General features: G+C 48.2%; 1 protein-coding gene across 2 annotated transcripts; it reads left to right on the top strand.

The window, feature by feature from the left end:
• The first annotated feature begins 25,878 nt into the window (after nucleotides 1-25,878).
• LOC140393779 (G-protein coupled receptor 61-like) lies at nucleotides 25,879-71,677 on the top strand. 2 transcript variants are annotated; one of them, XM_072480190.1, is made up of 3 exons: nucleotides 25,879-26,289; nucleotides 45,323-45,462; nucleotides 62,085-71,677. In XM_072480190.1, exon 3 carries the CDS (start codon nucleotides 62,447-62,449, stop codon nucleotides 63,791-63,793), a length of 1,347 nt encoding a protein of 448 aa, XP_072336291.1. In that variant the 5' UTR covers nucleotides 25,879-26,289; nucleotides 45,323-45,462; nucleotides 62,085-62,446; the 3' UTR covers nucleotides 63,794-71,677. The 2 variants fall into 2 exon arrangements, with proteins under 2 accessions (XP_072336291.1, XP_072336290.1); XM_072480189.1 differs by lacking the exon at nucleotides 45,323-45,462.
• Nucleotides 71,678-72,089: the final 412 nt, after the last annotated feature.

The raw sequence follows: 72,089 nt of genomic DNA, 5'->3' as shown, positions 1-72,089 counted from the left end.
CTCTCAGGCTGGGGGCCTCCTTTGTTCCGCACTGGCCCCTGTAGCCCTACGCCATGTTGCATCAGGGCCGGCGCGCAGAAGGGAGCCGCCGTGCATGTGCTCATTGGCGCCGGTCCCACTGCGCATGCGCAGACCCGCGGCGCCCATCTGACACTGGGAATCAGCAGCTGGAGTGGCGAGGGGACGTTCCAGTACCATGCTGGCCCTCTGTAGGGGTCAGAATTGCTGATCCTGAGGCCATGTTGACACCGTCGAGAAACACGACGGCGCTTACGACGGCGTCAACATTTAGCCTCAGGATCAGAGAATCCCGCCCATTTGTTTTTATCTTAGTCAGGCCTTACTTGGAGTATTAGGTCTAGATTTGGACCATTTTGACCATTTCCCAATATAAAGCGCCTTGGTTATCAAGATAGGCTAAAAGAGTTGGGACTTTCCACTTTAGACAAGCATCAACTAAGGCACGATCTGGTTGAGATTTCTAAAATGACTGATGGAATAGATTATTGTTCCAGCGGACAGTCTGTTCCATTTAAACAGGTTAGGCAGGAGCAGGAAACAGTATTTTAAGTTGTTTAAGGTCAGATGGAGATTGGATTCAGGAGCTGGTTCGTTTCACAGAGAATAGTGAATCTCTGGAATAGGCTCTGTCCCGTGTGGTGGGCACTGATTCACTGAAATCTTTCAGTCAAGAGCTGGGCCTGTTTCTGGCTGGGACAGAAATCACCTCTTCCTTAGAATCCCTACAGTGCAGAAGGATGCCATTTAGCCCATCGAGTCTGCACCAATGCTCCGAAAGAGCACTCTATGTAGGCCCACTCCCCCCCCCCCCCCCGCCCCAACCCCCTCTCCATCCCATCCTCCTAACTCCACGCATTGATCATAGTTAATCCACCTAACCTGCACATCTTTGGATGCACATCTTACATCAGGGTAGGAACTACAGGAAATTCAGGGCCGGGATGAACTCCTGGGCAGGTTTTCAGCACATGGTGATGTGGAGAGGGATTTCCCAGACTCCCCCCCCCCCCCCGCCCCCCTTGCTTTCCCCACCAAAATTATCTGGGTTATTATCTTTTTGTACCCCTCTCACAGAGATCACATGGTTTCAGGTGGGGTGGAGAGTGCATATATTGGAACACTAAAGGTATCATAATTGTGTGGCACAGGCTAGATGGAGCAGCGAGCCTTTACCAGTCCACCACTGTGTGCATGTAGAGAATGTTTCTACTTGCGGGGATGACTAAATTAGGGGTCAAAAATATGATAGTCACGAATAAATTGAGTAAGGAATTCAAGATATGCTTGGTGAGAGTGTGGAACTTGCTATCACAGGAAGTGGTTGAAGCAATTAGCACAGATGGTAGCATTGTGGATAGCACAATTGCTTCACAGCTCCAGGGTCCCAGGTTCGATTCCGGCTTGGGTCACTGTCTGCGGAGTCTGCACATCCTCCCCGTGTGTGCGTGGGTTTCCTCCGGGTGCTCCGGTTTCCTCCCACAGTCCAAAAAGATGTGCAGGTTAGGTGGATTGGCCATGATAAATTGCCCTTAGTGTCCAAAATTTCCCTTAGTGTTGGGTGGGGTTACTGGGTAATGGGGATAGGGTGGAGGTGTTGACCTTGGGTAGGGAGCTCTTTCCAAGAGCCGGTGCTGACTCGATGGGCCAAATGGCCTCCTTCTGCACTGTAAATTCTATGATAAGGGGAAGGTGGATAAACACAGGAAGGAAATAAAAAGTAGAAAGTTTTGCTGAGAGGGGTGAGATGAAGTAGGTTGAGAAGAGAGCCCTGTGGAGCGTAAACAGCAACATGGAGTGAATGGCCTCTTTGGTTCTCTGGATTCCATGTGACACCTAACTCCCAGATGAGACCGAACCCCATTGTCATCCTACTGCCAAGGCGTTATGTGGGTGGAAAAAGTGGGTCTACTTCTCTGGCTAGTGCTGCGTGCCAAATCATGGCAAATAGGGATGTGCTGTCTACCTCAGTGATGCAGCAATGATCTTGTCATGTGAGAGTACTTTTAAGAAATGGGTGTTTATAAATGGATATGCTAAAATACAAAAACATTTTTATTGGCCTGGACTACATAAATATGTAGTTAAATTTTGTCAATCATGTCACACACGTCAAGTGATAGGGAAACCTCAAGCAGCGCCCTTAATACCCATTCCAGCATTTGAGAAATCTTTTACAAGGGTCCTAATTGATTGCGTAGGACCACTTCCTAAAACAAAAAGTGGGAACCAATATCTTTTGACTATAATGGATTTGTCTACTAGGTTCCAGAGGCCATTCTAGTACGTAATATTACAGCTAAAATGATTGTGGCGGAATTACTTAAATTCTTTACTAGATATGGACTACCCACAGAAATACAATCGGATCAAGGATCGAATTTTCCCTCAAGGTTATTCAAAGAAGTTATGGATAGCTTAGGAATAAAACAATTTAAATCAACTGCGTACCATCCAGAATCGCAGGGAGCGTTAGAAAGGTGGCATCAGACATTGAAGACAATGTTGAGGGCTTATTGTCAAGATTATCCAGAGGTTGGGATAAAGGAATTCCATTCGTACTGTATGCAATTAGGGATGCACCTAATGAATCAACCAAATTCAGTCCTTTTGAACTAGTTTTTGGTCATGAGGTAAGAGGACCACTTAAATTGATTAAGGAGAAATTGGTGAGTGAGAAATCGGAAATTACATTATTGGATTACGTGTCAAATTTTAGGGAATGATTAAATAGAGCAGGTGAATTGGCTGGACAACATTTAAAAGTTGCACAAAATGTGATGTGATGGGTAGCGGACAAGAAATCCAAAGTTTGTAGTTTTGCCATTGGAGATAAAGTTTTAGTATTGTTACCAATGGTAGGTGAACCTTTAAAAGCTAGGTTTTGTGGACCTGATCAGATTGAAAGGAAATTAAGTGAGGTGAACTATGTGGAAAAAAACACCAGATAGAAGGAAGACTCACCGAGTGTGTCATGTGAATATGCTTAAAAGGTACTTTGAAAGGGGGGGAGAGAAAAAGGAGGCGGTTTTAATGATTCTAACTCAAAGTGATGAACCAAATTCAGATGACTGTGAATTTGACATACCTCAAATTAAATTGGAAAACGAGGATGTTCTTAAAAATTGGGATAAATTGTTGAGTTACCTTCCAGAGGAAAAACGGACTGACCTGAAAGAGTTATTGATATCACGTGGGCAAGTTTGAGGAGATAAATTGGGAAGTATTAAAATGGCTATACATGATGTAGATGTGGGAAATGCTGTTCCAATCAAACAACATCCATACAGACATAACCCTTTAAAATTGGCACAAGTTAACAAAGAGATTGAGAATATGCTTAAAAATGGCATAATTGAAGTAGGTTGCAGCCAATGGAGCTCACCCATCGTGATGGTACCAAAACCAGACGGTACCCAATGGTTGTGTGTGGACTATAGAAAGGTTAATGCAGTTACAAGAACGGACTCTTATCCTATCCCACGTTTGGAGGATTGCATTGAGACAGTGGGACAATCAGTTTTTATTTCCAAATTGGATTTACTTAAAGGTTACTGGCAGGTACCTTTATCTGAAAGGGCGAAGGAGATTTCAGCTTTTGTGACTCCAGATGGTATATACCAATTCAAAGTTATGACATTTGGCATGAAAAACGCCCCAGCCACATTTCAACGGTTAACTAACAAAGTCGTTTCAGGATTACCCAATTGTGTGGTATACATCGACGATCTGGTAATTTTCAGTCAGACATGGACAGAACATTTGAAACATCTGATGGAGTTATTCGATCGATTTCAGGAGGCGAGTTTGGTGATAAACGGAGACAAAAGTGAATTTGGAAAAGCACAAGTCACTTTCTTTGGCCATACAATTGGACAGGGTTGAATGGTCACAGGGATGTGAAACCAACAGTTGTTGAGGAGTTTCCGATACCCTCAAGATGAAGGGAAATAATGTGATTTCTTGGCACGGGTGATTTTGATCGAATATTTGTGCAAAAGTTTTGTAGCGTGATTGCTCCACTGATGGACTTGCTGAAGAAACATCGAAAGTTTCAGTGGACAGCGGACTTTAAACAGGAGTTTGACTGTCTGAAAGCTGTGATACCCAATGCTCATGTGTTGGAGAATTACAAGAGACTCTGTGATCAGATTGAACTAAAGTATCTGACTTTAAAGAGAAATGCCGAGGCGTAGAGAAATGGACGGATCATGCAGAGACCTTCTTGTTCAAAGAGACTGTCAATCGAGAAGGATTTCAGTTGGAGGAAGAAAAAAAAAAAATGGACTATATTATTATACCTGTTTGCGTGTGTTATTTTTTGAAACGATAAAGTATATTTACTGTGTGCATTTCTTAAAGGATAGTGAAAAGGTGAAAAATGAAACCATCTTGAAGTAGATGGGGTTGTTTTTCTTGGGGGGAGGTGTCATGTGAGAGTACCTTTAAGAAATGGGTGTTTATAAATGGGTGTGTATATAAGTATCTGTAGTGAGAGTACCTTTAAGAAATGGGTGTTTATTACTGCAGTGATGTCAGAGAGTGCGTGGAGCTGGGCTGTCTGTCAGCTTTATACTTTTGTTTTAGGCTGTTTGCTGCAGGGTGTGTTTTAGTTTCGTTTTCAGGGCTGGATAGCTGCAGTCACAGCCAGAAGGTGTATGAATCTCTGTCTGTAATCTAAAGACTGTAAATCGATCCTGGTGATTTAAAACTAATAACAGTAGTGACTTTAACCTGCTGTGCTTCTGGTAAAAAGTGTTTTAAGTCGTATGGATGTTAAAAGGAAAGCTTAAAGGATTACTTAGTGCTGAAGTCTTTGGGGGTTGTATTTGAATTAATGGTTGCGAAGATGTTCACTGTATGTTTTAAAAAGGTTAACTTGCGTTCATAGAATAAACATTGTTTTGCTTTAAAAAATACTTTTCCATTTCTGCTGTACCCCACCTGTAGATTGGGCCGTGTGCTCCCCATACCACAATCTATTAAAAGTTGTGGGTCAGGTGAACTCCATGATACACTTTGGGGTTCTCTAAACCCTGGCCCATAACAATCTATACACCGTCCTCTCTCGATACACCTAGAGCACCCAATGGCCATCTGCACACTAGCCAGTCAGAGGAATATGTGATGACCATAACTGGGAGCAGCCAATGGCATGGAAGCTTTCTTTCACTAAGAATGTTGATTGGGTTCTGACTGCTGGTCTAATTTCAAGGAATTCATGGATTCTGAAATTGCATTTTGTCAAAATTCTTGTTTTTTAAAAATTCATTCATGGAATGTGGGCATTGCTGGCTAAGCCAACATTTATTGCCCTTGAGAAGGTGGTAGTGAGCTGCTTTCTTGAACCGCTGCAGTGGCGTGCGTACACCATGTGGTGTATGCACGCCTGCTGTGCTGTTAGAGAGGGAGTTCCAGTGTTTTGGCCCAGTGACAGTGAAGGAATGGTGATATATTCCCATGTGTCTGCTGTCCTTGTCCTTCCAGGTGGTAGGGGGTCACAGGTTTGGAAGATGCTGTCAAAGGAGCCTTGTTGAGTTCCTGGAATGCATCTTGTAGATGGTACTCGCTGGTGCCACTGTGCATAAGTGGCGGAGGGAGTGAATGTCTGTGGAAGGGGTGTCAAACAAGCAGGCCGCTTTGTCCTGGATGGTGAAAAGTTTCTTGAGAGCTGTTGGAGCTGCAGTCATCCACTGCACACTGTTTCTTCCGAAGGTGCATGTAGATTAGCACATTACGATAATGTGTGATGAGATTTGAATGTCTGCTTTGCATAGTTTTGAACGATGCTTATCTGCTGTGTGTTATGATATGCAGACATGCACATATTGAGATACAGACAGGCAGCTAATGAATACAGAGAACAGGACATAACCAATCAGCAGGCAGGACACTTGGGGTAGTTTCCCACTATAAAAGGCACGAGACACTCACACTCCGCCTCTTTCCACTAGGGACATCTACAGAGTGAGTCCGGTGTACGTATCACGTAACGCATATAGCACGTGGCTAAGAGCTAGTCTGGTTCAGTCGGATAGAGAAATCTCACATAGGTTAGCAGAGAGTCGAACTCACAGAGAACTGTGCTAACTGTGTGACAGGTTCAATAAATCAAATTGAACTAACTTCAAGGTCTGGAGTCTACTTCAGTTATAGCTGCATCCAGTTGCAGCCCGTGTTATCTCAGTGTGCTTAACACGACATGGTACCAGTAGACTGCTATCCTTAGGTGGTTTACCTCAATCTGTTCTGTGACGACCAGCAAAGACATCCCGGCACCATGGAGAAGATCCAGCCTCCTCAACTGCTGCGGACGTCCGGCAATCTCAGTGCAAACTGGCGGACTTTCAAGCAAAGGTTTCTGCTGTACATTGAAGCCTCAGACCTCGAGGGTGCGTCTGAGACAAGAAAGATTGTGCTTCTCCTCTCATGTGGGGGATCAAGCCATCCAAATCTTTAACTCGTTTAACTTCACCGAAGACCAGGACAAGACGAAGTTTCAGACCATCCTGGACAAGTTTGATAGTCATTGTGAAATGGACACCAATGAAATCTTCAAGCGCTATATATTTAAGCAACGCCTCCAAGGTAAAGACAAATCTTTCAACTCCTTCCTAAGTAATCTCCGTCTACTAGCGCTATCCTGTAACTGAGAAACTTGCCTCCCACGAGGCAGAGAGTGTGCAGGCCATCGCCCGGATGCAGCGCCTCAGCCTTGATGAAGGCGACCATTTTGCGCGCTCTTCCCGGAGCCCCACGCATGCGCGATGCGAATGGGATAACGAAGCGGCCGATCACCACACTGCGCAGGTGCGAACGTCTGCCGACCGCACTGCGCATGTGCGACGACCCACAGAGCGTAACGATGTTACGACGTGCCTGAACTGTGGCACCGCCCACTTAAAGAAACACTGCCCTGCAAGAGGCAGGCGCAGTTTAAATTGCGGGAAGCCTGGACACTATGCAGCCTTGTGCAGGTCTGCACCACCAGTTAAGGGCCAGCGCTCCCAACTCCAACGCAGGTGTGTTCGGAATGTCCAGCAAGGTTTACAGGATTCTGATCCTGGCAGCATTACGGATCCAGAGGACGATTTCCTGGAGACCCCTACCATGTGGGCATCATCACCACACGTGAACATGCCTCACCGACATCATCACGGAGCCTGCCCATCCTAACTGTGGATTCTGCGGACGAATGGCGTGCGGTGATGCAAGTAAATCAATGCTCTATGCAGTTCAAGCTGGACACAGGTGCTTCTGCCAATCTCCTTTCACAGGCAGATTTCAACCGCATCAAGAAGCCACCCAAGCTCCTGCCAGCTCCTGGAATATAACGGCAACGCCATCACAGCACTGGGATCCTGCCATCTGCTTGTCTGCAACAGGAGCGTTCGCGCAAGGCTGAGGTTTGAAATCGTCAAGCCAGACAGGGCCTCCCTGCTCGGCGCACATGCATGCAAGCAGCTAAACCTTGTGCAGCGGGTCTACACAATGACCTCCCCCAACGTGGATCCTCAAGCCGGCAATGACTGTCATAATATGCACCCATGCACATCATGAGGTAAAAGAAGGCAGTGACAGACACCCAGGTGAGCCAATCAACATACAGAACAGAACACGACCAATCACCAGACAGAGCACCAGAGGGGGGCTTCCAACTATAAAACACACGAGGCATTAGCACTCCGCCTCTTTCCACTGGTGACAACTGTAGCGACAGTCAGGGTGTACAAATCATTCAACACCTTCTACACGTGGATCAGAGCTAGCCTGGTCTAGATAGTTAATGTTAGTTTACTTAGAGTAGTAGAGAGTCAACCTACAGGCAGCTGTGGGCTTCGTTACTGAAGTTCAATAAATCTTATTGAACCAACGCCTACGTTTGGTGTATGCTTGATCATTTCACTGCATCGTGTTGCAGTCCGTGTTACCCCAGGGTGAATAACACGACATGATACCAGGAGTGGCTACTGCTTCTAAGTAATTTACCTCCGAAAATTCACTAACGACCAGCAACTGCCTTCCAGCGGCATGGAAAAGATCCAGGCACCTCCAGAGCTCCGGATCTCTGGGAACCTTGGCGCCAACTGGCGGGTCTTCAAGCAGAAATTCAGTCTATACCTTGAGGCCTCGGGCCTCGAAAGTGCGTCCGATGCCCGAAAGTTCGCGCTGCTACTGTCGACTGCGGGGGACCAGGCCATCCAAATCTTCAATTCACTCACTTTTGCCGACGGTGAGGACAAGACCAAGTTCCAGACCGTCTTAGCCAAATTCGACAGTCATTGTGAGGTCAAAATGAATGAAAGCTTCGAGCATCATGTCTTCTAGTAGCGCCTTCAGGGTAAGGATGAGCCTTTCTAGTCTTTTCTCACTAATCTGCGCATTCTAGTGCAATCATGGAACTACGGTGACACCGCTGATTCCCTCATCAGGGATCAGATCGTGTTTGGTGTCCACTCCGACGCCCTGCGGGAGCAGCTCCTAAAAATAAAAAATATGACCCTGCCAGTGGCCATCGAGACGTGCAAAGTCCACGAGCAGGCGAAAAGTCGCTATTCCCGCCTTAAGTCAGCAGAACAGGACCAACTTGCCTCCCACGAGGCTGAAAGTGTACAGGCCATCGCCCGAATGTGGGGCCTGAGCATTGATGAAGGCGGCCATTTCGCGCGCTTTTCCAGGGGTCCCACGCATGCGTGCCACGGTCGGGAGAATGAAGTGGCCGAAGACTACACTGAGCAGATGCAAGCGGCGGCTGACTGCACTGCGCATGTGCGACGACGCACCGAGCGTCACCAAGTCGATGTGATGACGTGCCCCAACTGCGGCACCGCCCATTTAAAGCGACAATGCCCTGGAAGAGGCAGGTGATGTCTCAACTGCAAGAAGCTTGGCCATTATGCGGTTTTGTGCAGGTCTGCACCTCCGATAGGGGGCCAGCGATCCCAGTTCCAACGCAGACGCGTTCGAAGTGTGCAGCAAGGGCTGCTGGATTTGGAACCTGATCCCGTCACGGATCCAGAGGACGACTGCCCGGAGTCCCCATATCGAGTGGGCATCATCACCATGCATGACAAGGCCTCCTCGCATTCAGCAACACGCACACCCATCCTCAATGTGGATTATGCGGACGAGTGGCGTGCCACAGTACAAGTCAATGATTGTAGCATCCGGTTCAAGCTGGACACCGGTGCTTTGGCCAATCTAATATCCCAAGCAGATCTTGCTCGTATCCAAAGGCAGACAACAATTCTTCCGCCGGCCTGCCAGTTGCTCGACTACAATGGAAATGCCATCACTGCGTTAGGGTCCTGTCACCTGCATGTATCCAGCAAGGCCATCAAGGCCACTTTGCGGTTTGAGATCGTCAAGCCCGGCAAGGCTTCTCTGCTTGGTGCCCATGCATGCAAGCTACTCCATCTCGCCCAGCGTGTACATGCCATGTCCTCTACCAACAGTACTCTTCAGGCCGACATTGAGGAGCTACTATTGCAATACCCGGATGTGTTCAGTGGGATGGGTACGCTGCCCTACCGCTATAAAATTCTGCTCAGGGGCTTCCGGGTGCGGCGATGACCAGCTACATCGCACGTTTCGGCAGCTCCCGGTGGAAAGGACTTTTGGGCTCTTAATAGGAGCCCCAACGGCAATTTTAACGGCAAATAACACTGTGCGGTAATCCAGAAGGGAATCCCCCCTGGACACGGATGGAAAAAGGAGAGGAAAGTGGCCGGATTGCGGTGGATCCTCTAGCGCAGCGGCCAGGAAAGCAGGCACAAAGCAAGATGGCGTCGGAAGGAGGCAGTTTAATATGGGGCCCTGACCAACAAGAGTTCCTGTGGCGTTGCGTGGAAGAACTTAAAAAGGAGATGAAGAAGGAGCTGTTGGCCCCGATATTACAGGCGATTGAAGGGCTAAAGGAGGAGCAAAAGACCCAGGAGCAGGAGCTTCGGGTCATGAAAGCAAATGCTGCTGAGAATGAGGACGACATACAGGGCCTGGTGGTGAAGACAGAGATGCACGAGGTACAACACAAAAGGTGTGTGGAAAGGCTGGAGGTGCTGGAGAATAATGCGAGGAGGAAGAATTTAAGGATTCTTGGTCTTCCCGAGGGTGTAGAGGGGGCGGACGTCGGGGCATATGTGAGCACGATGCTGCACTCGTTAATGGGATCGGAGGCCCCGACGGGCCCGTTGGAGGTGGAGGGAGCGTATCGAGTTATGGAACGAAGACCGAGGGCTGGAGAAATTCCTCGAGCCATGGTGGTGAGATTTCTCCGATATAAGGACAGAGAGATGGTCCTCAGATGGGCAGAGAAAACTCGGGGCAGTAGGTGGGAGAACGGTGATCCGCGTATATCAAGATTGGAGTGCGGAGGTGGCGAGAAGGAGGGCAAGGTTTAATCGGGCCAAGGCGGTGCTGCACAAAAGGAAGGTTAAATTTAGAATGCTGCAGCCGGCAAGACTGTGGGTCACACATCAAGGGAAACACCACTACTTTGAAACGGCATAAGAGGCGTGGACATTTATTGTCGAGGAGAAACTGCAATAAGCCGGTTAGAAAAAGAACGTTTGGGACAAAGTGGTGGGGCGAATATGTGGGGTGAAGAGGGGGGAAAAGGGGGAAGAGATGATTTCCCAAGTTGTTCATCCTGCGACCCTGTAACTTTTCTCTCTTCCCCATGTCGTGGGGGAGGGGGGGAGGGAGGATGAGGAGCTGGGGGTGCCGGCCATTGGGGGCGGGGCCAAATGGGAAGCGCGGGCTTTGTTCCCGCGCTATGGTAATCATGGCGGAAACAGGAAAGCAGGAAGGAGGGGGCCTCGCACAGTGGGAGCCGAGGTCACGGGGGGAAGTTTGCTGACTTCTGGGAGTAACATGGGGGGTGCAATTACGCTAGTGAGGGATCTAGCGGGGGGGGGGGGGGTGGGGGAGGGGGGTTAACTGGGTTGCTGCTGCTGGGGAGAAGGGGGAGCTGGTATGGGGTGGGGTGGTCGGGGCGGGAGGGCGCCGTTGGGGGGAGATACGGCTACGTGGGAACCGGGTGAGGAGCTGGATTGAAAAAGGAGATGGCTAGTCGACAAGGGGGGGGGGGGGGGGGGTAAAGAGCCCCCCAACCCGGCTGATCACGTGGAATGTGAGAGGGCTGAACGGGCCGATAAAGAGGGCAAGGGTACTCGCACACCTAAAGAAACTTAAGGCAGATGTGGTTATGCTGCAGGAGACGCATCTGAAACTGATAGACCAGGTCAGACTACGCAAAGGATGGGTGGGGCAGGTGTTTCATTCGGGGCTAGAGGCAGAAAACAGGGGGGTGGCTATACTAGTGGGGAAGCGGGTAACGTTTGAGGCAAAGACCATAGTGGCAGATAGTGGGGGCAGATACATGATGGTGAGTGGCAAATTGCAAGGGGAGGCGGTGGTCTTAGTGAACGTATATGCCCCGAACTGGCGTATGTTAGGACGTATCCCGGACCAAGAGGTGGGGAAGTTGGTAATGGGTGGAGATTTTAATACGGTGCTGGACCCAGGGCTGGACAGATCAAGGTCCAGGACCGGAAGGAGGCCGGCTGCAGCTAGGGTGCTTAAGGACTTTATGGAGCAGATGGGAGGTGTAGACCCCTGGAGATTTAGTAGACCTAGGAGTAAGGAGTTTTCGTTTTTCTCCTATGTCCACAAAGTTTATTCACGGATAGACTTTTTTGTTTTGGGAAGGGCACTGATCCCGAAGGTGACGGGGACGGAGTACACGGCTATAGCTATTTCGGATCACGCTCCACATTGGGTGGACCTGGAGATAGGGGAGGAAAAAGAACAGCGTCCACCCTGGAGAATGGACATGGGATTATTGGCAGATGAGGGGGTGTGTTTAAGGGTGAGGGGGTGTATTGAAAGGTACTTGGAACTCAATGATAATGGGGAGGTCCAGGTGGGAGTGGTCTGGGAGGCGCAGTTAGAGTGGTTAGAGGGGAGCTGATATCTATTAGGGCACATAAAGGAAAGCAGGAGGGTAGGGAAAGGGAGCGGTTGTTGAAAGAACTTCTGAGGGTGGACAGACAATATGCGGAGGCACCGGAGGAGGGACTGTACAGGGAAAGGCAAAGGCTACATGCAGAATTTGACTTGTTGACTACGGGTAATGCAGAGGCACAATGGAGGAAGGCACAGGGTGTACAGTACGAATATGGGGAGGAGGCGAGCAGGTTGCTGGCCCACCAACTGAGGAAAAGGGGAGCAGCGAGGGAGATAGGGGGGGTGAGAGATGAGGAGGGAGAGATGGAGCGGGGAGCGGAGCGAGTGAATGGAGTGTTCAAGGCATTTTATGAAAGATTATATGAAGCTCAGCCCCCGGATGGGAAGGAGAGAATGATGTGCTTTCTGGATCAGCTGGAATTTCCTAAGGTGGAGGAGCAGGAGAGGGCGGGACTGGGAGCACAGATTGAGACGGAGGAAGTAGTGAAAGGGATTGGGAGCATGCAGGCGGGGAAGGCCCCGGGACCAGACGGATTCCCAGTTGAATTCTATAGGAAATATATGGACTTGCTGGCCTCGCTACTGATGAGAACCTTTAATGAGGCGAGGGAAAGGGGGCAGCTGCCCCCGACTATGTCAGAGGCAACGATATCGCTCCTCCTAAAGAAGGAAAAAGACCCGCTGCAATGCGGGTCATACAGGCCCATTTCCCTCCTGAATGTGGACGCTAAGATTCTGGCCAAGGTAATGGCAACGAGGATAGAGGATTGTGTCCCGGGGGTGGTTCATGAGGACCAAACTGGGTTTGTGAAGGGGAGACAGCTGAATACAAATATACGGAGGCTGCTCGGGGTAATGATGATGCCCCCACCAGAGGGGGAAGCGGAGATAGTGGTGGCGATGGATGCCGAGAAAGCATTTGATAGAGTGGAGTGGGATTATTTGTGGGAGGTGCTGAGGAGATTTGGCTTTGGAGATGGGTATATCAGATGGGTACAGTTGCTGTATAGGGCCCTGATGGCGAGCGTGGTCACGAATGGATGGGGGTCTGATTATTTTCGGCTCCATAGAGGGACGAGGCAGGGATGTCCTCTGTCCCCGTTATTGTTTGCACTGGCGATTGAGCCCCTGGCCATAGCATTGAGGGGTTCCAGGAAGTGGAGGGGAGTACTCAGGGGAGGAGAAGAACACCGGGTATCTCTGTATGCGGATGATTTGTTGCTATATGTGGCGGACCCGGCGGAGGGGATGCCAGAGATAATGCGGATACTTGGGGAGTTTGGGGACTTTTCAGGGTAGAAATTGAACATGGGGAAAAGTGAGTTGTTTGTGGTGCATCCAGGGGAGCAGAGCAGAGAAATAGAGGATTTACCGTTGAGGAAGGTAACAAGGGACTTTCGGTACTTGGGGATCCAGATAGCCAAGAATTGGGGTACATTACATAGGCTTAACTTAACGCGGTTGGTGGAACAGATGGAGGAGGACTTTAAGAGATGGGACATGGTGTCCCTGTCACTGGCAGGTAGGGTGCAGGCGGTTAAAATGGTGGTCCTCCCGAGATTCCTTTTTGTGTTTCAGTGCCTCCCGGTGGTGGTCACAAAGGCTTTTTTCAAAAGCATCGAGAAGAGTATTATGAGTTTTGTGTGGGCCGGGAAGACCCCGAGAGTGAGGAGGGGATTTTTGCAGCGTAGTAGGGACAGGGGGGGGGCTGGCACTACCGAGCCTAAGTGAGTACTACTGGGCCGCCAATATTTCAATGGTGTGTAAGTGGATGGGAGAAGAAGAGGGAGCGGCGTGGAAGAGATTGGAGAGGGCGTCCTGCAGGGGGACTAGCCTACAAGCTATGGTGACGGCACCGTTGCCGTTCTCACCGAAGAAATACACCACAAGCCCGGTGATGGTGGCTACATTGAAAATTTGGGGGCAGTGGAGACGGCATAGGGGAAAGACGGGAGCCTCGGTGTGGTCCCCGATAAGAAATAACCATAGGTTTGTTCCGGGGAGAATGGATGGGGTATTTGGAGCATGGCAAAGAGCAGGGGTAGCACAATTGAGAGATCTGTTCGTAGATGGGACGTTTGCGAGTCTGGGAGCGCTGACGGAAAAATCTGGGTTGCCCCAAGGGAATGCATTTCGGTATATGCAACTGAGGGCTTTTGCGAGGCAACAGGTGAGGGAATTCCCGCAGTTCCCGACGCAGGAGGTGCAGGATAGAGTGATGTCAGAGACATGGGTGGGGGATGGTAAGGTGTCGGACATATATAGGGAAATGAGGGACGAGGGGGAGATCATGGTAGATGAGCTGAAAGGGAAATGGGAAGGAGAGCTGGGGGAGGAGATTGAGGAGGGGCTGTGGGCTGATGCCCTACGTAGGGTAAACTCATCGTCCTCGTGTGCCAGGCTAAGCCTGATACAATTTAAGGTGTTACACAGGGCGCATATGACTGGAGCACGGCTCAGTAAATTTTTTGGGATAGAGGATAGGTGTGCGAGATGCTCGAGAAGCCCAGCGAATCATACCCATATGTTCTGGTCATGCCCGGCACTACAGGGGTTTTGGGTGGGGGTGGCAAAGGTGCTTTCGAAGGTGGTGGGGGTCCAGGTCGAACCAAGCTGGGGGTTGGCTATATTTGGGGTTGCAGAAGAGCCGGGAGTGCAGGAGGCGAGAGAGGCTGATGTTTTGGCCTTTGCGTCCCTAGTAGCCCGGCGCAGGATATTGTTAATGTGGAAGGAAGCCAAACCCACGGGTGTGGAGACCTGGATAAACGACATGGCAGGGTTTATCAAGTTAGAACGGATTAAGTTCGTACTAAGGGGTTCGGCTCAAGGGTTCACCAGGCGGTGGCAACCGTTTGTCGACTACCTCACAGAAAGATAGAGGGAATGGAAAAGAAGAAGACAACAGCAGCAACCCAGGGGGAGGGGGGGGGGGGGCGGGGGAGGAATCGGACGGACTCTCAGGGATGTTACTGTATATGTATAGGCACTTGTTTTAGGTAATGTATATTGGACTGTTGGATTGTATCTTTGGAGAGTATTTATTTTTGACAAGGCAGTTGCCATTTAGTTTGGGTTTTGTTTCTGTTCATATATTATTTATTTATTTGTTTAAAACTGGCCACTGTTATTTATATTGCTTTATTGTTGTTTAAAATAAACACTACATACTGTTATGTTTGGCCAAAAAATCTTGAATAAAATATATATATATTTTTTAAAATTCTGCTCAGGCCTGATGCCACGCCTGTCATCCATGCATCACTCTGGGTGCTGGAGGTCCTAAAAGACTGTCTAAAGGCGCAGCTGCAGGAACTCCAAGATCAGGGAATAATATCCAAGGTGACGGAACCAACTGACTGGGTCTGCTCGATGGTCTGTGTCAAGAAGCCCTCTGGAGAACTGTGCATTTGTATTGATCCCAAGGATCTGAACCGCAACATTATGAGGGAACACTACCCGATCCCGAAGCGGGAGGAGCTGACGAGTGAGATGGCACATGCCAAATTCTTTACAAAGCTGGATTCATCGCGTGGCTTCTGGCAGATACAACTGGACGAGTCCAACAGGAAGCTCTGCACGTTTAATACACCCTTCGGAAGATAGTGCTACAACTGCGTACCATTTGGTATTGTTTCGGCCTCCGAAATCTTTCATCGAATAATGGAGCAAATCCGAGAGGGCATTGACGGTGTGCGGGTTTATGTTGACGACGTCGTCATATGGTCCACGACCCCGGAGGAACATATTTCTCGTCTGCAACAAGTCTTCAGGCGCACACATGCCAACGGCCTGAAATTAAATAAAACCAAATGCTCCTTTGGCATGTCGTCAATTAAGTTTCTGGGTGATCAGATCTCCCAATAGGGCGTGCAACCAGACTCGGACAAAGTCAAGGCCATCAACGCAATGAAGACACTACAGGACAAGAAGGCAGTCCTCCGCTTCCTGGGGATGGTAAATTTTTGGGGGAAGTTCATTCCCAACCTCGCGTCACACACCACGGCCCTCAGGCACATGGTGAAGAGGTCCACCACTTTCCAGTGGCTACCCGCACCTCAAGCAAAGTGGCTTGAGTTGAAAGCGAAGCTAACCACCGCTCCTGTTCTAGCTTTTTTTGACCCAGCAAGGGAGACTAAAATCTCCACAGACGCCAGCCAGGACGGCATTGGTGCGGTGCTCCTCCAGAAGGACGACACCTCGTCCTGGGCTCCAGTGGCCTACGCGTCAAGGGCCATGACCCCCACTGAACAACGATATGCTCAAATAGAGAAAGAATGCCTGGGCCTTCTCACTGGCATCGTAAAATTCCACGATTATGTCTATGGTCTCCCGACCTTGACAGTAGAGACGGACCACAGACCCCTAGTGCACATTATACACAAGGACTTAAATCACATGACACCAAGGCTCCAGCGCATTCTCCTTCGACTCCGCAGGTATGATTTTGAACTGGTTTATACTCCTGGAAAGGAGCTAATCATTGCGGATGCCCTGACGCGTGCCATCACCTCACTATGTGAGCAGGTAGACTTCATACACGACATTGAGGCACAGATGCAACTGTGTGCCAGCACCCACCCGACATCCGACGAACGCCTCGTCATCATTCAGGAAGAGACGGCCAAGGACCCACTTCTGCAGCGGATCATACATCACCTCACGAATGGCTGGCAGAAAGGGCAATGCCCCCAATACTATAATGTAAAGGATGACCTAACTGTTGTCGAGGGGATCCTCCTGAAATTGGATTGCATTGTCATTCCGCGCAGCCTCCAGAGTTTGGTGCTCACGCAGATACACGAGGGACACCTTGGTATTGAGAAGTGCAGGCGCAGGGGCCCGGCATCAATGAGGATATATCAAACATGGACCTCAATTGCACGACCTGCCAGCGCTTCCAGCCTGCTCAGCCCAAAGAAATGCTCCAGCAGCACAAGATCGTGACCTCTCCGTAGTCTAAGGTTGGCGTTGACCTTTTTCATGCCAACGGGCGTGACTACGTCCTGATAATTGATTACTTCTCCAGTTACCCCGAGGTAGTGAAACTGTCTGACCTAACATCCAGGACTGTCAGAAAGGCCTGCAAAGAGGCATTTGCCGGGCATGGAATCCCGCTCACGGTTATGAGCGACAACGGTCCCATTTCTATAGTCAAGAATTGTCCAACTTCGCAAAGCAATACCACTTCCAGCACATCACCTCGAGCCCGCATTACCCACAATCTAATGGGAAGGTTGATAAAGGGGTCTGCATCGTGAAGCAGATGCTCTGTAAGGCTGTGGACTCAGCTTCGGACTTTAATCTTGCTCTTCTGGCGTACAGGGTAACCCCTCTGTCCAACGGTATGTCTCTGGCACAGCTCCTTATGAATCGTAACCTGCGGACGACGGTTCCGGCCATTCATGTACCTGACATGGATCACCTTCCAGTGCTGCAAAATACGCAGCAGATCAGAACCCGGCAAAAGCTGACATATGATGATCATGCTACTGATCTGCCCGTGCTCTCTCCGAAGGACGCTGTTCGCATCAAGTTGCCTGGTGGAGGCTGGTCAGCTCCAGCTGTTGTTGTTCGACAGGCTGCTCCCAGGTCGTTTGTGGTTTGCATGGCTGATGGATCTATTGTCCGGCGCAACAGAAGGGCACTACGCAAACTTGCCTGCCCGCCACCGGATCTCACGTTCTCAGATGTCGTTCTGCCCTATCCGGACACCTCGCTCCACGAGGCCACCAATCTGGCTGCATGCCAACCTGTCAAGACACCATCATCCCCGCCTCCACCTCTCAGACAGTCCACAAGAATCCGACGACAGCCCCAACGACTGGACTTATAAATAGTTCCTTTGTGTATATACTGTTATGTTTCTGTATGCTAGACACCTTACATGTACATATCCATTCACTCACCAATTGCTGTATATAGTTACTTTTGTAAATATGTCGTATATGCTCTAAGCAGCCGACAAATTTTTTTAGAAAAGGGGGATGTCATAATTTCACCCATGCACATCATGAGGTAAAAGCAGACAGTGACAGACACCCAGGTGAGCCAATCAATATACAGAACAGAACATGACCAATTACCAGACAGAACACCAGAGGGGGGCTTCCAACTATAAAACACACGAGGCATCAGCACTCCGCCTCTTTCCACTGGTGACAACTGTAGTGACAGTCAGGGTGTACAAATCATTCAACACCTTCTACACATGGATCAGAGCTAGCCTGGTCTAGATAGTTAATGTTAGTTTACTTAGAGTAGTAGAGAGTCAACCCACAGGCAGCTGTGTGCTTCGTTACTGAAGTTCATTAAATCTTATTGAACCAACGCCTACATTTGGTGAATGCTTTATCGTTTAACTGCAACATGTTGCAGTCCGTGTTACCCCAGGGTGAATAATACGACATTGACGACATCCTCGCTCAGTATCCGGATGTGTTTGACGGGATGGGCACTCCGCCATATCGGTACAAGATCCTGCTGTGGCCTGATGCCACGCCCATGGTCCACACTCCATGCCGGGTCCCGGCTCCACTGAAGGAGCGCCTGAAGGCGCAGTTGAAGGATCTTCAGGACCAGGGCATCATCTCCAAAGTCACAGAACCGACTGACTGGGTCAGTGATGTGACCATCAATTCACTCGTGACCAAAGTAAAGGTAAACCGTGGATTTAATCAACTTAGAACAGTGCCTGCCTGCGACTGATACATACTGTGTGCCTCCTACAGGTCGAACGCTCTTTATACCCCCCCCATCAAGGGGAGGAGCCATGGGCGGAGCCCATACATGTCCCAACATGTTCCCCTAAGGGTGATGCCATACAATGGCCCGTAGGTGGAGCCCATAAGGGCAACAACATAGCATAGATGCAAATACAAAGGCAAAGCCTGGTACTGATACAGTGGTGGATTATTGGTATAATACATTCACCAGAGTCAACTCGATGGTCTGTGTAAAAAAAACGTCGGGGGAGCTGCGCATCTGTATTGATCCCAAGGATTTCAACCAGAATATAATGCGGGAACACTACCCCATCCCGAAGCTGGAGGAACTGACAAGTGAGATGGAATGCCTGGGCCTTCTCACTGGAATTATCAAGTTCCACGATTATGCCTATGGCCTGCCGACATTCACCGTCAAAACGGACCACAGGCCTCTGGTCCACATTATCCACAAGGACCTGAATGACATGGCTCCCCGGCTGCAGCACACCCTCCTCAGGCTCAGACGGCATGACTTTGAGCTCGTGTACACGCCAGGCAAGAAGCTCATTATTACGGATGCCCTGTCCCGCTCCATAACCTTGCCTGCTGACCCGCCGGCATTCGTCCAATAGATCGAATCACAGGTGCAGCTGTGAGCCAGCAACCCCCCGGCGTCAGATGAAAAGGTGATCCGCATTCGCGACGAGACAGCCAAAGACACGCTTCTGCAGCGTGTCATGCACCACCTCACCGATGGCTGGCCAAAAGGGCAGTGCCCCCCATTCTTCAATGTGAAGGACCACCTGACGGTGGTTGATGGTATCCTCTTCAAGCTGGATCGCATCGTCATTCCACGCAGTCTCCAGAGCTTGGTGCTCCGGCAAATACACGAGGGGCATTTGGGTGTTGGGAAGTGCAGACGCAGAGCCAGGCAAGCTATCTACTGGCCTGGGATTAGTCAGGACATCTCAATATGGTCCTCAACTGTCCGACCTGTCAACGCTTCCAGCCAGCACAGAGCAAGGAGACGCTTCAGCGGCACAAAATTGTGACCTCCCCGTGGTCCAAGGTGGGCATCGACCTCTTTCACGCCAATGGTTATGATTATGTGCTCATCATCGATTATTTTTCCAACTACCCAGAGTTTGTGAAGCTCTCGGACTTCACGTCCAAGACCATCATCAAGGCCTGTAAGGAGACATTCTCCAGGCATGGTATTCCACTCACTGTCATGAGTGACAATGGTCCTTGCTTCAGCAGCCAAGAGTGGTTGAGATTTGCCCAGTCATATCAGTTTCATCACGTCACTTCCAGCCCACATTACCCGCAGTCCAACGGGAAGGTTGAGAAAGGGGTGCACATAGTGAAGCAGCTCATCTGCAAGGCTGCAGATTCTGCTTCTGATGTCCACCTTGCGCTGCTTGCATACAGGGCAACCCCTCTGTCTACCGGCATGTCACCGGCGCAACTCCTGATGAACAGGGACCTGCGGAAGACTCTTCCAACCATACACTTGCCTGATCTGGAACACCTCCCGGTGCTGCAGAAGGTGCAGAAACTCAGGGACCAGCAAAAGCAGGGCTATGATGCTCATGCCACTAATTTGCCTGTGCTGTCCCCAGCAGATGCTGTTCAGATCAAGCTACGTGATGGAGGCTGGTCAGCTCCAGCGGTTGTTGTCCGACAGGCTGCTCCTCGATCATACGTTGTGCGTATGGCTGATGGCTCTGTTGTGCAGCGAAACAGACGGGCATTGCGCACAGTTGCCCACTCGCAACCACATTCTTCGTTGTTTCCATCTGTTATTGTGCCACCTCCTGACACCTCGAACCAAGAGGCCACCAGTCTGGCTGCAATCCCGCCCATCAAGGCGCCGTCGTCCCCACCACCACCTCTCCAGCGGTCGACCAGAATCAGACGCAAGCCCCAGAGACTGGACTTATGAACATTTGTTTTGTTTGCTATGTTCGGTTTCGCACACTAGACACCTATTTTCAAATGTACATATGTTCCCATCTGCCAGCTCATGTAAATACATTAGTTTTTCGGCCTACACATGTAAATACTTTCACAAAGGCTGCAGAAAAACTTTTCAAAAGGGGAGATGTCATGATACGCAGACATGCACATAATGAGATACAGACAGGCAGTGAATGAACACAGAACAGAACATAACCAATCAGCAAGCAGAACACTTGGGGGTGGTTTCCCACTATAAAAGGCATGAGGCACTCACACTCCGCCTCTTTCCACTCGGGACATCTACAGAATGAGTCCGGTGAACATATCACGTAACGCATACAGCACGTGGCTAAGAGCTAGTCTGGTTCAGTCAGATCGAGAAATCTCACTTAGGTTAGCAGAGAGTCGAACTCACAGAGAACTGTGCTAACTGTGTGACAGGTTCAATAAATCAAATTGAACTAACTTCAAGGTCTGGTGTCTACTTCAGTTACAGCTGCATCCAGTTGCAGCCCGTGTTTTCTCAGTGTGCTTAACACGACACTGTGCCCTTACCTCCTCGGATATATAGAACAGAGATGAGGAGAAATTTCTTCAGCCAGAGAGTGGTGGGTCTGTGGAATTCATTGCCACAGAGGGCGGTGGAGGCCGGGACGTTGAGTGTCTTTAAGACAGAAGTTGATAAATTCTTGATTTCTCGAGGAATTAAGGGCTATGGAGAGAGAGCGGGTAAATGGAGTTGTAATCAGCCATGATAGAATGGTGGAGTGGACTCGATGGGCCGAATGACTTTACTACCGCTCCTATGTTTTATGGCCTTATGGTCTTATATCTATTTCTGGGGGTGGGGGGCAGGGGGGGTGGGCAAGATATATCGCACATGCTGTAAATTTCAGTTCTGGTCAATGCCTCCTCTGAACGATTGAATGGTAGTTTTAAATTGGATAAATTAATCTAATGTAGAAATGAAATAAATTAACTACATTTGCACCTCCTATGTTAACACATGTTAACACATTTAACAAGCTGCATTATCCTTCCGTTGAAGAAGAGCATGGGATTGTTCCCTGGTATCCTGGCCAAAGTTTATCCCTGAACCAACATCAGAAAAACAATTTACCCACTTATTTATCACATTGCTGTTTGCAGGATCTTGCTGTGTGCAAATTAGCTTCTTCATTTCCTATATTACAAGAGTGACTACACTGCTAGAAAGTACTTTTTGCCTTTAATACACTTTGGGATGTCCGGAGGATGTGGAAGATGCCATAAAATTCATTATTTCATTAGATACAATCCATTATTTATTTATTTTCTTTCACTCCAGAAATGTTTAAATGTTTAGACAAAGGTTTTCGCCCAATTGGAGGAAGCTGAGGCTCCTCATCAAAGGCCATTAAGTTCCTTCCGAAGGATGCAAGGAACATAGGAGCAGGAATAGGCCATTTAGGGTTTGGGAGGCATCTGGGGAATGGGGTTGGCAGAAATTCCATTCCATTGCATCTGTATTGTGCTCAGAGTGGGCCACAGTTTATTGCAAAATAGATTTTAAACAACTGATAACTCCCCAGGTCTGGAATTATCATCTTAAGAGCATCAAAGGGTAAAGGGAGATTTAATAAAGATGTTCAAAATCAGGAAAAGATTTGATAGAGTAAATGAAGAAAGATTTTCGTTGGCTGAAGGATCCGTAACCAGAGAACAAAGATTGAAGATAATTCAAAAGAGTGAAAGGGGGAGATGAGAAGAAATTATTTTACATGGTGAGTTGTTGTGATCAGAAAACATTGGGGGAATAGTTTAAAGGTCCCTGAACGGCAGCTATGATGTTAGACAGCACATGGGCTGAGGCAATGCAAAGATCTTGGGAAACTTTCAACTTCTATGAGACTGACAAATCAAATTGAAAAAAAATATTTTGGAGGGCAGCTTTATGGTGAGTATTCTCTTTGTTTATTCATTTATGTGATATAAGCATTGCCGGCAAAGCTTAATTGCCCTTGGAAAGGGCTTCTTGAACAGCTGCAGCCCATGTGGTATAGGTACATGCACAGTGCTGTTCGATAAAGTTCCCGTATTTTCCTATCTGAAAAGAAAAAGTGTACAACATTACAAAGATAAGACAGGGAGTGGGACTAGTCAGAATGCACTTTCAGTGAGCCAGTGCAGACCCAATGGGCCAAATGGCCTTCCTCTGCACTGTAAAGATTTTGTGATTCTGTGATTTTGACCCAGAAACAGTGAATGAATGACGATATATCACCAAGTCAGGATGGTATGTGGGTCTTGGAGGGGAACTTCCAGATGGTGGTGTTCCCATGCATATGCTACCCTTATTCTTCTAGGTGGTAGAGATTGTGGGTTCGGAAGATGCTATTGAAAGAGCCTTGGTGAGTTGCTGCAGTGTATCTTGTAAATGGTCCACTGTGCGTCGGTAGTGGAGAGGCTGGATGTTGGAGGTGGTAGATACGGTGCGAATCAAGCAGGCTGCTTTGTTCTGGATGGTGTTGAGCTTATTAACTCTTGATGGAGTTGCACTCATCTAGGCAAAGGGAAAATATTCCATCACACTCCCATCACAGTCCTGACTTGTGCCTTGTAAATGGCAGACAGATATTTGGGAGTCAGTGGGTGAGTTACACACTTCCCAGCTTCTGACCTGCCCTTGTAGTTGGCTGGTATTCAGTTGGCTGGTTCAGTTCAGTTTATGGTCAATGGTAACACCCCCAGGATATTGTTAGTGGTTGATTCAGCGATGATAATCCAATTGGCTATCAAAAGGAAATGATTGGATTCCCTTTTGTTGGAGATGGTCATTGCCTGACAATTTTATGATGTGATTGTTCTTGCCACTTATCAGCCTAAGCCTGAATATTGTCCACACCTTGCTGTATATGGGTATGGACTACTTCAGCATCTGAGGAGTCTCAAAAGGTGCTGAACATTATGCATCAATCAACACCACTACTCCTGACCTTATGATGGAGCGAAGGTCATTGATGAAGCAGCTGAAGATAGTTGAGCCAGATCACTACCCTGAGAAGCTCCTGCAGTGATGTCCTGGGACAGAAATGATTGCTCTCCAAACAACCACAACCATCTTCCTTTGTGCCAGGTGTGAAGAATTTGAACATTGTATGAAACAGCTGATAATTCTCAACAATTCAACATTCTATTGAGTACAAAAAGCTCCACATGAAAAATGTGGATCCATAGATAACTGAAGAGATTAAGGATAGATTATATTAAGAAAATAAAGAATACTCTGCCATTTGGGGCATCGGCAGCACAGTGGTTAGTACTGCTGCCTCACAGCACCAGGGACCTGGGTTCAATTCCTGACATGGGTGACTGTCGGTGTGGAGTTTGCATGTTCTCCCCGTGTCTGCGTGGGTTTCCTCCGAGTGCTCCAGTTTTGTCCCACAGACCCAAGAGGTGCATCTTAGGTGGAATGGCCACGCGAAATTGTCCCTTAGTGTACAAAAATGTGCAGGTTAGGTGGGGTTACAGGGGAAAGGCACGGGAGTGGGCCTAGGTAGGGTGCTCTTTCAGAGGATCGGTGCAGACTCGATGGGCCAAATGGCCTCATTCTGCACTGTAGGAATTCCATGATTCGATGATCATTGGATGATCTCAGGTCAGGTATTGCATGGGATTAAATACAAACTAAATTTCCATCGATACTGTCCCTATCAAACACTCACAGAACAGATAGAGCATGGGTTTAGATATGCAATAAAGCTCCCTCAACTTTAACCTACCAATGTACCCGAGCCAGGGAAGAGGCTGCTATCACACTATCATGCGATTCCTGAAGACAGTGCTTCTTAGTGAGGTTCCAATTCAGAATCAAATTTCCTAAATGCCTTGACCGATCGGAGTCAAGATGCTTGGTTTAAAAAATCAAACAATAGTTGGCACACATCCCAGGAAAGAATAAAGAAAATATGTGTCTCAGACAAACATCTCCCTCAAACAACTGTCCTCTTTGTCCTAGTTTAGCATGTTTCTCGAGAGGGTGGTGGACGAATATTAAAGAATGAAAGTGCAAACTTTCATTTCTATAGCACCTTTCATGACCACTGGATGTCACAAAATGCTTTGCAGCCAATTAAGCACTTTTGAAGTGTATGGGCTGTGGTAATGTTGGAAATGTGTGTACAGCAAGCTCCCACAAGCAGCACTGAGATAATCACCTGACAATCTGTTTTTGTGATGTTCTTTGAGGGTTAAATCATGGTCAGAATGCCGGGTGAATCTCCCATTCCTTCCCTGAGTACATTCACCCTGAGGACAGATGTTTAATGTCGCAACCGAAAGACAGCACCTCGGGGGCAGTGCAGCTGTCCTTCAGTACTGCAATAAAGTACCAGCCTGAATTATCTTGCCATGTTTGGAGTGGGGCTGAAACCCTCAAACTTCTTAAACTGACAGATTGAGAGTACTACCCACAGCTTTAACTGTTTGGAATGAAACAGTGCGCACGATCATCTCGGGTTTCCTGTCGTGTGAGGTACACTGGTCTAACACTGGCTGCAACTGGATGCAGCTTAGATCAGAAAGATACTCCAGACCTTGAAGTTAGTTCAATCAGGTTTATTGAACTAATAGCACAGTTCTCTGTGAGTTCGTCTCTCTGCTAACTTAAGTGTGGTTACTCTATCTGACTGAACAAGACTAGCTCTTAGCCACGTGGTGGAGGTGTGAGATTGTAACAACACCCTTGACTGGCTCTCTAGATGTTCATCAGTGGAAAGAGGCGGAGTGTGAGTGCCTCGTGTCTTTTATGGTCAGATCCCACCCCTGAGTGTCCTGCCTGCTTATTGGTCATGTCCTGTTCTCTGTGTCCATTAGCTGCTTGTCTGTATATCATTATGTGTGTGTCTGCATGTCATTACACTAACTAATCCAAGCAATATTAGAAAATATGAATTTGCACCATAGTCTTCCCCCCCCCCCCCCCCCGCCCCAACCCCCAACCCCCAACCACACCCCAATGAGCGTAATATATAAAAATGGGGTGAGGGCTGAATTCTACGCTCTCTACAACGATTTCAGGCTGTTTGTGCTGCGGTCTGGGGCGAGGCGTTATGTTAAATGCGCTAAGTAAATGCAAGTTGTTGTTGTCGCGTTTCTATTTGGTTTGGTGTGAGTCGCCTGGCGCTAGGACCCGGTGCCGCTGGCGGTGTCTCTGGGTTGCTCAGCGCCTGTCCCCGGATCCGCAGCGCCTGCACATGGAGCCAGCGCTGGCACCGAGCAGCCGCTTCAGCACCACGGCCAGCGCCAGCATCCTTCCAGCGGCAGGTAGCCAGCCACTCCGCTCAACCCCAGCGCCTGCACATGCACCCCGGCTCACCCCCCACCTCTCTCTCAGATCACTGCATTCGCTGCAACGCCGAGCGCAGGGGAAGGTGCAGCCAGCTGACAGGCTGCACGGAAAGAAAATGCTAATTTCGCTTCTCCAAGGGGTTCAACATTGGACCCATGGATAACACAAATCTACCAACGACTGCAAAAAAAAAAATTATCTTGCAGCATTCTTCTCGTCTCCGGGCGCCGACAGTTGGTTATTTGCAATAAACGAGAGAAGTGGATCTCCGGGATATTGCTAGGTCACACTGTGAAAGTGGCTACGAAGGTAGAGTTCTTTTTTGTAATATGGGTTTCAGTATGCACTGTGAATGCAGGCTAATTATATAAATAAATAAATGGCCTGAACTATAAATAAACTCCCCTCCCCTGCCCAACCAACATCACCACCCCTCAACCCCTCGGTTTGCACCATAACAAAACCTATTTTGAAGTTTAGTGCATGTTTGGGTGAATATTCAGTCATTTATTTTGTTGGTTCTGTGGCTATGCTATTCTAAGCTGGCTGAAAACATGTATTTGTGTGTGTGTGTCTCTCAGGACTTCAATCTTCCAAGGGCGCAGGTGGGGACACAGATGTTGAAAGCTGTGCCACAGAGCACCATCGGTATTGGGGCACTGAATTACTGGCGCCTTTTGATTGAATTATGTCTTCCTACTAGATTATTGTTTCAAAGAGGAGTTGACTTGGTTATTTTCAGTTGCCCCCATCCACACCCACGTCCCTTCAAAGAAGGAGGCTCAGGTTAGCTGGCGTGGGAATTGCAAAGTCTCTTCCATTAAGCTTCGTCCAAGGCTGATAATGAATCTAGTTCCGATTTGGATCTGAGGTGCAAACACTGATATTTGCCTATTTCACTGTGCATTTGATGGGCGCCACATTCCTTGCCGAAGCGCCCACAGGAAAGAGTGAGAAATTGGCAGATTATTTGGTAGTGGGGAACTGAGTCCTAACTTCTCCCCGCCAGCTGTTCATGCCCAGGTTCCAACAGCAGAGAGATAAGATTGATTCTTAACCTTCACCCTGGGGGAACTGAAGCCATTTGTACGTCCCCCCCCCCCCCCCCCCCCTCGCCCCCCACCTCCAACCATCTGCATCCTACCCAGCAGACTAGTGTATGCAGCTGTGGACTGTGGACCTCTCTTTGTTAAACAATAAATGGGGTGAGGGCTGAATTCTACGTGCCAATGTGAAAATGTGACTGATACTCAGGAAATCAGCGTTGTGAATTGTGCAATAAACCTAATACCGTCTAGAAATCCTACACTTCATCCTCCAAAGGCATTCGCCACATATTATGTTGCTCCTCCTTGCTTACCTTAGTGATGAATGGTCACTTCTCAATAGGCAGTTATCCTGACAGGGGCAGGGTATTGTCTGGTAACTCACTTGCCTGGTGAACAGGAGGAGGCCATTCAGCCCCTCAAACCCACTGCATCATTTCATCAGATGATGGCTGGCATGTACCTCAATTCTATTTTCTCACCTTTGCTCCATATCAAAGTTCTTTTGTTCAATTACAAAAAAGAATTCTTGTTTTTTATATATAGCACAATTAGCATAATAAAATGCCCCAACTGGAACATAATCCAAGAGAATTTGACACCAAGACACTCAAGATATTAGGACACGTGCCCAATGGCTTGCTTGAAGAGGTAGATTTTTTAAAAGTCTTAAAGTAGGACAGAAAGATGGAGAGATTTTGCAAGGAAATTTCAGTGCTTGAGGCCACTAACCAGGCAAATAAAACTAAAAAACTAAACCCTTTCCATTAGTCCACATCTTCCACCTAAAAGCTAATTGTTAATATTTCTTCTACTCTGGGCAACTGGGAACAAACAATAAAATGCCGACCTTGTCAGTGATGCTCACACCCTGAGAACGATTATATTTTTAAAAAATCTTAGTGAGAAGCAGATGGGGGTGATTTCAATCACCAAGGCAACCAAATAATTCAGTTCACTGCAGCAAATAGTGACAGTAACTTTCTTTTATTTATAAATAAATATTGGCCGGAATTCTCAGGCCATTTGCTGGTGTTGGGAATCTCTGGTCCCTCCTGCAGTGCATCCCTGCCCGCAGGTTTTCCCAGTGGCTGGGATGGCTTCAATGGAAATAGCAAATCTGAAGGTGGTGAGGGGGGTGGCTTTACTATTCTGAAAAATACGGTCTCAATTTGAAAGTTCATGTTTAACTCCTCCTTGAAGAGATTCATTTCCATCAGTCAAAACGGAGCATATTGGAAACCCCTGTGGTGGGAAGTTGCTGGAATCAATCATTAAAGAGGAGATAACTGAGCATTTGGAAAGACAAAGCTCAATCCATTAGCAGCATGGTTTTATGAAGGGTAAGTCATGCTTGACAAACTTGCTTGAGTTTTTTGAGGATGGATAATGGGAAACCTGTGGATGTGGCATATCTAGACTTCCAGAAGGCGTTTGACAAGGTGCCGCAAAAAAGACTCATCCAGCAGGTGAGATCGCAGGGGATTGAGGGTAGAGTACTAGGTTGGATTGAGGATTGGCTGACTGACAGAAAGAGGGTCGGGATAAATGAGTCCTTCTCTAGCTGGCAAACTGTAATTAGCGGGATGCCGCAGGGATCAGTCTTCAGACCTCAACTATTTACAATCTATATAAATGGTCTGCAAGCAGGGACAGAGTGTAATGTAGCAAAATTTGCAGATGATACTAAAATAGGTGGGAAAGCAGGCAATGAAGAGGAGATAAAGATTTTACAGATGGTTATAGTTAGGCTAGGAGATTGGGCCAATATTTGGCAGATGGAGTTTAATTTAGATAAGTGTGAGGTTATTCATTTTGGCCGAAAAAATAGAAAGGCAAATTATTACCTAAATGGAAAGCAGATTCAAAATGACTCTGGGCAGAGGGATCTGGGTATCTTTGTTCATGAATCACAGAAAGTCGGTATGCAGGTACAGTACGTAATAAAAAAGACAAATAGAATGTGAGTGTTTATTGCAAAAGAACAGGAGTATAAAAGTAGAGAAGTGTTGTTGCAATTGTATAGGGTGTTGGTGAGATCACATCTGGAGTATTATGTCCAGTTTTGGTCTCTTTATTTGAGGAAGGGTGTGCTGGCACTGGAGGCAGTTCAGAGGAGGTTCACCAGATTGATTCTGGGGATGAAAGGGTTGATGTATGAGGGGAGATTAAACAGTTTGGGCTTATACTCACTGGAGTTTAGAAGGATGAGAGGGGATCTGATTGAGGTATATAAAATACTAAAAGGGTTTGATAAAGTAAACGTAGACCAAATGTGTTCCCCCTTGTGGAGCAATCTAGAACGAGAGGTCACAGAGGTCACAAGAGGCCCGTACCAGCATCCCCGACCAGGCGCTGGAATGTGGCGACTAGGGGCTTTTCACAGTAACTTCATCGAAGCCTACTTGTGACAATAAGCGATTGTTATATTATATAGGTTGCGAGGCGGTAGATTTAGAACTGAGATGAGGAGGAACTACGTCTCGCAGAGGGTGGTGAATTTGTGGAACTCGCTGCCCCAGAGAGAGGTGGAATCAGAGTCATTAAATGGTTTCAAGAAGGAGATAGATATATTTCTGGTAAAAGAAACAGGGTAAAAGGATATGGGGAACAGGTAGGGAGGTGGATTTGAGACCAGGAAGAGATCAGCCATGATCTGATTGAATGGCGGAGCAGACTCGAAGGGCTGAATTGCCGACTTCTGTTCCTAATTCCTATGTTACTATGTTCTTATGTTCCAATGAACTCACCCCAGCTTTCCTGAGTATAAAAGTCCCATTTAGCTAATATGCCTAATCTGTAATGTTCCTTATCCTTCACTCACCTGTTCTCCATTATCCCCATCCTGCATGATGCCTTGTTCTTCACCCATTGTTCTTCACCCTATCAACATTACCAGTTTCTTCACTATGTTCCTCATATCTACTGCTTTGCCTGTCTACTGCCTTCTAGTGTGTATTTCCCTCATGTGTGTTCCACCTCACCCGTCCCCCCCACGTCCCCGACTTGTGCATCCCTTTGCCCTACCTGCCTACCCTCCACCTATCATTATCATTTATTTCACACTGTATTTGTGTTAGGTCAAGCAAGTTATTGAAATTATTTCTGGGGAAGAATTTTCAGAGAAAATATAAGATTTAAAGAGATGAAATAGGGTACAGCGAGAACACTGGATCTTGAGTAAATCATTCAACCTTTCCAGCTCGTTAAACAGTTCAGTTAAATCATGGCTGATTCATACCTTAACTCCATTAACCCATCTTGGTTCTGTAACGTTTAATACCCTTATCCATCAAAACTAGCAATCCCAGTTTTGGACGTTTCAATTGACCTTAGCTTTCTTTTTTTTGTGGGGGGTGGTGGGGCAGTTGTAGATTTCCACTCCCTACTCTGTGAAGAAGTGTTTCCTGGCATATTCCTGAATGAGTTGGCTCTGATTCAATGGTGGGTAACATGTGGCCCAGGGGCCATGCATAGGTTCACCACATTAAGCTGATTTCCGCTCGTGTTGTTTTATTTTCCTACTTGTGTGACTGAAGTGGTTCACACGTAAAGCGAGGGCAAGTGAAGTGAGGTGCGTGCTGATTGCTCACAACACTGACTGTGAGAGCCGTGCGCTCCCTCTGTGTCCAAAGAGTAAATATTTATTTTGTTTTTACCATTTGAAGTTGATGACAGTCCTATTAATAAATAAATGATTCAGCATTTCTATAACTCGTGAAATATTCAGCAGGTATTCAATGTATTTAATCTTATTTATGGGGTCATGGCTGGTGAACATGCCCAATTTCAACCTTGCGGCCCACTGAGATGAAGGGGGGGCATTCTATGTGCCCATTCACTAGCCTAGATTGCCCATCACTGCTCTAATTTCAAGGTTCCTCCCCTCTGTTCTGGCCTCTCCCCCTCCACCAGAGGAAACAGTTTCTTTCTATCTACCATTCCAAATCTTTTAATCATTTTAAGCACAAAATTAAATCACCTCTAAAGCTTCAACACTCCAGGGAATACAGCCTCGTCTAAGCAACCTGTCCTGTTAATTTAACTCTTTTAGTCCCAAGAGCATAAAGAATGTAAAGAATGTACAGAAAGTGGAAAGAGAGGGCGGAATAAAGAAATAAGCATGACAGTATATTGCGAGGGAATATTTGGAGAGAAACAAAGACTGGAGAGAGAGAGAGAGGGGAGGTTGAAGAGAAACAGACAGGGTAGCTGAAGTAATTTTTCAGCATGTATTAATGGAATGGAATCATCCCTGTTGGGAGCGTGATAATGCAGAGAAACAAGGGTTTGTCGTCCTTAACTTGGAGCGTTAGTCCCTATGCAGAGAGAAGAAAAGACCATGTGAGACTCACCCAGTGTGAGTGTGAGGTCTGAACATTGGTAACAACCTCTTGAAGCAGAACTAAAAATCTGTATTATTAGGACTAAGTGCTCACTGCCCAGTGAAAACTTAAAATAAATGTTTGCCTCATATAGCACCTTTCACACTCCGGGACACATTAAAGATGATGAAGTCGATATATATTTTCAAGGTGTATTCACTGTTGTAATATAAGTTTCCAATTGGATCAGGTCGGTAAGAGGTGAGAGAGCTAAGAGCTGCCTTGGTTAGATAGATATTGTTTGGATTAGATAGTCCTCATCCTTGGGGAACTGTTACTGAGAGGCTGTGGGTGACTGTCTCTAGGCTGTGGCTTGGAAGCAGCTGATCAGGTGAGACACTTGAAGAAAACAAAGGATCCCGCTACACTGTTCAAAGGAGATTGGGGGAGTTCTTGATTCTTCGATTCCCAGCTTGGGTCACTATCTGTGCGGAGTCTGCACGTTCTCCCCGTGTTTGCGTGGGTTTCCTCTGGGTGCTCCGGTTTCCTCCCACAAGTCCCGAAAGACGTGCTCTTAGGTAATTTGGACGTTCTGAATTCTCCCTCAGCGTACCTGAACAGGTGCCGGAATGTGGCGACAAGGGGATTTTCACAGTAACTTCATTGCAGTGTTAATGTAAGCCTACTTGTGACACTATTAAAGATTATTCAGAGCAAACATCACCAAAAACACATTTATCTCAATCCTGTGTCTGGATCTTTCTGTGTAAAAATTGACAGCTGCATTTCCTTTCTTACATCAATGACCATACTTCAAAAAGTATCTCATTGACATTTCCTTCTTTAGCAGTTAATGCATTTGGCAACATTGCGCAAAGGGCCAGTTGCAGTAGTGACAGGCTGGTTTTCTCAGGTCACCAGTGTGTGCCTCCCCTGTGCACTGATAATCAGCTGGGGCTGAATTTGTTTGGACTTGCACATCCCCTACTTCCCACCATTGGTGGCCACGCCTTCAGCTCCCTGAACCCTAAGCTCTGGATTTTCCTTCTTGTTCACCCCTCCACTTCTGGCTCCTCTTTTTGATCCTTACACCTTTGGTCACCTACCCTAATACCTCATAGATGGCTCAATGGCAATCCTTGCCTGATAATTGTTCCTGTGAAGTGTCTTAAGATGTTAGAGACACAACAAAGACAGAGAGAGAGAGAGAGAGTGAGTGTGTGGAGATTGGGGATTAAGAGTTTAGGAGAAATAACCGGGGGGGGATTCACAGGGGCCCAAAGAAAATAGTTTCTATTTGTTAGTGAAGAAGTAAAGCAAAATAGACATGGCACAAGAAAGAAGGAAAACATCAAAGGTCATTTTTTACAAAATATTATCAGGACTAGCGGATGTTTGGCAGAGATTGTAACATAATTTACAAAGGGTGTTGGGATTTCATAGAATCATAGAATGGTTACATCAGGAAAGATGTAAATTGATAAAAGAGAAAAGGCAGTGAAATGGAATTAATGCATAGAATGTACAGCTCAGAGACAGGCCATTCGGCCCTACTAGTCAATGCCAGTGTTTGCTGCCTCCTCCCGCTCTGCTTCATGTCAACCAATCAATGTATCCTTCTATTCCTTTTTCCCTCATGTGTTTATCCAGCTTCCCCTTAAATGTATCCACATTATTCATCTCAACCACTTCCTGTTACGGTGAACTCCACATTCATACCGCTCTCTCAGTAAAGAAACCTCTATAGAATTGTATATTTATTTGTGTCTGTCTTACATTTATGGCTTCTAGTTTTGGTGGTTGTACAGCTTCAGTAGACGATCCATATTCGAACAGGAAAGGTGGGCTGAATGAACTCTTGTGCACCTATGATATGAGCAGTATTAATAAAACAGAGATAAGGAAGCATGCGATGGAGAAAGAAGTTAGGTTTCAATACTAGAATTGGACATGGGCATATAAAGATTATGCTAAGACTTTCTAAAACAGTGGTTAGTCCTCAGGTGGATAGTGTCTTATCTGTTTAGATGAAGGATGCCAAGGCCTTAATTGGAGAAGGTGCAGAGGAGATTTGCAGAATGATTTATGGGATGAGGGACTTCAAATATGGGGAAAGTCTTGAGCTGAAATCTGAGCAGATTAAGGGGCGACGTTATAGAGGTGTTCAAAATGGTAAAGGATTTTGAATGAATAAATAAGAAGGAACTGTTTCCAGTGGCAGGAAGGTTGAGAACCAATGGACACAGAGTTAGGGTGATCTTTCAGAGGGGAGATGAGGAGAATTTATTTTTACACAGTGAGTTGTAATCTAGAAGATGTTGCCTGAATGGGCAGTGAAGTAGATTCAATATTAACTTTCAAAAGGGGATTGGATAAATAATTGAAAGGGAAATATTTGCAGGGTTATGGGGAAAGAATAGGTGGACATGTGACTAATGGTACAGAAACATAGAAAATAGGAGCAGGAGTAGGCCATTCAGCCCTTCGAACCTGCTCCACCATTCAATATGATCATGGCTGATCCTCTATCTCAACGCCACACTCCAGCGCTCTCCCCATACCCCTTGACATCTGTAGACTAGAAATCTATCTATTTCCTTCTTAAATATATTCAGCGACTTGGCGTCCGCAGTCTTCTGCGGTAGAGAATTCCACAGGTTTCTCCTCATCTCAGTCCAAAATGGCCTACTCTGTACCCTGACACCGGTGACCCCTTGTTTTAGACGCTCCCCAACCAGAAACAACATCCCTGCATCCAGTCTTTTCAGCCCTGTCAAGTTTATACGTTTCAATTAGATCCCTTCGCGTTCTTCTCAATTCCAGTGAATACAGACCGAGCCGACCCAATCGTTCCTCATACGACAATCCTGACATCCCAGGAGTCAGCCTGGTGAACCTCTATGGCAAATATATCCTTTCTTAGAGAAGGATCACACTGTGCTCCAGGTCTCACCAAGGCCCCTGTACAGCTGCAGCAAGACATCCTTGCTCCCGTAATGGTGCTCGCTTGCAATTAAGACCAACGTGCCATTTGCCTTCCTAAATGCTCGCTGAACGTGCATCCTTGCTTTCTGTAACTGGTGTACCAGGACAACATTCAAATAATCATCATTTAAATAGTACTCTGCCGTTTGGTTTCTAAATAGCTCTTTCAAAAACCAAGTACAGGCAAATTGGGCAAATATGCTTGTCTGCTGTGTCGTTTAACACAGGGCTAAAGAGCTGGCTTTTAAAGCAGACCAAGGCAGGCCAGCAGCATGGTTCAATTCCCGTACCAGCCTCCCCGAACAGGCGCCGGAATGTGGCAACTAGGGGCTTTTCACAGTAACTTCATTTGAAGCCTACTTGTGACAATAAGCGATTTTCATTTCATTTCTAATTTCATACTCTGACATGGGGCGGGGGGGAATATTTTGTGTACACAATGGCAGCGTTATCTCACCATTCACTGGTGCTTATCGGAAAAGCAAAGACAGACTAACCACATTGTCCTGCACTAGTATCGGTCGAGCCTGTCCGCCTTGAAGATCAACTCTGTGGAGTCCACCTGAACTGCTTGGAGCTTGAAGGAAGGAAGAAAAATAAACAAAAAGTAAAAATAAACTTTCTTTATACTGAAAATGATTTTCAGCACAGTTGTAACTGTCATTGGAGAATGAAGATTGTACTCAGGCTCCAAAGCATTGTTCAATTCATTGCATCATGTGGGTGATTCATAAGACCAGCAGCAGAACCCCTCCACACACTGATGTTAGCAAAGAGCTGAGAGAGTCTGCACAGAGCACATTGATCTAGGCAGTTGGGAATTAGGGCTGTGAGCGAAGAACCTGCTCACACCAGAATGTGCACCTGTCTTGGTAACGTGGCAGGCCCAGCCTGTGCATCAGGCATCAGTGATAGGGGAGGGAGAAGGCGAAAGTTAGCATCATAGAATTTCCTGCCCTTTTGGCTAAGATCAAGCATAAGATCAAGTGGACAGCTGTACTTGTCGGCTTGGATCTGAGTATGTCCCTTGCCTGGGGACCATGCATTGGATTGGTTTCTGGAGCAAGCAAGGAGAGTTTTTCCTCTTCCACTTCATGCATTGGCTTAGCAACTCTGAGAAATGAATCATTTTAAAAAAATTATAGAATCTTCCGGCACGGAAGGAAGCCATTTGGCCCATCATGCTTGTGCCAGCTCTTCCAAAGACGTAGGTTAAGACTTTCTGGCCTATCATGCCGACGGCTTGTCACAGGTTTTGCGGTGGCGAAGGGTGCATTCAATGGGAAACCCTACTGACAATGGCGGGACCAACAGATCCCACTGCCAGCCACTGACAAGCCGCCGTCCGCCGCTACAGAACTCGCCGCGGAGGGGGAGGAAAATCCCGCACAACATCATTCGTCACGCTCCCCTGCTTTTGCCCCGTAGCATTTCCTCTTCAATTATTGCTTCCACGCCGCTGCGATGCAATCCAATCAGAACAACTCATTGTGGAAACACTCTCTGGCCTCAGCCAATTCTCTTAAACCTGTGTCCTCTGGTTACCATCCCTCCTCCGATTGGATCCCGTTTCTCCATATATACTCCATCGTGGGGCGGCACAGTAGCACAATTGTTAGCATTGTTGCTTCATGGCGCCCGATTCCCGCTTGGGTCACTGTGTGCGCGGAGTCTGCACATTCTCCCCGTGTCTGCGTGGGTTTCCTCCGGGTGCTCCGGTTTCCTCCCACAATTCCCGAAAGACGTGCTGTTAGGTGAATTGGACATTCTGAATTCTCCCTCTGTGTATTCAAACCGGCGCCTAGGGGATTATCACAGTAACTTCATTGCAGAATTAATGTAAGCCTACTTGTGACACTAATAAAGATTATTATTATTGTCAAAATCCTTTATGGTTTGTACACTTCTGGTAAATCCTCCTGTAGAATCTGAACAGAGAGATCACGCAGAACAAATGGTAGGATACAAAATAAAGGTTTGTTTTAGGTACACAAAAGACGAACACCAATCCCCGAAGGGTCTCCTGCCCCAACCTACAATCAGGTCAGGGTTTTTATACTATGTGGGTTCCCCTCGTTAAATGGGAAGCCCCGCCCCGTTACCAGGGAACTTTGCATTCAGTAGAGGTCACGGGGAACCGGATGGTCCACACCCCTTGTCACTCCTCCCCCTCCTCCTCCCCCCCCCCCCCCCCCCCCCCCGCCCCCCCCCCCCCCCCCCCCCCTCCCCCCCCACCACTCCCGGAAAAGTCCAGAACAAAGTCCGCATCCACTGACTGGAATGAGGCACCCTTAGTCCTTTACGTCATGGGTTGATGTTCGGGTATTGTCTGCGCCGGGCCCGACACTGAGAGGCGTGTACCGACAAGAGAGCGATGTTTTCAAGTTGAACGTCTGGGCTAGTGTGACCGGCACAGCATCGGGAGCCGGATCGTCGACCATTGTTGGCGGCTCAATCTCCATGCTCGAGCCAGCAGCGGGATCTTCTGGTGACCTGATAGAGGTCTACAAAATTATGAGGGGCATAGACAGAGTGGATAGTCAGAGGCTTTTCCCCCGGGTAGAGGGGTCAATTACTAGGGGGCATAGGTTTAAGGTGAGAGGGGCAAGGTTTAGAGTAGATGTATGAGGCAAGTTTTTTACACAGAGGGTAGTGGGTGCCTGGAACTCGCTACCGGAGGAGGTGGTGGAAGCAGGGACGATAGTGACATTTAAGGGGCATCTTGACAAATACATGAATAGGATGGGAATAGAGGGATACGGACCCAGGAAGTGTAGAAGATTGTAGTTTAGTCGGGCAGCATGGTCGGCACGGGCGTGGAGGGCCGAAGGGCCTGTTCCTGTGCTGTACATTTCTTTGTTCTTTGTTCTTTGTTCAACGGGAAGCCCCGCTGACAATGACGGGACCAGAAGATCCCGCTGCTGGCCAATAGCGGGACGCCTCCACCGCCCCGAAACATGCGCCAGATTGAACAGAAAATCCTGCCGGTGACCTCTGTTTCTCTCTATAGATGTTGCCTGAATATGTCATGTGAGAGTACCTTTAAGAAATGGGTGCTTAAGAAATGTACCTTAAAGAAATGGGTGTTTATCAGTGATGTAAGAGTGTGGGTGGAGTTGGGCTGTCTGTCAGCTTTTTACTTTTGTTTTAGGCTGTTTGCTGCAGGGTGTGTTTTAGTTTTATTTTCAGTGTTGGAGCTGAAGCCAGACCAAGCAGGTGTACTGTCGTTCTCTCTGCCATCAAAAGACTATCTCCTGATCATTTGGTGAATTCAGAATTATAAATGTTCTCAGTAGTGAATGTAAACCTAATGTGCTTCTGTTAAAAGGTGTTTCTTTTGTCTTCTGGATGATGTTTGGGAAGTTATTAAGCATTACCTAGTGTTGTATTCTTTGGGAGTTGTATTTGAATTAATGGTTGCTAAGATGTTCACTGTATGTTTTAAAAAGGTTAACTTGAGTTCATTGAATCAACATTGTTTTGCTTTAAAAAATACTTTTCCATTTCTGCTGTACCACACCTGCAGAGTGGGCCGTGTGCTCCCCATACCACAATCTATTAAATGTTGTGGGTCAAGTGAACTCTATGGTACACTTTGGGTTTCTCGAAACCCTGGCCCATAACAAATTGGGGGCTCATCCGGGATAAAAGTCTATCTATTGGATTGGCTTAGTGAACTTAAAGACAGTGAGGGGTGAGCATATTGTGGTTGCTTTTCACATGTGGTATTTCAGTTTAAGTAGGGAATGTGTTGTGGACAATGTCTCTTTCAGAGGCTGTGATGTTTTTGGGGGTGGAGACGGTCACACGCAGTACCTTACAGACTGAGACTAAAAGCAGCCTGTTAGATTTGGCAAAAACATTGCAGTTAACATTACCTGACAAAATGCGAAAAAATGAGGTAATTCTGGCAGTGGCTAAGCATTTAAAGTTGCCTGACATACAGTTTGACTCATTGGAAATGCCAAAATTCAGTTAGAAATTAAACAAATGGAACATGAAAAAGAATTAAAGCAGCTTGAATAGGAGAGAGAGGAAAAAGAAAGAGAGAGAGAAAGAGATAGAGAGGAAAAAGAAAAAGAGAGAGCGGAAAAAGAAAGAGGGAGAAAAAGAGATAGAGAGGATAAAGGAAGAGAGAGAGAGGAAAAAGAAAAGGAGAGAGAAGAAAGGAGAAAAGAAAGAATAGCCTTAGCAGAACAAAAAGAAAGAGAAAGAGAGATACAGATATGGGAAAAAGGTAAAGAGAGAGAGTTTATACTTCAGAAAATGGCCATGAAACATGACAGTCGGTTAAAATTGGCAGACGTAAAGGGAAACGTACAGTTGGATGATAGTGATGAGGATAGTGAGAAAGAGCGTCATAGTCGAAAGCTTGGTGGGAATCTATTTAAATATGTCCAAGCATTGCCAAGGCTTGACGAGAAGGAGGTAGAAGCCTTTTTCATTTCATTTGAGAAGGTGGCTAAACAAATGAAATGGCCACAGGACATGTGGACATTACTGATTCAAACAAAGCTGGTAGTTAGAGCTAGGGAAGTGTTTGCATCACTACCGGAGGAGATATCTGGGACGTATGAGGTGAAAAAAATCCATCTTAGGTGCTTATGAACTAGTGCCTGAAGCCGACAGACAAAGGTTTAGAAATTCAAGGAAACAATTTGGTCAAACATACATGGAGTTTGAAAGGCTCAAACAGAGTAATTTTTATAGGGGGATAAGGGCTTTGAAAATAGACCAAACATATGAAGCTCTCAGAGAAATTATACTTTTGGAGGAGTTTAAAAATTCAATTCCTGATGCAGTGAGAACTCATGTGGAAGAACAGAGGGTTAAAACTGCGAGATCAGCAGCAGAAATGGCAGATGATTATGAATTAGTTCATAAATCAAAGCTTGGTTTCCGACATCAATTTCAGCCTGTGAGGGATAGAAACTGGGGACATGAGAGATACTCAAGTGGTGGAGGCAAAGGTGATCTGATGGGAGATAATAAGGAGAGTGTACCTCAGATTAAATAAGAAATCCAGGAGGGTGGAAAAGAAATGAAAAGTTTCAAATGTTTTCATTTTAATAAACTAGGCCATGTGAAGTCACAGTATTGGTGGTTGAAAAAAAGCACTGGGAAGGCTGATGTGGTAAAATAGGACAAGACAGTGGGGTTTGTTAAAGTGGCAAAGGAAAGCCCATGTGAAGCGAAGGAGGTGCAAAAGATTGTACAGCCTGATTAAGAGGTGATTGGTAAGAAGGTGCCAGATCTATTTAAAGAATTTACTTGTGTGGGTAAAGTTTACTCGTGTGTCAGGAGGAGCAGGTAAAGAAGTCACAATTCTAAGAGATACGGGAGCTAGTCAATCTTTAATGGTAAAAGATGAGGAGTTATGTAGTTTGGGAAGAATGTTGCTGGAAAAGGTAGTAATATGTGGAATTCAGGGTGAGAGGAGTAGTGTTCAATTATATAAGATGTGGAGATGCCGGCGTTGGACTGGGGTGAGCACAGTACGAAGTCTTACAACACCAGGTTAAAGTCCAACAGGTTTGTTTTGATGTCACTAGCTTTCGGAGCGCTGCTCCTTCCTCAGGTGAATGAAGAGGTATGTTCCAGAAACACATATATAGACAAATTCAAAGATGCCAAACAATGCTTGGAATGCGAGCATTAGCAGGTGATTAAATCTTTACAGATCCAGAGATGGGGTAACCCCAGGTTAAAGAGGTGTGAATTGTGTCAAGCCAGGACAGTTGGTAGGATTTTGCAGGCCAGATGGTGGGGGATGAATGTAATGCGACGTGAATCCCAGGTCCCGGTTGAGGCCGCACTCGTGTGTGCGGAACTTGGCTATAAGTTTCTGCTCGGCGATTCTGCGTTGTCGCGCGTCCTGAAGGCCGCCTTGGAGAACGCTTACCCGGAGATCAGAGGCTGAATGCCCTTGACTGCTGAAGTGTTCCCCGACTGGAAGGGAACATTCCTGCCTGGTGATTGTCGCGCGATGTCCGTTCATTCGTTGTCGCAGCGTCTGCATGGTCTCGCCAATGTACCACGCTTCGGGACATCCTTTCCTGCAGCGTATGAGGTAGACAACGTTGGCCGAGTCGCACGAGTATGTACCGCGTACCTGGTGGGTGGTGTTCTCACGTGTAATATAAGGTAAGGTTGGACAGTCCAGTGAAGAGTAGTGAAGTGGTAGTAGGAGTAATAGAAAAACTATCTTGTCCAGGAATACAGTTTATTTTGGGTAATGATAAAGCTGGATCGCAGGTGGGAGTGATGCCTACTGTGGTTGATAATCAGTGGAGAATCAGACAACTGAAGTGTTGAAGGACGAATATCTTGGGATTTGTCCGGATTGTATGTTAACAAGATCGCAAATTCACAGGTTAAGACAAGAGGAGAAATCAGAGAGTGAAGATAAAGGTGAAGTGCAATTATCAGAAACGATTTTTGATCAGATGGTTGAAAAAGACAATAACAGGTAGAGGATGAGGCTGATATTTTTAGTTCAGGAAAATTGGCGGAGTTACAACAAAAAGATCTAGAAATAAAACGGATGTATCAGAAAGCATACACGGAAGAGGAATTTGAGTGTATACCAGAGTGTTATTACTGTAAAAGTAATGTCTTGATGAGAAAATGGAGACCTTTGCATATGCAGGCGGCTGAAAAGTGGACAGAAGTTCATCAAGTAGTATTGCCAGTAGGGTATAGAAAGGAGGTGTTGCGAGTTGCACATGAGGTACCAGTGGGAGGTCATCTGGGAAAATGAAAACTCAAGCTAAAATCCAGAAACATTTTTATTGGCCTGGACTACACAAAGATGTAGTTAAATTTTGTCAATCATGTCACACATGTCAAGTGATAGGGAAACCTCAAGCAGTGATAAAACCAGCGCCCCTAATACCCATTCCATCATTTGAGGAACCTTTTACATGGGTCCTAATTGATTGCGTAGGACCGCTTCCTAAAATGAAAAGTGGGAATCAATCTATTTTGACGATAATGGATGTGTCTACTAGGTTTCCAGAGGCCATTCCAGTACGTAATATTACAGCTAAAAAGATTGTGTAGGAGTTACTTAAATTCTTTACTAGATATGGACTACCCACAGAAATACAGTCGGATCAGGGATCAAATTTTACCTCAAGGTTATTCAAAGAAGTTATGATAGCTTAGGAATAAAACAATTTAAATCAACTGCGTACCATCCAGAATCACAGGGAGCGTTAGAAAGGTGGCATCAGACATTAAGTCAATGTTGAGGGCTTAATGTCACGATTATCCAGAGGATTGGGATAAAGGAATTCCATTCATACTGTTTGTAATTAGGGATACACCTAATGAGTCAACCAAATTTAGTCCTTTGGAACTAATTTTTGGTCATGAGGTAAAAGGAGCACTTAAACTGATTAAGGAAAAATTGGTGAGTGAGAAATCAGAACTTACATTATTGGATTACATGTCAAATTTTAGGGAACGATTACATACAGCAGGTGAATTGGCTAGACAACATTTAAAAGTTGCACAAAATGTGATGAAATGGGTAGCGGACAAGAAATCCAAAGTTCGTAGTTTTGCCAGTGGAGATAAAGTTTTAGTGTTGTTACCAGTGGTAGGTGAACCTTTAAAAGCTAGGTTTTGTGGACCTTATCAGATTGAAAGGAAATTAAGTGAGGTGAATTATGTGGTAAAAACGATGGATAGAAGGAAAACTCACCGAGTGTGTCATGTGAATATGCTTAAAAGGTACTTTGAAAGGGAAGGAGAGGAAAAGGAGGAGGTTTTAATGATGAACCAAATCTAGATGATTGTGAATTTGACATACCTCAAATTAAATTGGAAAACGAGGATGTTCTTAGAAATTGGGATAAATTGTTGAGTTACCTTCCAGAGGAAAAACAAACTGATCTGAAAGAGTTATTGATTTCACTTGGGCAAGTTTGAGGAGATAAATTGGGAAGTACTAAAATGGCTATACATGATGTAGATATGGGAAATGCTGTTCCAATCAAACAACATTCGTATAGACTTAACCCTTTACAATTGGCACAGGTTAACAAAGAGATTGAGAGTATGCTTAAAAATGGCATAATTGAAGTGGGTTGCAGCCAATGGAGCTCACCCATAGTGATGGTACCAAAACCAGACGGTACCCAACGGTTGTGTGTGGACTATAGAAAGGTTAATGCAGTTACAAGAATGGACTCTTATCCTATCCCATGTTTGGAGGATTGCATTGAGAAAGTGGGACAGTTAGCTTTTATTTCCAAACTGGATTTACTTAAAGGTTACTGGCAGGTACCTTTAATCGAAAGGGTGAAGGAGGTTTCAGCTTTTGTGACTCCAGATGGTATATACCAATTCAAAGTTATGCAATTTGGCATGAAAAACGCCCCAGCCACATTTCAACGGTTAACTAACAAAGTTGTTTCAGGATTACCCAATTGTGTGGTATACATCGACGATCTGGTAATTTTCAGCCAGACATGGAAAGAACATTTGAAACATCTGATGGAATTATTCGATCGACTTCAGGAGGTGGTGATAAACCTAGGCAAAAGTGAATTTGGAAAAGCCCAAGTCACATTCCTTGGCCATACAATCGGACAGGGTCGTATGGTCACACGGGATATGAAACAAACAGTTATTGAGGCGTTTCCGATACCCTCAAGACAAAGGGAAATAATGCGATTTCTTGGCATGAGTGGATTTGATCGAACATTTGTGCAAACGTTTTGTGGCGTTATTGCTCCACTGATGGACTTGCTGAAGAAACCTCAAAAATTGCAATGGACAGCGAACTTTCAACCGGCATTTGACTGCCTGTTAGCTGTGATAACCAATGCTCCTGTGTTGGAGACTTGCAAGGGATTCTGTGATCAGATTGAACTAAAGTATCTGACTTTAAAGAGAAATGCCGAGGCGTAGAGAAATGGATGGATTGTGCAGGGACCTTCTTGTTCAAAGAGTCTGTCAATCAAGAAGGATTTCAGTTGGAGGAAGAAGAACAAAAATGGACTATATTATTATACCTGTATATTTACTGTGTGCATTTCTTAAAGGATAGTGAAAACGTGAAAAATGAAATCATCTTGAAGTTGATGGTTTATTTTTTTTCTTGGAGGGAGGTTTCATTGTAATGTCACTTTAAGAAATGTTTGTCTGCTCAAGTTACTGCAGTGATGTCAGAGTGTGGGTGGAGCTGGGCTGTCTGTCTGCTTTTTAGTTTCACTTTGAGAAAAGCTTGGGTGTGTGCGTTTTTTTGGTTTTGTGTTAGTGTTGGAGCTGCAGCCAGCCAAATAAGGTGTAATGTTGTTCTCTCTGCCATTTAAAGACTATCTCTTGATCATTTGGTGAATTCAGAGTGGCAACTGTTCTCAGTAGTCAATCTAAACCTGATGTGCTTCCGTCAAAAGGTTTTTTTTCTTGGGGGGAGGTGTCATGTGAAATGGGTGCTTAAGAAATGTACCTTAAAGAAATGGGTGTTTATCAGTGATGTCAGAATGTGGGTGGAGCTGGGCTGTCTTTTTTAGGTTGTTTGCTGCAGGGTGTGTTTTAGTTTTGTTTTCAGTTTTGGAGCTGAAGCCAGACCAAGCAGGTGTACTACTGTTCTCTCTGCCATCAAAAGGCTATCTCTTGATCATTTGGTGAATTCAGAATTATAAATTTTCTCAGTAGTGAATGTAAACCTAATGTGCTTCTGTTAAAAGGTGTTTCTTTTGTCTTCTGGATATTGTTTGGGAAGATATTAAGCAATACTTAGTGTTGTATGCTTTGGGGGTTGTATTTGAATTAATGGTTGCTAAGATGTTCACTGTATGTATTAAAAAGGTTAACTTGAGTTCATAGAATCAACATTGTTTTGCTTTAAAAAATACTTTTCCATTTCTGCTGTACCACACCTGTCGAGTGGGCCGTGTGTTCCCCATACCGCAATCTATTAAAAGTTGTGAGTCAGGTGAACTCCATGATACACTTTGGGGTTCTCGAAACCCTGGCCCATAACAAATATTTCAAGCGGTCTTTTTTTAATTTCAGCAGTATTGTGCTTTGCCATCACCCTGGCGCTTGTTTTTAAAGTTATTTACAATTGTTCTGGATTCACCCACATGAGGAAATAGTTTTTCTCTCTCGCACCTATCGAATCCTTTAATCATCTAAAAACACCTCAATTATATCACCCCTTAATCTTCGAAACTCACTGGAATACAAGCTTCGCCTATGCAATCATTCCTCATAATTAAACCCTTTTAATTCCAATATAATTCCGGTGAATCTGCACTGCATCTCCTCTCAGACCAATATATCCTCCCACGGTGAGCTAACCAATGTTCCCAGATGGGGTCCAACCAGTACTTTATACAACTGCAGCATAACTGCCACACCTTGATTACCCAGTCTCCTTGAGATAAAAGCAAACTCTCTATGCTGTCTGATGCTCTGTGATGTTGCACAGGTAGAGACATGGCCGGATGTCGTGATGGGACAATGTAAATTCAAGGGTGAATCTGGATGCACAATCAAATTTCAGCCCTCAATTTGAATTTGTACATTCGGTCCTTATTTCTACACTCTCATTGTAAATTCCAATGTCCACACTGATAATTGTAATTGCCTATGTAAACCTGTCACACTGTAATTACGACCTGCTACCAGAGGTGATGCTGCTGAAACTGTGGGAGGGGGAGGGGCATATGTTATCATTTGATGAGTTTATATCAGAATTTTTGGTGGAAAGTTGACACAAAGTGTGCACAGGTTTAGATTTCCTATTTTTTGCCTTTATTCATTCTGCGCTTGAGTTCTTATGTTCTGGTAAGCAATCATTTTGTCCTAGACAATGTTGATCCCTCAGCTAAGGTCACAAAAACAGATTATCTGGTCGTTAATATATTGCCATTTGCAGGAGTCTATTATGTGCAAATTGGATGCTGCGCTCCCTACATTCCAACAAAGAATATGCTTCAATAATTGCTGTATTTTTTTCATTTGCAGGGCATGAGCATCACTGGTAAGGCCATCATTTCTAACACATTCCTCATTGATCTTAACTGAGTGGCATTGCTGGACCATTTCAGAGAGCACTTAAAAGTCAAGTGCATTTTACTCCCAGTGTCACATATTGTCCAGGCCAGGTGAGAACAACAGACTTCCTTCATTCGTGAACCATTTTAACATTCCAGTAGGTGTATGGGTTACAATTACTGATATCAGCCTTTTAATTCCGGATTCCTTCAATTGAATTTAAATTTTATGGACCCAATGTGGGATTTGAACTCATGTCTCTGGACCATTAGAACAGACTTCTGGATTACTTGTCCACTTTGCTGCTGATCCTATTATTTGTTGTAAAGCACATGGTATGTCCTGAGATTGCACTATATAAATGCAAGCCTTTCTTATTGATTATCACTCAATCATCATCAAATAATTACTACAGATGCTTTCAAGGCAGTTCAGCACAGGGTTAGATGTTAGAATAAAGCTCCTTCTGCACTGTACCCATCAAACACTCACAGGAGAGGTTCAGTGGTGTAGAATACAGAATAAAACTCCCTCTACACTGTCCCTATCAAACACTCCAACGACAGGTACAGCACGGGGTTAGATACAGAATAAAACTCCCTCTACACTGTCGCTATCAAACACTCCCAGGACAGGTTCGGCATGGTGTTGGATACAGAATAAAGCTCCCTCTACACTGTCCCCATCAAACACTCCCAGGACAGGTACAGCACGGGGTTAGATACAGAGTAAAGCTCCCTCTACACTGTCCCCATCAGACACCCCAAGGGCAGGTACAGCACGGGGTTAGATACAGAGTAAAGCTCCCTCTACACTGTCCCCATCAGACACCCCAAGGGCAGGTACAGCATGTGTCAAATACAGAATCTCAGAAACCTTTCCACTAATTTAAAATTTTCCAAAGTTTTCTCATTTACTGTCAGATTTCGTCAGTTTAGTTCCTTGGCCCAAATCTAATGGAAAGTGGACTGAAACTGCTGAGCAGTATCGTGTTGTGATTGTTCTATTTTTGACATGGTTGTCTCTGATTCCAGAGCTTGATAAACTCGGAATCTGAAAGACTAATGATATTGAATCTGACAAGGAGGCAAAGGACTCAAAACGCTAACTCTGCTTTCCCTCCTTACAGATGCTGCCTCACACACTGAGTTTTGCCAGCATCCTCTGTTCTTGCTTGATATTGAATCAGTAATTGTTTCGAGCTGCAGTACTGCTACTGCAAACAGTCCTGCTGTTTACCTCTCCTTAGCAAAATAACACACCCACTCTGGGGGATGAGCAAAGCCAGATTGGGTTTGTGTGTGTGAGCCAGGTCATGACGAATACCTTTGCTTCTCGCCGAATTAAATAGGTTTTTGTGCTTCCCGCCCAAGTATTTTGCGAACCACTAAACGTCCGGTACTTTTGTGAGCCACATTGCCAGAAATATGAAAAGGGATTGTGTCAGCTTCGTTCGATTAGTACCACCTTCACTTCTGGTCAGGAGGTGAAGGTTCCAGACCTCACTCGGAAACCTGAGCACACAATCTGGTTCAGTGTTCCAATGCAGGACTGAGAGGGCGCTGCGCTGTCAGAAGTGCCTCTCGCCAGATTTATCGTGGGTTTCCTGGCAGCATGGGGTGGCTTCAACGGGAAATCGCACTGACAAGTGGCGGGCATAGAGCATCCCGCCTCCAGTAAACGGCACACCACCGGGAAAAGTGCAGCTGGGGGAATGGGAGAATCCCGCCCCTGGCTTGTGTGTGGATCCAGCCCTGCAATGATTTTCTTTTTTTTTTTAAATAATATCTTATTATGGTATTTGAAAATGTTTATAACAGTCACAAAAACAATGACAGCAACATGGTAAAATAAACATTTCCCCCCCCCCCCAGCCCAATCTTCACACACCTCAGCCATACATCATCAATCCCCCCCCCCTCCCCCCTTGGAATACTGCATCTGCTGGCATTTTTAATTTTCCCCGAGAAAGTCGACGAACGGCTGCCCCCTCCGGGAGAACCCTAACATTGACCCTCTTAAGGCAAACTTTATTTTCTCAAGACTGAGAAACCCAGCCATGTCACTAACCCAGGTCTCTACTCTCGGGGGCTTCGAGTCCTTCCACATTAACAAGATCCGTCTCCGGGCTACCAGGGAGGCAAAGGCCAGGACGTCGGCCACTTTCGCCCCCTGAACTCACGGATCTTCCGGCACTCCAAAGATCGCTACCTCCGGACCTGGCACCACCCGTGTTTTTAGCACCGTGGACATTGCCTTAGCAAAACCCTGCCAAAACCCTCTAAGCTTCGGACAGGCCCAAAACATGTGGACATGATTTGCTGGGCTTCCCGCGCACCTCGCACACCTATCCTCTAGTCCATGCCTCTATTCTTTTTTCCAAAGTGCAAGACCTCGCACTTGCCCACGTCGAATTTCATCAGCCATTTAGAGGCATGGACTATTTTCTAAACGGTGACAAAATTCATAATTCTGAAGTGCAAAGGGACTTGGGAGTCCTAGTCCAGGATTCTCTAAAGGTAAACTTGCAGGTTGAGTCCGTAATTAAGAAAGCAAATGCAATGTTGTCATTTATCTCAAGAGGCTTGGAATATAAAAGCAGGGATGTACTTCTGAAGCTTTATAAAGCATTAGTTAGGCCCCATTTAGAATACTGTGAGCAATTTTGGGCCCCACACCTCAGGAAGGACATACTGGCACTGGAGCGGGTCCAGCGGAGATTCACACGGATGATCCCAGGAATGGTAGGCCTAACATACGATGAACGTCTGAGGATCCTGGGATTATATTCATTGGAGTTTAGGAGGTTGAGGGGAGATCTAATAGAAAGTTACAAGATAATGAATGGCTTAGATAGGGTGGACGTAGGGAAGTCGTTTCCATTAGCAGGGGAGACTAGGACCCGGGGGCACAGCCTTAGAATAAAAGGGAGTCACTTTAGAACAGAGATGAGGAGAAATTTCTTCAGCCAGAGAGTGGTGGGTCTGTGGAATTAATTGCCACAGAGGGCGGTGGAGGCCGGGACGTTGAGTGTCTTTAAGACAGAAGTTGATAAATTCTTGATTTCTCGAGGAATTAAGGGCTATGGAGAGAGAGCGGGTAAATGGAGTTGAAATCAGCCATGATTGAATGGTGGAGTGGACTCGATGGGCTGAATGGCCTTACTTCCGCTCCTATGTCTTATGGTCTTATGGTCTATTCCTTTTTCCAAAGTGCAAGACCTCGCACTTGCCCATGTTGATTTTCATCAGCCATTTCTTGGACCATTCTCCTAAACTGTCTAAATCTTTCTGCAGCCTCCCCACCTCCTCAATACTACCTGCCCCTCCACCGATCTTTGTATCATCGGCAAGCTTAGCCAGAATGCCCCCAGTCCCGTCATCTAGATTGTTAATATATAAAGAGAACAGCTGTGGCCCCAACACTGAACCCTGCGGGACACCACTCGTCACTGGTTGCCATTCCGAAAAAGAACCTTTTATCCCAACTCTCTGTCTTCTGCCTGACAGCCAATCGTCAATTCATGTTAGTACCTTGCCTCGAATACCATGGGCCCTTATTTTACTCCGCAGTCTCCCGTGAGGCACCTTATCAAAGGCCTTTTGGAAGTCAAGATAGATAACATCCATTGGCTCTCCTTGGTCTAACCTATTTGTTATCTCTTCAAAGAACTCTTAACAGGTTTGTCAGGCACGACATCCCCTTACTAAATCCATGCTGACTTGTCCTAATCCGACCCTGCACTTCCAAGAATTTAGAAATCTCATCCTTAACAATGGATTGTAGAATCTTGCCAACAACCGAGGTTAGGCTAATTGGCCTATAATTTTCCATTTTTTCCTTGTTCCCTTCTTGAACAGGGGGGTTACAACAGCGATTTTCCAATCCTCTGGGACTTTCCCTGACTCCAGTGACTTTTGAAAGATCATAACAAACGCCTCCACTATTTCTTCAGCTATCTCCTTTAGAACTCTAGGATGTAGCCCATCTGGGCCTGGAGATTTATCAATTTTTAGACCTCTTAGTTTCTCTAGCACTTTCTCCTTTGTGATGGCTACCATATTCAACTCTGCCCCCTGACTCTCCTGAATTGTTGGGATATTACTCATGTCTTCTACTGTGAAGACTGACGCAAAGTACTTATTTAGTTCCTCAGCTATTTTCTTGTCTCCCATCACTAGATTACCAGCGTTATTTTGGAACGGCCCAATGTCTACTTTCACCTCCCGTTTGTTTTTAATGTATTTAAATAAACTTTTACTATCTTTCCTAATGTTACTGGCTAGCCTACCTTCATATTTGGTCCTCTCTTTCCTTATTTCTCTCTTTGTTATCCTCTGTTTGTTTTTGTAGCCTTCCCAATCTTCTGACTTCCCACTACTCTTTGCCACATTATAGGCTTTCTCTTTTGCTTTGATGCATTCCCTAACTTCCTTTGTCAGCCATGGCTGCCTAATCCCCCCTCTGATAACCTTTCTTTTCTTTGGGATGAACCTCTGTACTGTGTCCTCAATTACTCCAAGAAACTCCTGCCATTGCTGTTCTACTGTCTTTCCCACTAGGCTCTGCTCCCAGTCGATTTTCGTCAGTTCCTCCCTCATGCCCCTGTAGTTACCTTTATTTAACTGTAACACCTTTCCATCTGATTCTCCCTTCTTTCTTTCAAATTGCAGATTGAATTCTACCACATTATGATCACTGCCTCCTAAGGATGAAGATGGGGAGGCACTGAAAGACAAACAGAAATCTGGGGAGGACTGTCATTTTCACGGTCTGTACCTTCCCCGCCAGTGATAGCGGTAGCATGTCCCATCTCTTAAAGTCCCCTTCCATTTGTTCTACCAACTGGGATAGGTTTAACTTGTGTAGTACCTCCCATTTCCGTGCCACCTGGATTCCCAGATATCGAAAGCTCTTCCCTACCATTCTAAGCGGCAGCCCTCCCAGTCTCTTATCCTGCCCTCTTGCCTGGGTCGCAAACACCTCGCTTTTCACCATGTTCAATTTATACCCCGTAAAATTGGCAAATTCCCCCAAGATTCGCATTACTTCCCCCATCCCCTCCAACGGGTCCAAAATGTACAAGAGCAGGTCATCTGCGTAGAGCGAGACCCGGTGCTCCGCCCCCCCACACCGAACCAGCCCTTTCCAGTTCCTAGAGGCTCTTAACGCCATGGCCAATGGCTCTATGGTCAGAGCAAACGGTAACGGGGAGAGGGGGCACCCTTGCCTCGTCCCTCAGTGTAGTTCAAAATAACCCGACCTCAGCCGGTTCGTACGCACACTCGCTACTGGTGCCTGATAGAGCAACCGCACCCAGTCAATAAAGCCCTCACCAAACCCAAACCTTCCCTGCGCCTCCCACAGGTAATTCCATTCCACCCGATCAAAAGCCTTCTCCGCATCCATCACTACCACCACCTCCGCCTCCTCTCCTTCTGAGGGCATCATAATAACATTTAGAAGACTTCGAACATTGGCCTTGAGTTGCCTGCCCTTAACAAATCCCGTCTGGTCTTCCCCTATCACCCCCGGGACACAGCCCTCTATCCTTGTGGCCAGTATCTTAGCCAGCAGTTTGGCATCCACATTCAGTAGAGAAATCGGCCTGTATGACCCCCATTGCTCCGGATCCTTCTCCTGTTTCAAGATCAATGAAATTGAGGCCTGCAACATTGTTGGGGGGAGGACTCCCTTCTCTCTTGCTTCGTTAAATGTCCTCACCAGTAGTGGGCTCAATATCTCTGAAAACCTCTAATAGAATTCCACCAGGTAGCCATCAGGTCCCGGGGCCTTGCCCGACTGCATGCCCTCCAGCCCCTTGATTATTTCCTCAATCTCAATTGGGGCTCCCAGCCCCTCCACCAGGTCCTCCTCCACCCTCAGCAACCTCAACTGATCCAGAAATTGCCTCATCCCCTCCATCCCAGCCGGGGGATCCGACTCATATAATTTACTAAAAAGTCCTTCAACACCTCGTTCACCCCCGCTGGGTCCAGGACAGTATTACCGTCTCTACTCTTTACTTTACCTATCTCCCTGGCCGCCTCTCTTTTCCTGAGCTGGTGCGCCAACATTCTGATTGCCTTTTCCCCGTACTCATAGATTGCCCCCCTTACCTTCCTCAACTGTTCCACTGCTTTCCCTGTGGTCAACAGCCCAAACTCCACCTGTAACCTCCGCTGCTCCCTCAGTATCCCCGCGTCCGGGGCTTCCGAGTATCTCCTGTCCACCTGGAGTATTTCCTCCACTAATCTATCCCTCTCAGCCCATTCCACCTTTTCTCGGTGGGCCCGTATCGCGATTAATTCCCCTCTGACTACTGCCTTTAAAGTTTCTCAGGCTGTCGCTGCAGAGACCTCCCCCGTAACATTTGTTTCCAGGTAGTTCTGGATGGACTTGTTAACCCGCCCACAGACCGCCTCGTCCACCAGCAACCCCACATCCAGTCTCCACAGCGGGCGTTGCCCTCTCCCCACGCTAACCCTTAGATCCACCCAGTGTGGGACATGATCCGACACTGCAATTGCCGAGTACTCAGTATCCACCACCTTCGGCATTAGCGCCCTGCTCAGAACAAAAAAGTCGTGCAAGAGTATACCTTGTGGATATGTGAAAAAAAGGAAACCTCCTTCGTCCTAGGCCGTGCAAACCTCCATGGGCCTACTCCCGCCCTCCCCCCCCCATCTGTTCCATAAAACCCTTCAATTCCTTTGCCGCAGCCGGCCTCCTCCCTGTCCTGGATTTTGACCGGTCCAATTCCGGATCAAAGACTGTGTTGAAGTCCCCTCCCATGGTCAGGTTATGTGATTCTAAGTCTGGGTCTTACCTACCACCCGCCTCATAAATTCCACGTCGTCCCAATTCGGAGCATATATGTTCACAAGTACCACTCGCACCCCGTCCAGCTTCCCACTCACCATTATGTACCTCCCCCCCTTGTCTGACATGATTCTCCCTGCCTCGAATGCCACTTGTTTGCTGATCAAGATCGCTGCCCCCCTGGTCTTTGAGTCCAGCCCTTTGTGGCTACCCCACCCCTTCCTCAATCTCGTCTGGTCTGTAACCTTTAGGTGCGTCTCTTGTAGCATTACCATGTCCGTCTTCAGTTCCCTCAAATGCGCGAACACGCGAGCCCTCTTGACTGGCCCATTCAGTCCTCTCACGTTCCATGTGATCAGCCTGGACGGGGGGCTTCCAACCCCCCCCCCCCCGCCGACTGGCCATCACCCTTTTTAGGCCAGCCTCGAGCTCGCGCCCTCCACTTCCTCGAGTCCCCACTCAGGCTGTCGCCGTTCCCGACCTCCCATTTGTCCCCTAGTAACAGCTCCTCCCCTGTCGGCAAAGCAGCTTCCCCCACCTCCCCCTCCCTCCCCCCCTAGCAACAACACTAAAAACCCAATCCCCCAAGTCAAGCTCCAGCTTAACAGCTGTCCACCCCCCACTGCGCTTCCGAGAGTCAGCTGGCCCATGCTGACTCAATAGCTCCCGCCCCTGGCTCCAAGCAGTCTGTCTCCCTATTGTGCTCTCCTCTCTCCCCCCCCCCACATGAATAAACATTTTAAAAGCATCACATTCCCCAGTAAACAAACAGCAGAAAAAAACAGTGAAGAAACAATCACTTTAGAAAAATAGTCACCCAAAAAGCAGAACTAAATTCAAAGCCCATCCCCCCTCTAACAAGGTCCCTGCAAGACAGATCAACCTTTAAGCATCCACACAGCCCATTATTTCACATAGAGCTACTTAAATGTTTACAATCCAGCACCGCAAATCGCTGCCACAGTACTTAAGTGTCTTTTTATTCGCCTCCAGCTTCATTTCTTTAATAAAGGTCCATACTTCGTCTGGCGTTTCAAAGTAGAAGTCCCGTTCCTCATGCGTGACCCACAGGCGGGGTGGGTACAGCATCCCGAACTTAATCCCCTTCTAAAAGAGGGTTGTTTTTGCCCGATTGAACCCAGCTCGCCTCTTGGCCAAATCCGCTCCCAGGTCCTGATAAATGCGCAACTACTGCAATGATTTTCTTAACTGCCCTCGGAAGTAGTAAAGCCCTTAGGTGTATCAAACTTATTGTGGTTCAAGAGGGCGGCCCACCACCTGCTTCCCAGGGCAGTTAGGGATAAGTAATATTTAGTGGCACAGAGGAGGCCGACGGTAAACTTAAGTTAGATCCATTTACAAGTATTGACAAGGGTCCGCATAACACAGCATCTCACTCCCCATGCAGTCTTGGTGGGAGGATATATCTGACCAGGCCCTGATCTGGGCCTGCTCTTAACCTTGGGTCATAGCAAGCTCTGGTGGCAGGCTTCCACCCCGTACCTTTTTTAATATAAATTTAGAGTACCCAATTCATTTTTCCAATTAAGGGGCAATTTGACATGGCCAATCCACATACCCTGCACATCTTTGAGTTGTGGGGGCAAAACCCACGCAAACAGGGAGAATGTGCAAACTCCACACGGACAGTGACCTGGGGCCGGGATCGAACCTGGGACCTCGGCGCCGTGAGACAGCTGTGCTAACCACTACGCCACCGTGCCCTCCACCCTGTACCTGTAGAGCTCCTAGTCCATGAGTCCCAAGGGAAGATTAATGATTGTTTCCCCTGGACCTTGTGGGGGTTATGACATAATAAATGTCAGGCTTGCCAGCAACGACAGTAAGTGTACTACTAATCCAATTAAGGGTAGGAGAGTGGGAGATTTGCTCTGTACACCATGAAATTGTAATCTTGTTTCTAAATACATTTTCAGTCTTGATCATCTGGTGGGAGTGAAGGACAGTGGGCGTCATTCTCCGACCCCCCAGAGGGTCGGAGAATGGCCGTTGGCCGCCGTGAATCCCGCCCCCACCCCCGCCGAAGTCTCCGAAGGGACAAAAGTCGGCGGGGCGTTAATGGCGCCGCTGCCGCGGAGAATGTCACGGGTCTGCGCAAGGCAGCCGATTTTCGGCCTGCCGATATTCTCCCTTCCGGATGGGCCGAAGTCCCGTCGACGTGATGACCGTTCACGTCGACGTGAATCAAACCTCCTTTTCATCGGCGTGACCCGGTGCTCCAGGCTCACGCCGACCAGCGTGGAGGTGAGTGACGGCCTGGGAGGTTGGCTCTGGGCAGGAAATGGCGTGGCCGCAGTCTGATTGCGTGAGGAGAGGTGTGTCTCGGGTTGTGTGTGTGTGTGTGCGGTGGGGGGTGGGTGGTTAGAGTGGGCTGGGCTCCTGGGGAGTGCCGGGAGGGGGTCCGTGCCGGGGTGGAGGTTGGGGGGGGGGGGTCCGTGCCGGGGTGGAGGTTGGGGGTTGGGGGGGGTCCGTGCCGGGGTGGAGGTTGGGGGTTGGGGGGGGGTCCGTGCTGGGGTGGAGGTGGGGGGGGGTCCGTGCCGGGGTGGAGGTTGGGGGGGGGGGGGTCCGTGCCGGGGTGGAGGTTGGGGGTTGGGGGGGGGGGTTCCTGCTGGGGTGGAGGTTGGGGGGGGTCCGTGCCGGGGTGGAGGTTGGGGGGGGGGGTCCGTGCCGGGGTGGAGGTTGGGGGTTGGGGGGGGGGGTCCGTGCTGGGGTGGAGGTTGGGGGGGGGGTCCGTGCTGGGGTGGAGGTTGGGGGGGGTCCGTGCCGGGGTGGAGGTTGGGGGGGGGGTCCGTGCCGTGCCGGGGTGGAGGTTGGGGGGGGGTCCGTTCCGTGCCGGGGTGGAGGTTGGGGGGGGGGGGGTCCGTGCTGGGGTGGAGGTTGGGGGGGGTCCATGCTGGGGTGGAGGTTGGGGGGGGGTCCGTGCTGGGGTGGAGGTTGGGGGGGGTCCGTGCTGGGGTGGAGGTTGGGGGGGGGTCCGTGCCGGGGTGGAGGTTGGGGGTTGGGGGGGGGGGTCCGTGCTGAGGTGGAGGTTGGGGGGGGGGGGGTCCGTGCCGAGGAGGGGGATGGGAGGGCAAGTGAGTTGGTCCACCTGGCCAGGTGCCAGCCTCCAACAGTTGGACCCATGCGGTCCATGCCATCTGGCTGGGGGGAGGAGGGGATATGGGCAATGATGACATGTCGTCGTTCCCCTCCCCCCACCAGGCCGTCATGTTTTCAGATCATCCAGCGATGTTGGCCGCCGTGGTGGCAGCCGCTCATGTCTATGTTGCCCTGGATGAGGAGGAGGAGGAGGAGCGTGCCAGAGAGGCGGCGCAGGCTGCCGCAGAGGGGCAGGCGGCAGCCGCCCAGGCTGGAGGGACACCTGACCGACAGGATGAGGAGGGGGAGGAGGACGTCGCGGCCCCACGGCAACGGAGGCACCCGAGGGCGCCCTGTGTGTACCGGCCCCGGCAGTCATACCAGTACCTCACGGACCGGGAATGCAGGAGGAGACTCCGGCTGAGCCGGGAAACCGTGGCACACATCTGCCACCTGCTGGCACACCTGTCACCGCGTGGCACTGGCGGGGGACACCCTCTCCCCGTGTCCGTCAAGGTTACGGTGGCCCTGAACTTTTATGCAACGGGGTCATTCCAGGCACCGAGTGGGGACCTGTCCGGCATATCGCAGACATCGGTGCATCCGGGCAGTGACAGATGCCCTATATGCCATGGCGCACCGCTACATCCGCTTCCCCGTGGACCGGGCCAGCCAAGATGCCCGGGCCGTGGGCTTCTCTGCCGTTGCCGGGTTCCCCATGGTCCAGGGCGCGATCGATGGGATGCACGTCGCCGTGCGGCCACCTGCAGATAACAGGGCCGTGTTCACTAATAGGAAGGGGACCTATTCGATGAACGTACAGGTGGTCTGCGACCACCGCATGATGATCCTGCACGTCTGCGCCCGTCACCCAGGCAGTGTACACGACTCATTCGTGTTGTCGCGGTCATCCATCCCCGGCATGTACGAGGGACGCCATCCCCGGCTGAGGGGCTGGTTGCTGGGCGACAGGGGCTACCCATTGCGATCGTGGCTGATGACGCCTATACGGAGGCCACGCAATGAGGCGGAGAACCGTTACAATGATGCACATGTAGCGACAAGGGGAGTGATCGAGAGGTGCTTTGGCGTGCTGAAGATGCGTTTCAGGTGCCTGGACCTCTCTGGGGGCGCCCTCCAGTATCGGTCAGATAGGGTCGGCCGCATCATTGTGGTGTGCTGCGTCCTGCACAACATAGCACAGCAGAGGGGCGATGTGCCGCAGGCAGAGGAGGGTGGAGTGGAGGAGCAGCAGAAAGAGTCCCAGTCCTCCCCAGATGAGGGGGATGGGGGCAATGGTCAGGGCAGACGGGGTAGACACAGGCGGGTGGCTGTCCACCGTTACCGGCTGGCCCAGCGGGCACGGGACAGACTGATAGACGCCCGCTTCACTGACTAGATGGGCGTGGGAATCGGGTAGTATGGCCACAGACCGCACACCATGGCAACAGCCGACCACCCACACCCCCCACCCATCCACCCACCCAGCACCCTTACCCCCCTCCCCAACCCCACCCACCCCACCCGCATGCACACCACCCCCCCCCCCCCCATTGCCGATCCACCTGCAGCACAACGGGCCGGGCTCACACAGTTGCGGGTGGACGCGTGTCTATCGCAGGCCATGGAGGATGATGACAACCCGCCCTGCGATGAGCTCCTGGCTCTACATCGTTGGACTATGTCTGACCCATGGCCACAGTACCACCATCCACCCGGACCATCCCTGCATGCGGCTGTGACACTGCAGCGCACGGTCCCGTCCTCTGCCCGGGGGATGTTGATGGCGGCCCAGGGGGAAGGGGGCAGACTCACCTGGGGCTGAGGTAAGACCACCCCTCACACACACACTTGCGCTCAACGTACATGACACCCCCGCACACTTTGGACAGAGCACAAAGGCAGCTTCGGTAGGTGTAACATTGACTTTAATAACCAAAGGAGTTCATGCACGTGCCCTAGCCCCTAAAACTCATCTGTGCCCTGCACCCGTGCCAACTTACTCAGTGTCTAATTGTTTGGCCTTACGGGCCCTTTGACTACGTCTACGTGGTTCCCCAGACGGTACAGCAGAACTGGAGGTGGACTCCTGTGATTCCTGCCCTCTGACACTGGATCCCTTTGGCGGCCGTTTCCTGGGGCATCCTGGCCTAGATGGGCCAGGCTGCGGCCCGGGTGACTGGGATGGTGAGCTGCCAGCCTGTCCTGCCCGTTGCCCACCCGATGCACCTGGGACGGAAGGGGGGAGTCCGAGGTGTCGCGGTGTACCGGGACCTCCCCTACAGAGGGAGCCGGGATGGACCACACCACCTCCTCCTCCCTCGGGGTGCCCGATGGCCCCCAGGCCTCTACATGGGTGGGGGATGCGAACGGACTGGCCATCCGAAGCCCCCCCGACATCTGGCGCTGCCAGTCCTGGAGGCCCGTGTTGGTATCGACAGGGATCTGCAGGTTTGCAGCCATGGAGCCCAGGGTGTTGGCAAACCCTGTCTGTGACAGTGCGACGCCGGCTCGCACATGGCCACTGGCGCCGATGCCCTCAGCGATGGCCTGCAGAGACTGGGCCATGGCCTGCAGAGACTGGGCCATGGCCTGCTGAGACTGGGCCATGGCCTGCAGAGACTGGGCTATGGCGTTGAGCGCCTCTGCCATCTGGCGCTGGCACTGGCTCATGGCCTCCTGTGAGAGGGCAGCCATTTCCTGGGCCACAGACGCCGCCTGCACGGAAGGCCCCAGGCCTCGCAAACCGTTCCCCATGTCTGACACCGTCGCACCCATTGCCTCCACCGCGGACGCCACCCGTGCGGTGTCAGCCTGGGTGGCACGCATGACCGGCACCACTCCCAGCTCCTGGACGCGGGTGGACTCCTCCACCTGCGACCGCAGCCGCCGCAAGCCGCCCGTCACCCTCTTCGCTCGTCTCCGGGTCGGTGGTTGCATCGGATCTATGTGTGGGTGTCGTAACTGCAGGAACCGGGATCCATCTGGGCGGCAGATGTTCGCTTGGGCTGGGCTGCCCTCCGACCGCCCGGCTCCTCTGCTGCTCCTACCTCCACCTGCTGTACCGGGACGGCTGTGTTGTGCGCACCAGTGAGTGTACCAGACGCCTCATCACTAAAGTGCCCAACCGTGGTGAGTGTTTCTGCGATGGTGGAGGGTGTTGGTGACAGCAGTGGCGTTGTGTCGTGCTCTTCGTCCCACTCTGAGTCCATGGCACTTTGGGGTGGGGGTTCGTCTCCACCCATCCACTCTGACTCACTGTCCGGTATTTCGTCTTCCTGGGTAGTGCTGTCCCGGGTAGGGGTGTCCTGGGTAGTGCTGTCCCGGGTAGGGGTGTCCTGGGTAGTGGTGTCCTGGGTAGTGGTGTCCTGGGTAGTGGTGTCCTGGGTAGTGGTGTCCTGGCTCGGATGTGACGGGGGCCTGTGGCTGCCCCCCTCATCGCTGGGTGGTCTCTCCCGCACGTGACGGGGGTGTCGTCTCCCTGTTGCTCCAGGTCTCTCCGTCTCCCGTGGTGTGCGAGGGGCATCCTGCGGGCGTCGCATGCTGGAGGGTGCGGGTCTCTCCGTCTCCCGTGGTGTGCGAGGGGCATCCTGCGGGCGTCGCATGCTGGAGGGTGCGGGTCTCTCCGTCTCCCGTGGTCTCCGAGGGGCATCCTGCGGGCGTCGCATGCTCGGTGGTGCGGGTCTCTCCGTCTCCCGTGGTCTCTGAGGGGCATCCTGCGGGCGTCGCATGCTGGAGGGTGCGGGTCTCTCCGTCTCCCGTGGTCTCCGAGGGGCATCCTGCGGGCGTCACATGCTGGAGGGTGCGGGTCTCTCCGTCTCCCGTGGTCTCCGAGGGGCATCCTGCGGGCGTCGCATGCTGGAGGGTGCGGGTCTCTCCGTCTCCCGTGGTCTCCGAGGGGCATCCTGCGGGCGTCGCATGCTGGAGGGTGCGGGTCTCTCCGTCTCCCGTGGTCTCCGAGGGGCATCCTGCGGGCGTCGCATGCTGGAGGGTGCGGGTCTCTCCGTCTCCCGTGGTCTCCGAGGGGCATCCTGCGGGTGTCGCATGCTGGAGGGTGCGGGTCTCTCCGTCTCCTGTGGTCTCCGAGGGGCATCCTGCGGGCGTCGCATGCTGGAGGGTGCGGGTCTCTCCGTCTCCTGTGGTCTCCGAGGGGCATCCTGCGGGCGGTCTGCATCTGCGGGGATGGGTGCCTGGACGTTTGGTCCTGCGATACACAATGAAGCATGCATGGTTAGACATCAGGCAGTGATCAGGTGATACGGGGGAGGGGGATATAGGGGAGGGGGGATATGGGGACGGGCTGTCGGTGGCTCACTCGCTAGTACGCCCCCGACCTCTGCATCAGCAACCTCCCGGTCCTCAGGTCCGCCAGCCAGTTCCAGGGCCCTTTCCTCGTGTACGGTCAGTGGCCTCTCATCAGCGGGCCCTCCTCCAGTCCTCACATGCTCCCTATTGTTGTGTGCGCGCTTCTCCTGTGGGGGGGGGGGGGGGCAGGAGTAAAAGGCAACAGTGTTAGGCAGGTATATGAATGCACGCCATCGGTTGCGCGTGCATTGCAGAGGTTAAGGTTAGGGCTGGATTCACTTGGGGATATGGGGGATATGGGGGAGGGGGGGATATGGGGGATGGGGGATATGGGGGAGGCTCACCCTGCCTGCTCTGACGAGCTCGTTCACCTTCTTGTGGCACTGGGTGCCTGTCCGTGGTGTCAGGGCCACAGCGGTGACGGCCTCTGCCACTTCCCTCCACAGACGCCGGCTGTGGCGTGGGGCAGCTCTGCGGCCGTGCCCGGGATACAGGGCGTCCCTCCTCTGCTCCACCGCATCCAGGAGCGCCTCCACATCCCGTGACTCGAACCTCGGGGCTGAGCGACGGCCAGCCATCCAGTCGGGTGTTGCGGTCTGGTGTTCCGGTCGGGTGGGGGGGAGCAGCGCGGCCTTATGAGCCGTCACGCCGTGCAGCGCGTATGACGCTGCACTGCGTGAACCACTGCGCAAGCGCGGAACCCGTTACGTCGCTGCTAGCCCATTTCGGGCCGGAGACTATCGACCCATTTTTCCGACGTGACGCAAGTCGGATTTGCGCCGTTTTTTGCGCCGATCGGCGGACTTTCCGCCGATAACGGAGAATTACGCCCATTTAATGCTCGCCAACACAAAGCTGTACAATGAAGACAAACCAGTTCTTTTTGATCAAAGTTACAATGATGCTAATTAAATTCAAAAAAACAAACTCCTTTGATCTTTTGATAAAAGACACTGCTGCAGTTGGAACTAACCTTTCATAATTTTATATTTTAGGTCTCTTTATGCTGAAATGGGTTTTTGGAGCTACGAGGGTAGAAGTAAAGCCCCACAGTGCACTTCACAATGAAGGTTGAAGAGAGCAGAAGATTCTCATTGATCTTGTTCCTTTTATGGGTTCAGTTTTTTGAGTTATTTTTCATTTATTTTATTTTTTTACCCATCTCTAATTCCCTTGAGAAGATGGTAGTGTGCTACCATCTTGACCCGCTACAGTCTGTGCTGTAGGTTTACCCACAGTGCTGTTGGGATGGGAGATCCAGGATTTTGACCCAGTGACAGTGAAGGAACAGTGATATTGAGCGGGATTCTTCGCCTGCGCCCGCCTGGCGATCGGAAATTCCCGCTCATGGTCAAAGGGTCTTTATATGGCTCCCGTCCCGTACGTGGCGATTGTGGTAATCACCACTGTTGTATATATTAGGAGATGTGTGGCAAGGCCCTGTACTACAGGTACAGGGTAGTCCCTGCCTGCTGGCTCCGCCCAGTAGGCGGAGTATAAATATGTGTGCTCCCTATACAGCAGCCATTTCACCAGCTGCTGTAGGAGGCCACACATCTTAGAGTAATAAAGCCTCAGTTGTATTCAACTCTCGTCTCTGTGCAATTGATCGTGCATCAACGATCTTGTATCAGACGTGGCCAAAGAATCCAGTCTATAGTTCCAAATCAGGAGGCTGAGGGTTTTTTTCTAATCAAGGGGCAATTTAGCATGGCCAATCAACCTAACCTGCACATCATTGGGTTGTGGGGACGAAGCCCACGCAGACACGAGGAGATTGTGCAAACACCACACGGACAGTGACCCAGAGCTGGGATTCGAACCCGGGTCCTCAGCGCCGTAGGAGCAGTGCTAACCACTGTGCTATGTGCCGCCCTATCAGGACACTGAGTGACTTGGAGGGGAACTTGCAGGTGGTGGTGTTCCCATTTGTCTGTTTCCCATGTTCTTCTAGGTGGTAGAGGTTACAGATGTGAGATGTGCTTGTGGAAATGGTACACACTGCAGCTACACTGCACCCATGATGGAGAGAGTGAATGTTTAAAGTAGTGAATGGAGTACGAATCAATTGGGTTGCTTTGTCCTGGATAAGTGTTGAGCTTCTTGAATGCTGTTGGAGCTTTACTCATTTAGGCAAGCTTTTATAACATTCCTGATTTGTGCCTTGTAGGTGGTGGAAAGGCTTTAAGAAGTTGGGAAATGAGTCACTCTAGTCTACCCTATGCTCTCTACCTGAGCAACGCTCGGTTTTACAAGCGAGTACTCCTGATAACACCAGAGCATAAGAATTAGGAGCAGGAGGAGGCCATTTGGTCCTCCAAGCCTGCTCCGCTATCCAATGGATGCACCACCCAAATTTCCGTAACACACACCTGGCAAAGCAAATTAAGCCCTCCAACAAAAGCATGCATTTCTAAAATTGGACCTAATGATCGTATATTAAAATTAGAACCAGCTTTCCACATCTGTATGGACTTAATTCTTTTCACTATTTTGTTCTACACAGGTTTTCATGCAGCTGAATAATTGGAAATGGATGGCGTGAGCTCAGTGCTGAAGTGGCAATGGAGGAACAAAACCTAAAGAGTTGAACTGGAGGAGACATGTCAAGCATTTACTAGTTATTCTTTCTGGAGAATGAAACCTACTATAAACCACAAGTTGAAGGCAATTCATCCACCCAAAACTATTTCGCCTGAAATGTACCAACTATCGAATTGGTTGATCTTGATGGCCCATCAGGGTTTTCATGGTTAGAAAAAAAAGAGTCTGCCAACCGTCTGGTAAGTTCCTCTCCCAAAAGAGGATGGGTGATGGACTGGAAATAAAGGATTTAGGATCTCCATCCTTACGTCACCGTACACACCCATGGCTGCCCCAGTTTTTGCAGAATGGGCTTGGAATACTTCCATTCCAGGAAGACAGCACAGAGTCTCTCCTACTCCAATGCTCTTCAATCAAAGCCTAGTGTCCAAGGACAGAGATCTGGTTTCCCAGTCAATAGGTCTCTTCTTCATGCTGTTGGTTGACCTAGTCGGGATTATTGGAAACACTGCAGTGATGTTTGTAATTATCAGGACTCCATTGTTCAAAAAATTTGTTTTTGTTTTCCATCTGTGTCTAGTGGACCTGACAGCTGCCTTAATCCTCATGCCTTTAGGAATGGTGTCCAACTCCGCACTTTTTGACAACATAATGTTTGGCGATACTTTGTGCCAGATATACCTCTTCCTAAGCATGTTATTTATAAGTGCCTCCATACTGTCCATACTAGCCATTAACGTCGAGCGATATTATTACATTGTACATCCCATGAGATATGAGGTAAGGATGACGCTGAAGCTGGTGGTGTCCGTCATAATCTGCATATGGATTAAAGCCATCTTAATGTCAATAATGTCAGTCTTGGGTTGGAATTCCCAAGCACATGTGAACAATCAGTGTTCCTGGCAATGGGGCGGAGAGACATACAAAAAGGTTTACATCATTTTCTTCAGCCTGTTTTATTTTTTGTTCCCGGTGTTAATTATCCTGGTAGTGTACTGCAACATGTTCAAGGTGGCCAGGATTGCGGCAATGCAACACAGACCCTTGCCCACCTGGATGGACACACCCAGGCAAAGGTCAGAATCGCTCAGCAGTAGGTCCACCATGGTTGCCAGTTCCGGAGCGCCAAGGGCATCCCCACAACGGACATTCGGCGGAGGGAAGGCAGCCATCATCCTCATTCTGGTTGGAGGCCAGTTTGTATTCTGCTGGCTGCCATTTTTTGCTTTTCACTTGCATTCCACTTTGAACCAGAGCTCAGGCCCTCTGGGCCTCTGGGAAACAATTGTTACTTGGATCGGATACACATCCTTCAGCATCAACCCCTTCTTTTACGGATGCCTCAATCGACAGATCAGAGGGGAGCTTAGCAAGCATCTCAACTGCCTCTTCAAACACACTCTGGAAGAGGACCTCCGGCTGCCCAGTCGAGAAGGGTCCATTGAGGAGAACTTCATGCAGTTTTTGCAGAGGACTGGTTGCAACACAGAAACCAGATCTAGCTATGATGCTTCCAGTCCAAAGTTAGACCAGTCAGCACTGGGTTTCAGGATACCAGGTCAGATTGCAGAAGAAACATCGGAATTTCTTGAACAACACATAGCCACTGACTTTACAATGTCCAACAGCTGTATTATAATGAGCAGGTCACCAAAACATGATGCTTAATATATACTCGTAGAATGAACTAGCGAGTTTGGTCTCTGTTGTTTAAAGTTTAATGTTAAAGCTCTTATTATTGTTTCCCAAAAAATGGTTAACCCTAAAAGATAAGATGCCATGTACCGAATGGATCGGCTTTTGGATAGTTTATCTTAATTGATTCTGATATTGAGTTTCTTTTCAACTTTTAAACTAGCCAACAGAAAGAAATCGCACCTTCTTTCAGAAATAAGCCGAATATTCATTCTACAAACCATGTAAAAAGATGCCGGCTAACCTTCCTCGCTGTTTGTGGATTTTAAATGGAGCTTGTTTCTATTTGGCTCCGAACATTGTGCCTGCTTCCTCAGTGAGGAGTGTGGGACGGTTTTAGACTTGCACTCATTGGAGGGTGGATTTGGAGAGTCAAACAACACCTTTGCATTGATGTAGCGCCTGTAACATAATAGAAAATTCGCAGGAGCATTATCAGCTAAAATTTGCCAATGAAGCATGTAAAGAGATGTTAGGATGGGTGAAAGAGAGCTTTACTCAGGAGGTAGCTATTAGGAGTGCCTTTAAGGAAGAGGAAGAGGTGGAGAGGGTTGGGCAGGAAATTCCAGAGCTCAGGGCCTGAGCAAGTGCAAACACGGCGGTCAGCAATGAAGCGATGAAATTTGTGGATGCACAAGAGGCCAGAATTGGAGAAGTGCAGAGAGCTCAGAGGGTTATGGTAGCACAGTGGATAGCACTGTTGCTTCACAGTGTCAGGGACCCGGGTTCGATTCCTGGCTTGAGTCGCTGTCTGTGCGGTGTCTGCACATTCTCCCCGTGTCTGCGCAGGGGTTTCCTCAGGGTGCTTCGGTTATCTCCCACAAATCCCGAAAGACGTGCTTGTTAAGCGAAATGGACATTCTGAATTCTCCCTCCGTGTACCTGAACAGACGCCGGAATTGGGCATCCAGGGGATTTTCACAGTAGCTTCATTGCAGTGTTAGTGCAAGCCGACTTGTGACACTAATAAAGATTATTATTATAGGTCTGGCGGAGACCACAGAGATAAGGTGAGATGAAGCCGATGCAGGATTTATAAACCAGGATAGAATTTTAAAATTGAGAAAATACTGGACTGGAATTTAATGTAGGTCAACAAGCATAATGGGTAATAGATTACAAAACTTAATGCATATTAGGATGTGGGCAGCAGAGTTTTCAACGTACCCAGCTCTTGGAAGGGCGAAAGACTGAAGGTCGAAATGAACGCTTCTTCATCATTCTGTACTTCCCGAGATAATCCAAGCTGCTGCCAGTATTCTTTTCCAGCCATTGCGTCTGCGATCAAATTGAAAAGCAAACCTCTTGGGAAGCATTTGTTTCGCCAAGCACTTTGCGCCTCTTCCTGCTCTCTTAGAATCCACGCTTTTAATGAAAAGCCAGGGTGAATGGCTGAGGTTCACAGTGCAGGGCAGCAAGGGAGTTTAAAAAGAGGAGGAGAAAAGAATGGGTGAACCGAAAAGCAAACTGTTCGCTGAGCCCAGGCTACGGGGTTTAAGATTCCGCCATTTGCTTGCAGGAGGATGCAATGAGTGAATGGAATGGAGAGTACCAGAGATCTCAGGGCCAAGAAAGAAAAGGTCAGAACAGGACATAGGGTGATTGACATGGTGTTGCTTTCCACAAGGTGGCCAGGATCTTGCCCAGTGACCACGGAAAAAATCTTCAGCTTCACGCCTACCCTGAGATTTTGAAATTCACCCTGCGGAGGTCATGTGGTTGGGGCGCCCATTGCCTGATTTTGATACGTGTTTCAAGGTTTTATCTATTGGTTTGGAGTATTGTTCCGAAAGAGAAAATGTAGAATTTTTCTTGAAATGTTTTACACCAGTGACTCAACATTCTGGAATTTTATCCCTAATGTTTAATAACAGCTTAATGAAAATCCACTCCTTTCTCCAAATTATTAATGACAAAAAGGGACCACTAACAGTTGCCTTATGGGAAGCATTTTGTAACTTCAGAGAGTGTTTTGTCATATCTCGTAACCACATGACATTGCCCAACATAGAAACCTCAAGACCATGAGCGAGAATCTTTGCACCCCAACCACCCCCCACCCGCCCCCATCTCAGCCTCCCCCAGTGATGTACACTCCAAAGCCATACAGACCAGGGCAAGTACAGCATTTCAATTGCTTTTGTTTCTTCCTGTGGTTTGGGATAGAGGTGAAAACCTAGCCTGGGCTTTATGCCTAAGCAGTATTTAGTCACCCCCTACTCTTCTGCCTGGCAAGTGTCCACTTGTCAAGACAAGTTGGGGATTGACTGCAATGCCATCCACAGTCTATGAGTCTGCCAACAGTCACTGCCTGGACTCACACAGCAAAATTAACCAGTTGGAACACAGGAACAGGAACAGTCGCCCCCTCAAGTTTATTCCACCATGCAATTATATTATGGTTGAACTCCATCTACTCATCTTGGTTTGCTAACCCCTAATACCCTTGCCCAACAAAAATGCCCACTTTCAATCTTGAAGGCTTCACGTGTGATTACATAGGATATAGAAACAAAGAACAACAAACAACAAAGAAATGTACAGCACAAGAACAGGCCCTTCGGCCCTCCAAGCCCGTGCCGACCATGCTGCCCGACTAAACTACAATCTTCTACATTTCCTGCGTCCGTATCCCTCTATTCCCATCCTATTCATGTATTTGTCAAGATGCCCCTTAAACGTCACCATCGTCCCTGCTTCCACCACCTCCTCCGGTAGCGAGTTCCAGGCACCCACTACCCTCTGTGTAAAAAACTTGCCTCGTAAATCTACTCTAAACCTTGCCCCTCTCACCTTAAACCTATGCCCCCTAGTAATTGACCCCTCTACCCGGGGGAAAAGCCTCTGACTATCCACTCTGTCTATGCCCCTCATAATTTTGTAGACCTCTATCAGGTCGCCCCTCAACCTCCGTCGTTCCAGTGAGAACAAACCGAGTTTATTCAACCGCTCCTCATAGCTAATGCCCTCCATACCAGGCAACATTCTGGTAAATCTCTTCTGCACCCTCTCTAAAGCCTCCACATCCTTCTGGTAGTGTGGCGACCAGAATTGAACACTATACTCCAAGTGTGGCCTAACTAAGGTTCTATACAGCTGCAACATGACTTGCCAATTCTTATACTCAATGCCCCGGCCAATGAAGGCAAGCATGCTGTATGCCTTCTTGACTACCTTCTCCACCTGTGTTGCCCCTTTCAGTGACCTGTGGACCTGTACTCCTAGATCTCTCTGACTTTCAATAGTCTTGAGGGTTCTACTATTCACTGTATATTCCCTACCTGCATTAGACCTTCCAAAATGCATTACCTCACATTTGTCTGGATTAAACTCCATCTGCCATCTCTCCGCCCAAGTCTCCAAACAATCTAAATCCTGCTGTATCCTCTGACAGTCCTCATCGCTATCCGCAATTCCACCAACCTTTGTGTCGTCTGCAAACTTACTAATCAGACCAGTTCCATTTTCCTCCAAATCATTTATATATACTACAAACAGCAAAGGTCCCAGCACTGATCCCTACGGAACACCACTGGTCAAAGCCCTCCAATTAGAAAAGCATCCTTCCATTGCTACTCTCTGCCTTCTATGACCTAGCCAGTTCTGTATCCACCTTGCCAGCTCACACCTGATCCCGTGTGACTTCACATTTTGTACCAGTCTAGCATGAGGGACCTTGTCAAAGGCCTTACTGAAGTCCATATAGACAACATCCACTGCCCTACCTGCATCAATCATCTTTGCGACCTCCTCGAAAAACTCTATCAAGTTAGTGAGACACGACCTCCCCTTCACAAAACCATGCTGCCTCTCACTAATACGTCCATTTGCTTCCAAATGGGAGTAGATCCTGTCTTGAAGAATTCTCTCCAGTAATTTCCCTACCACTGAAGTAAGGCTCACCGGCCTGGATTATCCTTGCTACCCTTCTTAAACAGAGGAACAACATTGCTATTCTCCAGTCCTCCGGGACATCACCTGAAGACAGTGAGGATCCAAAGATTTCTGTCAAGGCCTCAGCAATTTCCTCTCCAGCCTCCTTCAGTATTCTGGGGTAGATCCCATCAGGCCCTGGGGTCTTATCTACCTTAATATTTTTTAAGACGCCCAACACCTCGTCTTTTTGGATCTCAATGTGACCCAGGCTATCTACACACCCTTCTCCAGACTCAACATCTACCAATTCCTTCTCTTTGGTGAATACTGATGCAAAGTATTCATTTAGTACCTCGCCCATTTCCTCTGGCTCCGCACATAGATTCCCTTGCCTATCCTTCAGTGGGCCAACCCTTTCCCTGGCTACCCTCTTGCTTTTTATGTACGTGTAAAAAGCCTTGGAATTTTCCTTAACCCTATTTGCCAATGACTTTTTGTGACCCCTTCTAGCCCTCCTGACTCCTTGCTTAAGTTCCTTCGTACTTTCCTTATATTCAACTCAGGCTTCGTCTGTTCCCAGCCTTTTAGCCCTGACAAATGCCTCCTTTTTCTTTTTCACAAGGCCTACAATATCTCTCGTCATCCAAGGTTCCCGAAAATTGCCGTATTTATCCTTCTTCCTCACAGGAACATGCCAGTCCTGAATTCCTTTCAACTGACACTTGAAAGCCTCCCACATGTCAGATGTTGATTTGCCCTCAAACATCCGCCCCCAATCTAGGTTCTTCTGTTCCCGCCTAATATTGTTATAATTAGCCTTCCCCCAATTTAGCACATTCATCCTAGGACCACTCTTATCCTTGTCCACCAGCACTTTAAAACTTACTGAATTGTGGTCACTGTTCCCGAAATGCTCCCCTACTGAAACTTCTACCACCTGGCCAGGCTCATTCCCCAATACCAGGTCCAGTACAGCCCCTTCCCTAGTTGGACTGTCTACATATTGTTTTAAGAAGCCCTCCTAGATGCTCCTTACAAACTCTGCCCCATCTCAGCCTCTGGCACTAAGTGAGTCCCAGTCAATATTGGGGCAAGTGAAGTCTCCCATCACCACAACCCTGGTGTTTTTACTCTTTTCCAAAATCTGTCTACCTATCTGGTCCTCTATCTCCCGCTGGCTGTTGGGAGGCCTGTAGTAAACCTCCAACATTGTGACTGCACCCTTCTTATTCCTGATCTCTTCCCATATAGCCTCACTGCCCTCTGAGGTGTCCTCCTGTAGTACAGCTGTGATAACCTCCCTAACCAGTAGCGCAACTCCGCCACCCCTTTTACATCCCCCTCTATCCCGCCTGAGTCATCTAAATCCTGGAACATTTAGCTGCCAATCCTGCCCTTCCCTCAACCAGGTCTCTGTAATGGCAACAACATCATAGTTCCAAGTACTAATCCAAGCTCTAAGATCATCTGCCTTACCTGTAATACTTCTTGCATTAAAACATATGCACTTCAGGCTACCAGACCCGCTGTGTTCAGCAACTTCTCCCTGTCTGCTCTGCCTCAGAGCCACACTGTCCCTATTCCCAAGTTCTCCCTCAATGCTCTCACCTTCTGACCTATTGCTCCCGTGCCCACCCCCCTGCCATACTAGTTTAAACCCTCCCGTGTGACACTAGCAAACCTCGCGGCCAGGATATTTATGCCTCTCCAGTTTAGATGCAACCCGTCCTTCTTATATAGGTCACACCTGCCCCGGAAGAGCTCCCAGTGGTCCAGATAATGGAAACCCTACCTCCTACACCAGCTGTTTAGCCACATGTTTAGCTGCTCTATCTTCCTATTTCTAGCCTCACTGGCACGTGGCACAGGGAGTACTCCCGAGATTACAACCCTAGAGGTCCTGTCTTTTAACTTTCTGCCTAGCTCCCTGAACTCCTGCTGCAGGACCTCATGCCCCTTCCTGCTTATGTCGTTAGTACCAATATGTACAACGACCTCTGCCTGTTTGCCCTCCCCCTTCAGGATGCCCTCTACCCGTTCGGAGACATCCTGGACCCTGGCACCAGGGAGGCAACATACCATCCTGGAGTCTCTTTCACGTCCACAGAAGCGCCTATCTGTGCCCCTGACTATAGAGTCCCCTATTACTATTGCTCTTCAGCACTTTGACCCTCCCTTCTGAATATCAGAGCCAGCCGTGGTGCCACTGCTCTGGCTACTGCTGTTTTCCCCTGATAGACTATCCCCCCCCGATAGTATCCAAAGGGGTATACCTGTTCGAGAGGGGGACAACCACAGGGGATTCCTGCACTGACTGCCTGCCCTTTCTGGTGGTCACCCATTTCTCTGCCTGCACCTTGGGTGTGACCACATTTATATAACTGCAATCTATGACACTTTCCGCCACCTGCATGCTCCTAAGTGCATCCAATTGCTGCTCCAACTGAACCATGCAGTCTGTGAGGAGCTCCGGTTGGGTGCACTTTCTGCAGATGAAGCCATCCGGGACGCTGGAAGCCTCCCGGACCTGCCACATCTCACAGTCAGAGCACTGCACCCCTCTAACTGACATTGCGTCAATTAATTAGTAAATTAAAATTAAAAGTTTTTTTTTTAAATGTTTAAGTTACTGTTAACCATCTGTTTCCTAGCACTAGATTTCTACTATAAATGTGAAAGCTAAATATAGTACTAAATTATAATTAAGTAATTAGGTTTAATTAGTTACCAATGCTTAATTTTTTAAATTTAGTGTAGATTCCCAACCAGCCACTCAGGTCACAGCTTTTCTGTGATGTCACTTCAGTTTCCCACCCCCACACACACAATTTGAAACGGTAATAAAAGTAAAAATGAGTAAAAATCACTTACTTACCTTCTTACATTCTGAGGGTGTCAGATGTTCTCAGGTTCTCTCCCTGACAGAGACTGCTCCTCCTCCTCCGAACAGGCCAACCATCAGCCCAATCAGTCCATTTTAATTGACCCCCAACTTTACCAGCTTTTAGGGGAAGAGAGCTTCTGATTTCCACACTCATTTGTGTGAAGAGCTACTTTCTGACATCAGCCCTGAATTTAATAATGGTATTTTACTCAAGAAACACGTTCACAGCCCAAAGGCTGAATGCAGCGTAACTTGCAACAAAGCATTCTTATATTGACTATCAGGCTAAAAACATGACAATCATGACATGACAAATTCAACAGGTGACAGGGAAACGGTGGACGGGATATTAAGAGAAAAATCATTGAATTATAATCATATTAAAATTATAAACCAACACACCATTCCCACGTGGCGGGCACTGAGGTACATACAGGTTTCATCGTTCCAGTGCTTCATTGAGGAACTGAAGCATGGAAGGAATAGAGCTTCTCGGCATCTTTCCATTTTAGAAATGCCGGGGACAAACCTCTTGAGTTGCCTTGATGACTGTGGGTGTGATGGTGGCAACCAGTTCTGAAACTGGGTCGATTGCATATGGGATTTTCCAAACTCTTGTTTGTGGAGTCTCACGCGAAATAAAGGGTGTGGTCCTATGACTGATACTGAGGAGCTGAGATCAATCTTACATTTCTGTATGCTTTCGATCTGAGTGTTTTGTGCGTCCGTGAGGCCAGGGTGCCACAGAGTCATGGAGTATTTGACCAAAGGATGGATGTGATCTGACTTCAATTTTAATATTCTGTCCCCTTGGTCTGGGTTCTGCTGGCCAGAGGAAACAGTTTCTCCCTATCTACCCTATCAACACTTTTAATCAACTTAATCTTTGGTCTTTCAACCTCAACAGGTTATTTTGGGCGGAAGTTCCACTCTGCTTTGAGTGCAACAACCACTGAATTCTAAATGTGTGGGAACCGATAATTCAGGTCAGCGCAGCCCTGATCCACAATCTTTCATGTGTACGCCTGCAGAAGCTAGCCCTAGCCAGTGACAATTAGAGCACAATAATTTTACTCATGCCCCAATCTGGGGGCGGGGAGGGGGGGGGGGGGGGGGGAGTGAAATTAAACAGGAGTCAATCCTCATGGTGGCAGCCCAGTGACCCAGTGTGAATGCCGGGTGAAGACAGCTGAATTGTTATAGCAGTCGAATAGCCTGTCAAGAGCCCGGAGAGTGAAATTTGCCCGTGTCGCGCAAAGAGTTCGCTGGTGAGGCTGGCATTTCTGCCCATCCTGCGTTTCCCCTGAGAAAATGATGGGTCTTCCACTTGCAATGTTGCATCTCTTGAAATTGGGACATGCTATAACGGAGACTCATGCTTCACAATAATAGCCAGCTCGAGCGGGAAAGGAGGGCAGATAAGCAGGAAAGGGAGACCTATCCCATGTGACATTCGCTTTCTGGTAGAGATGCCTGTTATTGGCCTGGAACACTCACTGATCTTTGCCC

The sequence above is a fragment of the Scyliorhinus torazame genome, chromosome 17 (assembly GCF_047496885.1).
Source record: "Scyliorhinus torazame isolate Kashiwa2021f chromosome 17, sScyTor2.1, whole genome shotgun sequence".
Classification (NCBI taxonomy): Eukaryota; Metazoa; Chordata; class Chondrichthyes; order Carcharhiniformes; family Scyliorhinidae; genus Scyliorhinus; species Scyliorhinus torazame.
Note: the sequence above shows the minus strand (reverse complement) of the source record. Positions and strands in the feature narration are given on the sequence as shown.

Excerpts from the sequence above, each read along its gene's own strand:
- LOC140393779 (XM_072480189.1), top strand. The coding sequence starts at position 62,447 with ATGGCTGCCCCAGTTTTTGCAGAATGGGCTTGGAATACTTCCATTCCA.